At 36.1% G+C, this 72,089-nt stretch overlaps 1 protein-coding gene, 1 long non-coding RNA gene and 1 pseudogene across 9 annotated transcripts; 1 reads left to right on the top strand and 2 right to left on the bottom strand.

Moving 5' to 3' along the window:
* Nucleotides 1-19,578: 19,578 nt before the first annotated feature.
* LOC114264716 (glutamine--fructose-6-phosphate aminotransferase [isomerizing] 1-like) lies at nt 19,579-24,857 on the bottom strand (annotated as a pseudogene). Its single transcript, XR_014360211.1, has 8 exons — nt 24,819-24,857; nt 22,491-22,809; nt 22,153-22,401; nt 21,956-22,070; nt 21,377-21,632; nt 21,123-21,291; nt 20,907-20,966; nt 19,579-19,987 (listed from the first exon to the last, which is right to left on the bottom strand). The product of XR_014360211.1 is annotated as a glutamine--fructose-6-phosphate aminotransferase [isomerizing] 1-like (transcript).
* LOC114294623 (putative disease resistance RPP13-like protein 1) lies at nt 22,627-54,449 on the bottom strand. Of its 7 annotated transcripts, none has more exons than XR_014361684.1 (5): nt 47,213-47,884; nt 34,407-38,604; nt 33,448-33,555; nt 31,434-31,603; nt 22,627-22,809 (listed from the first exon to the last, which is right to left on the bottom strand). XR_014361684.1 is itself a non-coding variant. In XM_082915759.1 (3 exons), exon 2 carries the CDS (start codon nt 38,595-38,597, stop codon nt 34,440-34,442), a length of 4,158 nt encoding a protein of 1,385 aa, XP_082771885.1. In that variant the 5' UTR covers nt 38,598-38,604; nt 47,213-47,884; the 3' UTR covers nt 22,627-22,809; nt 34,407-34,439. The 7 variants fall into 7 exon arrangements, 2 of the variants coding, with proteins under 2 accessions (XP_082771885.1, XP_028094554.2); XR_014361683.1 differs by lacking the exon at nt 22,627-22,809 and adding an exon at nt 24,682-27,472 and having other exon boundaries at nt 32,471-33,555; XR_014361687.1 differs by lacking the exon at nt 31,434-31,603.
* LOC145820364 (uncharacterized) lies at nt 28,026-31,038 on the top strand. Its single transcript, XR_014361689.1, has 2 exons — nt 28,026-28,726; nt 28,784-31,038. It is a non-coding gene; the product is annotated as an uncharacterized LOC145820364 (long non-coding RNA).
* Nucleotides 54,450-72,089: the final 17,640 nt, after the last annotated feature.

Raw genomic sequence — 72,089 nt, 5'->3', positions numbered from 1 at the left:
TTGTCAAAGTCCTAAAAAAATTCGGGCTGGGTTCGGGTTACTTGAGTTGAGTTGGACCAAATTGCACCCCTAGTTGCCATGTCATAGTTTAGGATGTTCTAAATATAAGTCCTTTTTGACTTTTTATAAAAAGATGTGTAAAAAAATAGAGAGGAGATATTAATTGATGTGACTCAAATAAGTGCACTAATGCAAAAAAGTACACTTATATAGTTTAACCCAAACTAGAATGTCAATTGCCTAAAATACTCCTGACCAATTTAGGAAATACACATTTTCACCATGTAGCTCATTTTCTACCTAGGGAGGGTAGTTTTTGTAATTTCCCTTTTGGCTTATAACCATAATCCCAAATCAATTTATGGCCAAAAAACCTGCTTTTGGCGTTTGAGTATGCAGTCAAACACGGCTTATAATTGTGTTCCCAAAATGATACTTCAATTAATTTGTGACAGAAAAATGTTATAGTCCCCAAACAATTTACTAAATTTTTTACTAAACTTTTTATATGGGTGTTGTGGGGATATATTTTTTAGTACCGACACGTGGCAAGGTGACGCCGACGTGTCAGCCGAGGTGCCACGTGGCGGGGTCATGACGCCGAGGTGATCTCGGTTAAGCCGAGGTTATCTCCGAAGATATCGGAGTCCGAGAAAAGCGGATAAGGGACAAGAGTCCTAGAATAAAGAGGAGACTTAGCCAAGATAAGGATAACGCTCTTAGGGAGTTTATCTTTATCTTTGAAGGAGTCCAAAGTAAGTACTAAATAGGAATCCATAGAAGTCAGGCTTCTATTGGGATTAGAATTGAGGTAACTATAAAAGAGAGGCACCCTCGTGGGTCTAAGGTACGCAATTTTTATGCTTTGAGCATTGAGTTTAGTATTATTGATTATCTTTGAGAGATATACTGACTTGATCGTCGGAGTGCCCCCGGGTGGACGAACCACCGTCGGAATCTTCTCTTTCTGTTACAGGTTAGCCAGGTGTCATCTATTCTGTCAATATTCTCTAGTTGAGTACTGAGTTGGGCAGTGTGATCAGAAAATCACTTACACAATTTGGCACCGTCTCTGGGAACGAAAGTAGGATAGATGGCCAGTAACGGACAGAAGGAAAAGATTGGGGACGACACTCCTACTGGGAGTGGGAGACCTATTGACCTTGATGGCGAAAGAGAAAGGTCGAACGCAAAAAATCATGAACAAACTCATGGAGTAAAAGACGTCGGCCAGACTGGCGACGCGCCAAAGAAACCTGATCAAAACAGGTATTACAATGAGGACGACCTCCAAATTTGGAAGGATAGGTGCCTACGGAGGAACGAAGAGGTAAGAGATATGGCAAACAAATTGGCAGACCTACAGTCGGTTGTCAATTTCATGATGCAAAATAACGTCATGCAGCCACCATACCCGCTGCAGGACACGCCGATTCCAGCGGCCAATGCCCAGAAGGGAGGGCAGAAAACAATCCCCGTAGCCCCTCAGCATAACGGGAGCGAAAGATACTCTCACCGACCTTCTAGGGAAGTCAGATGAAGAGAGTCAAGAAGAGAAGAATCGTGGAGGACGCATCGCACAAAAGAAGCAGACCCCAAAGAACATCGGCATATTCAGGGGCAAGCATTGTGCTTTGACACAACTCACGGAGAAGCGTCGAAAAGGGCTCACCACAAGGCCGAGAGTAGTATACCGAAAAGACTAAAGTCAAAGGATAGCCGAGCTCCTAGGCGGAGCGAAGAAGACTTAAGAGATTACCTCAAAAGGAAGCAACAAAATGCTTACACTGAGGTAACCTCTCCAGATAAGCCGAGGACACCATTCTCAGTGGAATTAGACAGGTTTGAGGCGCCGAAGAGATTCAGTATGCCGAGGTTTCAAATATATGATGGTAAGTCAGACCCCAACTTCCACGTTGGACTCTATTTGAACTCAATGGCATTGTATAATGGGAACGAGCCGTTGCTCTGCAAAGTGTTCCCCTCATCCTTCGGGAAGATTGCATCAGATTGGTTCCACAAACTACCGAAGGGAAGCGTGAAGACTTGGGAAGGCCTGGCCGAGATGTTTGTGGCCAGGTTTGTGACAAACAAGCTACAGCCATTAAGGGTGAACGCATTGATGGCTCTGAAGATTAGCAAGGATGAAGGCCTTAGGGCCTATGCAAAAAGATACTATGAGGTGTTCAATCAATACCCGAATGTAATCAAGAGGTGGCAGTCGTATCTTTCAAGAACGGCTTGAAAGACAACTGTCCACTACGAAAGTCTTTGGCAAAGACATTGCCAAAAAGTATGGAGGAGCTCATGGCGAGAATCGAGAAGTATACCAGAGCCGAAGAAGACACGTCAGGAACCAGGGAGATAAAACAAGAGAAAGGAAACGGCTCGCCGAAGCGAGGCCGAGGTAACAATGGAACGAGCAGGCAAAAGGCAGAACTGAGGGCCACACAAGCAGTAACAACTGTGTTCCGAATCCCAATTCCCAAAGTCCTGGATCAAATTCGGAACCAACCCTATTTCAAAAGGCTAGAAAGGACTCCAAGAGAGTTCATAGGAAGAAACATTGGCAGGCATTGTACCTACCATAATAAAGATGGGCATACAACTCAGGGTTGTAGAGCCCTAAAAACATATTTGGAAGACCTGGTGAGACAAGGACATCTGAGAGACCTTGTCGATGAGACCAGGACAAGGAAAGAACGGGCAAGATTGCCTCAGGCACCAACAGCCCCACCTCTCCCAGCACAACAGCCGCAGGTAGGAGGACCTCGGATAATCAACGTAATCCACTCGAAGGTCAACGAAAACGAAAACGAAATCCGAGGAGAGACCCAGAAAGTGAAGCACCTGCAACATGTCTACCAAGTCGGGGAGAAAAGACATCGGGCAGAAGAGTGCCAAGGACCAATGATAACCTTTATTGAAGCCGACCTAGAGATGGTCTAGCATCCACATAATGATGCCTTGGTAGTATCCTTCCAGGTTGGAGAGTGCCAAGTGAAACGCATCCGGATTGATCAAGGCAGCTCTTGCGACATCATGTACGTCCGATGTTATAAGGAGCTTGCCCTTCACCCAGATGATATGGAACAATCCAATGGCCCAATGGTTGGGTTCAATGGAACGCCGACATGGCCATTGGGAACAGTAAGCTTGGAGGTACAGGCTGGCAGCAGGAAGATCAAGACAGAATTCACCATCAACGACACACCCTCCCCTTACAACATCATCTTGGGAAGGCCATGGTTGCATGCAATGGGGGCAGTTCCCTCAACATTGCATCAACTATTGCGATTCCCAACAGAGCATGGGATAGAGAAAGTCAGAGGCGATCAGCTGCAGGCAAAGAATTGCTCAATGGCAGCAATGAAATCTACCTGCAGCATATGAGAGCCAGAGAAGGCAGAAATTAAAGATGAGGACGTGGAAGTCCTAGAAGACGTCAGCAAGGAGCCAGCCGAGAAGAGTGAAGAGGCATTGAAAAAAATCCTCGTCCAGGACGGGGATGAAGAACGCTTCTTTCTTCTCGGCTCGGGCTTAGCCGAAGAAGAGGAAAAAGAGTTAGAAACTTTTTTGAGAGCAAATATTGAGGTGTTCGCTTGGACACCTTACGAAATGCCTGGCATTGACCCCGAGGTCACTTGCCACTAACTAAATGTTGACAGGTCGGCCAAACCTGTAATTCAACGAGCCAGAAGACCGACGTTGATGCACGTTGAAGTAGTAGAGGAAGAAGTAGACAGACTTCTAGAGGCCAGGGTCATTAGAGAAGTACACTACCCAACATGGCTATCCAATACAGTGGTGGTAAAGAAAAAGAACGGTAAATGGAGGGTCTGCGTGGACTTCACCAGCCTCAACAAAGCCTGTCCCAAAGACAGCTTTCCTCTACCCAAGATTGACCAGCTAGTAGATGCCACTTCAGGGCATGGAAGAATGAGCTTCCTAGATGCCTACAGGGGGTACCATCACATTGCCATTGTCACGACCCAAACCCGGCCCTATGGGTTTAGCACCGTAACCGGCCAGTAATCTGAGATTACCGAAGGCCTGCAGAACAGTAATGCAGTAAAACAGAGTACAGGGCCTGGCGGAAGCCAATACAGTAAATAAATAATGCCCAATGAGCTGTGACAGTCTGTATGCCAAAAAGATTTTTCATACATTAATACATAAACAGTACATAACAGTGTGCACAGTATTTATAATCATTCAGACTAGGGACTCAACCTTACAAAACAGTACAGAAAACATTCCGTCTATACAAAACAGTGAAACAGTACAGAAGGGGGAATTGTAAAACACCCCTAAACCCTAACACGTTAGGCTCGGAACCTCGCGGTGAGGCACAAAGGCTGGCTTGACAAAACTGGAGTAACCCTGACGCCTCTAGCTGCGGTCTGGTGCCTGTACACCTACATATATATATGAGCAGTGAGCTAAAGCCCAGTGAATAACATAAAGCGTAAAGGGGTTTAGAATGAATGTCCTTACAGTAGTGAAAACAGTTCAATTCAATCAGTACTTCAGTTGTTCAGTACAGTAAACAGTCATATGCGGTACATCCATTAGCATAACAGTGACAGTAGGTCTTAAAAGACCGAGCAGTAATGATGGCCATCAGTCAGTAAACAGTAGTGGTTCCACGAGGGAACCGACAGAGAATTCTGTCGCAGTAACAGTAAACAGTAGGTGCTAAGGATGCCACAATACAGTTCAGAATACAGGACATACATTCATTCAATTAACAGAAATCAGTTCAGAAAACAGTACAGTTCAGTTGTTCAGAAGATAATCATTTATGAACATATCTTTACACAATCGTTACTCACAGAGTTTGGGCTACAGTAAGCTAGAGCGTGTCTCCCCAGTCGCCAACCCTACACAGTTAACAGATTGAACACACACTAAGCTACACAGTTGGGAAATATCATAACTTAATCCCTAATTTGCCTTGGTGTGTTCTACATCTATATCCTCATTAAGATGTCTTAAACTAGGCCTAAGAATGCCTAGAATGGGATGAGGATGCAAAGATGTACATTTAAAAGCATTTTCAGAAAAACAGAGTCCCGCTCGAGCGCAGGTTTCCCCGCTCGAGCGGTCATGCAACAAAGGTACACGCTCGAGCGTAAACTTTCCCGCTCGAGCATACTGTAAAAGTACTGGATGGGTGAAATCTCCGCTCGATGCCCGCTCGAGCTTGAGACATGACTCCGCTCGAGCGCCCAATCCTCCGTTCGAGCGTAATGCAAAACAGTGCAGAGATGCTGGATGCTCGAATTCTACGCTCGAGCGTCACTTTACCCGCTCGAGCGGAAGTGCGAAATCTGGAAATTCCAGATTGCACCTTCAAGCTCAAAACCAAGTTGTTAACAACTCAAAACCGATCCTCTTGGGCTCATTTTCTGGAAAAACTCTTATAAACACATGGAATAACATGATTCAAAACTCAATTTGAGAAATCAAAGCCCAAGAGTGTTTAATTCAAACCCAATTTCAAACCATTTTCCAAGAACAATCCTCAAACATGACATGCATGACCTTAAATCATTTTTAAAGCTTCAATGCTGTTTCAAAAGAGCTCAAACCTTCAAAAACAAGATGAACTCATGGAGTATGACCAAAAGATGGACATGCATGTGAGGTATTATGAACTACAACCTCAAAACTTCAAGAATGGCAACATGCATGCAACAATTAAGCTTCAATTCAACCACAATGAACCAAAACATGACTTAGTTCTATAATGAAGCATGAATCATGCAAGAACTAGCTCAATTCACAAACAAGAGAGTAATTACTCTACCTTAGGTCTCCAATGCAAGGCTAGAGGCTCAAATTAGCAATCTACACTTCAATTACCAAGCAATTTCCACCAATGAACTCAAACTCAACTCAATTCCCTCTCACTCTCTATTTCTCTCTCTCTAGTCGGTGCTGTGCTCAAGAATGAGCTGATGAAATGTGTATGTATGAGTGTAATGAGATGAGCCAAGTAGTGGGCCACTTAAGTGGCATTTAGGTAATTACGGCAAACTTTGCAATTAACTCATTTTAATCTAATTTAATCATACTTAATCAGTTTTCAGATAACTTCACCATAAAATTACATAAATTATGTTGACCATGACACACTAATCAATTTTGGATTCGGCCGCCGATAAGGCCTTCAATTTGCAATTTAAACATACAAACAAGAATAGATAGTCAAACAGTCAAACAGATAGAACACAATTTAACACACACATACTCAGTCAATTCGATTCCAGTTTTCAATCAGTCAGTTCAGTACCTTAGGTAGTTCAATTATCAGTCAAAATCAGTCTCGGTTAACAGTAATTAGCGGTTAATCAGTCATTAATCGGTAAATAGTATGAGGGTTATTACAGCCATGTACCCCCCAGACGAAGAGAAGACCGCGTTTATCACCCCAAAAGGCCTGTACTGTTACAGAGTAATGTCTTTCGGGTTGAAAAACGCAGGAGCAACTTACCAAAGGCTGGTAACCAAAATGTTCAAACACCTGATTGGCCGAACCGTAGAAGTCTACATCGACAACATGGTCGTTAAGACCAAGGAGCCTGAGGGTCATCTTGCCAATCTAAAAACAGTCTTTGAAATCCTTAAAACATATCGGCTCCGACTCAATGCATCAAAGTGTGCATTTGGAGTTGGATCTGGTAAGTTTTTAGGATACCTGGTGACTAGAAGGGGCATCGAGGCCAGCTTAGATCAAATCAAGGCCATCCTAGAGTTAAAGAGCCCGATGTTGGCAAAACAGGTGCAGATGCTAACTGGAAGAGCCGCAGCCCTAAACAGATTCATCAGCAGAAGCTCAGATAAGTGCAGATCTTTCTTCAACTTGGTGAAGAAAGTCACAGACTTCTTGTGGACAAAAGAATGCGAAGCCGCTTTGGCCGACTCGAAGAGGTACTTCACCACAGCTCCAGTTCTTTCAAATCCAGAACCTGGGGATGAGCTGTTTCTATACTTAGCCGTTTCAGAACATGCGATAAGTGCAGTACTAATCCGAAAAGAAAAAGGGGAACAAAGGGTTGTTTACTATGTAAGCAAAATCCTAGCCGATGCAGAAACGATGTATCTACCCTTAGAGAAATTGGCACTAGCTTTAGTAATGGCTTCAAAGAAGTTGAACCATTACTTCCAGGCCCATAAAATTGTGGTACTAACAGAACACCCCTTGAAGTCCTTACTGCAACAAGGAGACCTGACAAGAAGAATAGCCAGATGGGCAGTCACCCTAGGCCAGTATGACCTGGAGTACAGGCCAAGGACAGCAATCAAAGGCCAGGTTCTGGCCGACTTCGTGGCCGAGTTCACATCAGAATCCATCCAACATCGGGCTCTGTTAAGCCAGGATGAGCGATGTCCAACCAAGCAAAGAGAAGCACAGCCAAAGGCAAAAGAACAAAGGAAAGATGACAAACTCAGACCTTGTAGCATTTACATCGGCGACTCCTTTCGACTGTTTGTTAATGGGAGTTCAAACCGACAAGGAGCAGGAGCAGGAGTAGTATTGATATCCCCAGATGGACAGGTACTAGAACAGTTAATTCGTTTGGGGTTCAAGACCTCAAACAATGAAGCAGAGTATGAAGCACTCATTGCAGGACTGAAGTTGGCAGCAACAGTGCAAGCAGATGAGGTAATAGTTTTTTGTGATTCACAACTAATAATTAACCAGACAACATGCGAGTTTGCAGCCCGAGATGAACGAATGTCGGCCTACGCAAAGGAAGTCATCAGACTGTCAGCCTTGTTTCAGAACTGTCGACTACTTCAGGTAAGCCGAGATGATAACGACCACGTTGATGCGTTGGCCAACCTAGCTAGTGCAGTACAACCTGAAAAAGCAAGGACAATAATGATTGACTATCTGTCGGGCCCGAGCATTGAACCAGCAACCACAGAGCATGAAGCAATGTGCGTAGACATAGGACCAAGCTGGATGGACGCAATTGTTGCGTTCCTAAAAGAAAGAAAGCTGCCAGACGACCGCAAGGAGGCACACAAGATCAAATTGAAATCGGCAAGATTCAGTCTAACAGCAGAGGGACACTTCTACAAAAGATCCTTCACTGGACCTCTTTTAAGGTGCGTACACTCTTTGCAGGTTAAAGATTTTCTATACGAAATCCATGAAGGAATTTGTGAAAGCCACGCTGGGGTTAGATCACTAGCTCACAGGGCCATTATCCAGGGGTATTGGTGGCCTTACATGCAAAAAGATGCAGAAGCCTATGCGAAGAAGTGTAAACAATGCCAAAGGTTTGCACCTTTGATACACCAGCCAGCTGCTGACCTAAACTCTGTATCCAGTCCTTGGCCATTTGCCCAATGGGGCATGGATCTCGTTGGGCAACAACCCCAAGCAACTGGACAAAGAAAGTACTTGCTGGTAGCAACAGATTACTTCACAAAATGGATAGAAGCAGAACCTCTTGCCAAGATCCGAGATGTGGATGTCAAGAACTTCATATGGAGAAACATCATCACTAGATTTAGGATTCCGAGAGCAATTGTTGTAGACAATGGAACTCAATTTGACAGCAAGCTAATCAAGAACTTCTGTGCAAAGTTTAAGATCAAGAACTACTTTTCAACCCCAAGCTTTCCACAAAGCAGTGGACAAGCAGAAGCATCCAATAAAGTAATTTTGGATGGAATAAAGAAGAGGCTGCAGGCAGCAAAAGGCAAGTGAGTAAACGAACTACCCAATGTACTCTAGGCATATCGAACTACGCCGAGAAGATCAATAGGAGAATTCCCCTTCGCCATGGCTTATGGCACAGAAGCAGTCATTCCGTTAGAGATCGGCATCCCAGGAATCAGAACCCAGGGAGTAGAAAACGGGACTAATGATGTACTCTTAGCCCGAGATCTGGATCTTTTAGAAGAAAGAAGAGAGAAAGCTGCAATCCAGCTTGCAGCATACCAACAACAACTTGCAAAAGCTTATAACAAGAAGGTCAATCCAAGAGAGTTTCAAGTTGACGACCTAGTCATGAGGAAAGTCGTCGGCAATAAGAAGCATCCCAGAGAGGGCAAGCTTGGCCCAAATTGGGAAAGACCCTACAAAATCATCTCGGTACTGGGTAATGGGGCATATCGGCTTGAAGATAATGAGGGCAAAGAGTTGCCAAGAAATTTTTCTATCATTAGAATTTCTTTGCTCTTTTGCCATTTGCCGAAGTAAATAAATAAAGATTCAGTTATCTTCTCAAGATACTTGACATTGTCTCTAGAATACATGCATAATGAGAACCCAAGTGGAACTCAGGTTCACATTAGGGGGCAGAAAGAAGAAGAATATGTTTAACACTTATTGAAATTTGTGGACAATTTACAAGTTAAGTTAAACCGAAACTATTGCTTAACACTTGTTAAAATTTGTGGACAATTTACAAGTTGAAGTTAAGCCGAAATCATTGTTTAACACTTGTTGAAATTTGTGGACAATTTACAAGTTGAAGTTAAGCTGAAGTCATTGTTTAACACTTGTTGAAATTTTTGGACAATTTACAAGTTAAGTTAAACCGAAACTATTGCTTAACACTTCTTAAAATTTGTGGACAATTTACAAGTTGAAGTTAAGCCGAAATCATTGTTTAACAATTGTTGAAATTTGTGGACAATTTACAAGTTGAAGTTAAGCCGAAGTCATTGTTTAACACTTGTTGAAATTGTGTGGACAATTTACAAGTTAAGTTAAACCGAAACTATTGCTTAACACTTGTTAAAATTTGTGAACAATTTACAAGTTGAAGTTAAGCCGAAATCATTGTTTAACACTTGTTGAAATTTTTGGACAATTTACAAGTTAAGTTAAACCGAAATCGTTGCTTAAACACTTGTTGAAATTTGTGGACAATCTACAAGTTGAAGTTAAGCCGAGAACGTTGTTTAACACTTGTTGAAATTTGTGGACAATTTACAAGTTGAAATTAAGCCGAAGTCATTATTTAACACTTATTGAAATTCTGTGTGAATTTACAAGTTGAAGTTAAAACCGAAATCATTGCTTAAAGACTTGTTGAAATTTGTGGACAATTTACAAGTTGAAATTAAGCCAAAGTCATTGTTTTAACACTTGTTGAAATTTGTGGACAATTTACAAGTTGAGTTAAACCAGTATAATATTCAACACTTGTTAAAAGTTTACAAGTTAAGATTAAAACCAAGAAGTTCGTCTACCCGAGGTGTGTCACCCCGAGAAGATTGTACAAAGAAGGAAGAGTATGTGAAAGACATGCAGAATATTCTAAGTATAGAATCACGCCAGAGCAGTTAAGAAAAGACAAAAGTACAAGCAATCAGCAAAGGAAAATTGTATTAGCATTCAACAAAAAGGAGGCACATCGGCCGTATGGAGGGCTTACATTGTTTCAAAAAAACAAAATACAAAAGAAAAGACATGAAAACTAAGGCTCCTCAGCGTCGACAGTGAGCTGGGTTGGGACCTCGGATGATTGTTGAGAAGCAACCTCGGCCGCCTTCTCCACCGTCAGCTCAGCATCAATTTCTTGCAAAGTTTCTTCTATACTCTTGTCGGCTAAGGGGACGTCGGTTGATAACTTCTCATGAGCAGCATCTTTGGGAACCTCATCACCTTCCTCATCTTGAGTCAAGTCTAGGACTTGCTCCTTCTGAAGAGGGAATTTGGCCCCATCAGCATCCTTGGGTTTTCTCACCAAGGCCTCATCCTCATCCTCATCACCATCCTCAGACTCAGATCCGCCGACGTCTTGACTTGGAGGTAGAGATAGAGGGAATGGAAGAGGAATGAGATCGGCATTTCTGAAAGGTGAGTCCTCGGGGACATTGAGCTTCTTTAGAAGAGACATCCAACTAAGGGTGAAACCCTTGTTGCATGCCTGCTTCACTTGAAGTTCATAAGCCTTCGTGACATCGGCCATGCCTTGAGCGTATGCCTTTTCGTCGGCATCCTTAATTTCAGCCTCTTTGGTGGCCAAGGCTTTTTGAAGCTCTTTTCTGCTTGGGCCATCTTCTCCTCGGCCTCTTTTCTTTGGGCCTCAGAGACTTTCCTGATGGCCTCGGCAGATTCAGCCTTTTCTTCGGCATCAGTTTGGGCTTTGATGGTGGCCTCAGCTTGGTATTCTAGCTTCTTCATTTTTGACTGTAAGCCTTTGTTGGTTTTTTGAAGAGAAGAGAACTCCTTCTTCATATCGACTAGCTTCTGCCGATTTTCGAAAGACTGAACAGAAAAAGAGTGGGCATGCTGGATGGCCTGAAGAAAACATAAGGTAAAAGTTATTGCAAAAATTTCTAAGTATGAAAAAGAAGGAAAAAAGTGTCAGATGAAAGACACTTACTTGGACAGAGCGTTGAAGCATTAGCGCATAGTTTTCGTATTCGCTCAACTCCGCGTTTCGCTTCAGATTGCCTGGTAGCAGCAGAGTAGTACTGAGCGCAACGCCGACATTAATATCCTCGGCACTATCATTTTCCATGACTGGCTTATTCTCCAAAGTAATTTCGGGGGAGCAGCAGGCTTCTTAGACCCCGAGGTCGTCGCAGAAGATGACCTCGACTTTTTGGATTTTGGGGATTCTGATGGTGGGGCTTCAGAGCGCCTCTTCCCAGCAGAGGGTTGAGGTTTGTCACTCTCAGCCAACTTTGAGATAGGCAAGGTATCTTCAGACTCAACCTGAGTTACCTTAACCTTTGGTTGAGACTTCTTTATTCTTTTCGGCTTCGGTGGAGGTTGGGTTTGTGCTGGTTGATCGTCAACAGATGACGGAATACTGGCCAGAAGATCTTTTGCAACTGGTTTTGGGCGACCCATCTCGGCAGTAGAAACTGTTCGGCGTCGGCGGCGGCGTTGTGATATTGGAATCAAGTATGGAGCCAAGGTTGATGGCTAATCAGCTGGATCGGAAGTTGACCCTTGATTTGTCTGAGATGTGGACGCAGTCTGTGGAGTTGTGGCAGAAGGTGGAGAGAGGCTTTTCTTCTTTCTCTTAGGGACGTCGGGCAAGGCTGACTTATACGTTGGGATAAAGTTGAGAAGCAAAGGCGCCTTTCGTTTGTGACTTGGCAAGTTTAGAAGTTTTTTCAAATCCTTACTGGGAAAGAAGGATTGGCGAAAATTCTTTGGTGACTGAAGAAGAACTGCAAAGATAAAAATAACACAGACATTAGAACAAGAATATTGAAAACTTTATGCAAGAAGATAAAAAGAAACTTATGAATGGTGGACCTTACCAGCTCCTTCCCTCAAAACAGTTCGGCTTAAGGGATAAAGATGAAGGTCGTCGTTTGGCTGAAACTTCCAATTGCCCGAGACAATGAAGTAATCGTCTCCAGCTCCCTTGTTGGAGTCTGGGAGGTCGGCTACGATTTTATATTCGGTGGATCTCGGCGTAAGGTAATAGACATAGTCCGTGTCTTTTCTAAGACGACACATGGTATAACAGTACTGGAAATTGGCAAGTGTAATCCTGGCATTCTCTTGTTTGACTAAGACTATGGTACCAGTAATAACTCGGTAAGAATTGATAGCGAGTTGCATTGGGTTCAACTTATAGAAATGAAGGATTTGACGGAAAAAAGGGTCAAGTGGAAACTGAAGTCCACACTCAATAAAGGCAACTACAGGGAAGGGCATGGAGTGATCAGTAGGCATGATGGAGTCATCATCCCCAGCCAACCTCAGATTGACATCGGCTGGGATTTCAAACTCTTGCCTGAAAAAGTCTAGCTTGGGAGGGGTGTCTACCCGATGTTTCCACATACCCATGATATCGGGATAACTAAAAGTATTGAATTTTAGAAAGAAGATGTATCAAAAAAGGGTTATTGGGACCTCGGCAAAAACCTAGGTTTAAGCTGGTGCAGAAATTTGTAAGGGATGTTTCAGTTTTGCCCTAAATTGTGGGTTCTATAAACAAATCCCAAACCTAAAACTATGGAGATGAAGATCAAAGGCACAGATCTGAAAAAGACACAAAAAACAGAAAGTAAGAACGGAGTTTCAGAATCAAGAACAGAGATGGTCTATCAAGAGCATAAAGAATACAAGAAATATAGAGCCAAGATCAGTGACAAAAATACAGGGAAGTGGTGAAACAGTGCGTGTGTTCAAGATATGGGCAAGGGCCAAACCATGGAATAAACACATTCAGATTCACAAATTGAACATTCGAATGAAACAGTAATAACAACTAGTTCCAGGAAGATAATCAAGAACTGAAATAAGAAGGAACAGTTGCTTACCAGAAAAAATAAAGCCGGTGTAAGGATCGCCGAAGTTAGACGATGGTTACAGAAGTAACAAGACGGCGGAAGCTTCACCGGGAGGAAGAATGAGGGCTGTTGCAGAGCTTGAGGTCTGGAACAATGGAAGAAATGAGAAAAGCTAGAGAGAGAAAAAGTTTTTAAGAAACAAGAATAAGGTGAAAGGGAAAAATCGAAGAAATGTTTTGTTAAAAATGAAAACGGCAGCAAAAAGTAATCAATACGCCTAGAAGAACGTATGCGTCAGACGGCGCACGTGAGAGAGAGACGGCTTACAGGCGCGTCACAGGTACGAACCAGTAAGAACGAAACGCGTGGCTAAAAACGGTTGAATTATGGTGTATGACAGCTCATACGCGTGAAAGGGTTCTTGAAGTTCTTGTTCTTCAACAAAGACATGTCGGCCAAAATAATGATCTCGGCTGAGATACTGTAAACCGACGTATTGGAAAAACGGAGTGATATAGGTTCCATCACCTTAGAATACCAATATAATAGAACCTAAGAGGCAGTTGTGGGGATATATTTTTGAGTACCGACACGTGGCAAGGTGACGCCGACGTGTCAGCCGAGGTGCCACGTGGCGGGGTCATGACGCCGAGGTGATCTCGGTTAAGCCGAGGTTATCTCCGAAGATATCGGAGTCTGAGAAAAGCGGATAAGGGACAAGAGTCCTAGAATAAAGAGGAGACTTAGCCAAGATAAGGATAAAGCTCTTAGGGAGTTTATCTTTATCTCTGAAGGAGTCCAAAGTAAGTACTAAACATGAATCCATAGAAGTCAGGCTTCTATTTGGATTAGGATTGAGGTAACTATAAAAGAGAGGCACCCCCGTGGGTCTAAGGTACGCAATTTTATGCTTTGAGCATTGAATTTAGTATTATTGATTATCTTTGAGAGATATACTGACTTGATCGTCGGAGTGTCCCCGGGTGGACGAACCACCGCCGGAATCTTCTCTTTCTGTTACAGGTTAGCCAGGTGTCATCTATTCTGCTAGTGTTCTCCAGCTGAGTACTGAGTTGGACAGTATGATCGGAAAATCACTCATACAGGTGTCAAATTCACACAAACCCACATATGTATGGGGTCTCACACCCATATGAAAAATTTGGTAAAAAATTTGATAGATTATTTGAGATCCCTAAGACTATCTCCAATGGTTACTCAGAATTGTCATCAAATTTAAATTTGATGAAAAGTAACTCCTTTTCCTGCTCCAACGGTTGTATCAAATATATATCAAATTCAGAATTTTATTTATTTTTCCATCAAATTGAGAATCAACTTGCCTTTCATCAAATTACTGTTCATTGCTATTGGATTTTCACCATCAGATGTCCACTAGGTAACCACCGAAAAGTAAAAATTTATAAAAAATTACACTAGTTGGTCAACCAACTAGCCATCTACCTAATCGTCCGCTGAGTCGACTAATATTCTGATAAAGTTTCAAAAATTTCTATTAAAACACTTGATACCAAATAAATATTTTACTCAAATTTAATAAGAAAATTTGGTGCACCATTAAAAATGTCTTAACGTAACTTTTTTTTTTTTTTTTTTTTACAATTAAAAAAGATTTTCTGAGGTGTCATTGAACGTAACTCTTTGGAACATTGTTTTTTGCGGCAATGAATAATTGCTCACGCCTCTAGCTGTAATACTATAACCTTCATGGGGTCGATATCAAATTTGTTTTGATGCTTTGTCGTTGTCAAATAGAGCGCATTCATTTGTTCAAAAAGTGTATTCGTAAATTTTTTTTTAGATTGAATATTTGTAATCATATAATTAAAATTTAAAAATTAAGTATTCTATTATTACGAGGTTGTTTAGGAATAAATTATTTCAATAAGTTTTTAATTTTTTTATTAAAATAATAGAAAAAAATTAATATATTTAAAAATATTTAATTTTTTTAATAGAAAACACGATATTAAATAATAGGTTGTTTTAAAAAGATAATTAAAAATTGACTTTTAATTTTTTTTTATTTTTTTAAATAATATGTAAAAATATGAGAAATAATATAACTTCACCGTTTGGGAAGAGCTAAAATAGGTTTTTTTAGCTATTTTAGTCACAAAAGACAAAATAGATTATTTTAGCCATAAAAAATAAAATATCACATCTAATCCATAATCATTACACTCTTCTCTCATAAAAAAAGACAAAAAAGCTAAAAAGTCAAAAAGTCCTTCCCAAACCAAACTTTTTAACTCAAGCTAAAATAATCAAAAAACTAAAAAACCAACCCACTTTCTAAATCAATCCCAAATAAATTAAAAACTAAAAAAAATAATTTTTAACTATTTTCTTAAAATAGTCCAATGTAAATATTTGAGATGATAGTTTTGCCCCTATTGTTAAGTCACCTCACTTGACAGAGCTTCACATGTTGCCCGACATTTTTGCCCACTATGTTCTTTCTCTCTCTTGCTTTTCTCTCTCGGTCTTGCTTGTGAAGAGAGTGATGATGTAAATGGACACATTTTATGGTTTGGTTTTTTAGTTTTTTTTTTTGTTATTTTAGTTTGATTTTATTAATTTGTTTAATTTTTGTTTTTGATTTTTTTAACTTTTGTGAAAGAAAAAATATAATAATTATAATTTAGATGTGTTATTTTATCTTACGAACTTATATAACCAATTTTGTCATTTGTATTTTTTTAATCAAAAAGTCCAAACCAAACATAGCTTTATATGGGCAGAAATCAGTAGCAATGGTCCAAATCAGGGGCAATTTCGTCATTTCGCAAGCAAGGCTTCTCAGGCACCCTTTCCTCTTGAAAACTTTTAAATTGTAATTTTTTTATTTTTTTAAATTTATTTTAGATGATATCAAACAGAAGCCTATTTTGAAAAATGGTAAAAAGTCACTTCTTATTTTCTCTGTCACAAAAAATGTCAAAAAATCAGAAAACATTAAGAAGTAAGCTTTTAATCATTTTCTCAAAACACCACAATGTCTTACTATTTTTTTTAAAAAAATAAATATAATATTAATATATAGTTATACATGCTGAATTGTTTTTTTTTTTTTATATTATAAATCTTACAATATGTGGCTTCATTTTGGAAAGTAGATTAAAAATTAATTTTTTGACTTTTTAAATTTTTTAAAAAAAATATATAAAAAAATAAAGAGATAATATGATAAAAAATTTTAAAAATTAAAAAAACTACTTTTAACCTAATTGCTAAAACAAACCTAATTAATTTAAGCCCCCGTTTGGTTTTGATTTTGGGCTAAATAATCATATATGGACAAAAAAAAAAGTTAAAAAAGTAAAAAAATTAAAAAAGTCAACAAAAAAGTTTGGTAGCATTTGATAGAACTTTCTAAAATATGATTTGAAAATAGGAGTTGTATTTTGAATTTGTGAATTTTGAAATTATGATTTGAATGTAGAAAATTTGTTTGATGAAAGAGTTTTGAATTGAGTGAAGAATTTTTTATGTGACATATGATATTTAATACAAAAATTTACAACTCATAACCAAACATACAACTTAAAATTTTATTTAAGCTCATAAAAAATTTTAAAAAATTCAGAAAATATTTTTTGTTGAATATATAAAAATTAACATGTATCAATTGCAAAAAAAAAAAAAAAAAAAAAATGCACTGTTCTGGTCAACCGGCCCCTCGACCGGTGAGACGAACAGTTAGTCCAAATTTTTCTTCATTCGACCGAGTTTTCAAAAGTGAACGTGAAATTAATTTTTAAAAATTGCAAACAAACGTCATATGCAAACTAAAGGATGGAACTGAAGTTTCAAAACCCTTCCAAACACAGCCTTTGTCATTTCAAAATCAAAAAGTCAAAAAAATTAAATAAAAAGACCAAACAAATAAAAAAATCTCAAATTAAAAAAATTTAAAAATCAACTTAAAAAAATCACTACCAACCAACCCCTAATTCTATCCCAATATCAACCCCATATGACAGGCACAACTTCAAAGCACAGCTGTATTCTCTCGTCCTTTGGTAGGTGGGTGGGTGATTAATGGGGTGATTGCTTTAGTGGTGATGGCCTTTCTTAAGAAAGAGTCAAATTTGATTTTTTAATGTTGTATTTGGTTGGAAAATTTTAAAAAAGATTTAAAAAAAAACTGTGTAAAATTAGGTGAAATATAAATATGTTTTATTTATATTTCACTTACTTTTTTCATTTTACTTTTTTAAATTCCTCTCTAAATCCTCCAACCAAACATAAAAATGTTAAGTAATTTTCAGTGATTCACTGTAGAAATTTCTTGTTGTATTTTGATTGAAACTTGGCCTTATTAAGGATAGTCGATGAGATCCATTGATATTTCGATAGTAGATCATTTTCTATAAATTAAGTTAAATCACGTTGACAACGACTATCCTAGAGTTTGAGTCATGGGTGAGTGGGACTGTTTTTTAGCATTTTTCTCAACTCCGCACAACAATTTTAAAGCAGGAAAATGTTTTAGAACTTTAAAAAAAGAGTTCTAGAATAATTTTAAGGTCTGGTTTGACATCTTTAAAATAAAATAAAAATTTAGAGAGTTATTAAAAAAAGTTAAAAAATTATCACTATTCATAAAAAAAATTATTTTTATACAAATTGTGAGACAACTCACTCTGACGTGAGTTGTCTTTGTTTGACTTTGATGAGGACAAATAACACAGGCAGAAGCAAGCTTAAGGACAATGCTGTTTGGCTCGTAGGGGCCATCATAGGTCCCATTTTGAAAATTTGAACCGTCAATGTGTAGAACTTGTCGAGTATTATATGTCTATAAAAAATCAAGTTAGTCGGATATTGCTAACTATATGATCAAATCAGTTTTGTATAAAAAAAGATGGTGTTATAATTAACAGTTGAAAAAAAACTAATCGGATAAGATAGTTATTGATATCCGATCAACGTAATTTTTTATAAGCATATAGTGCTCGACAAGTTCTACACAGAACGGTTTCAATTAGCAAAACGGGACCCGTGGTCGGCCTCAACGGGCCGAACAACACCGTCCAATTCAATGCCCGAAAAGGAGGGAATCATATCCTACCCTACACTCTGCACACGCTGCCCCTTACGCCTTCCGACTATACGGCCTATTCTATCACAATCTTCTCTTATACACAAATTTATATAATTTTTTAATACACATTTTTTTGTAAAAAGTCAAAAAATTATCCCAAACAACTATCTTTTTTTTCTCAACCTTTTTGTCTAAAAAATTAAAAAATACACGTATTTAATATATTCCAAACAACCCCTTAATTTGTCTCTTTTTATTGTATTTTGTCTTTTTTTTTTTTTTTTAGGTATTACCAACTCAGTAGAGGTGTTTTTAGAATAGTTACCATCTATTATTACTGTTTAAAGCACACCGGTATTCTCTTGTCCTCGGGTGGGTGAGACTTTTTTAGCATTTTTCTCACCACTTTCTTTCTCCTTTCTCTGTTCTCATTGGACCACTGACCATGACGATATCTATACTTTATATGAAAAAAACATTTAATGGATGTGAGAATAAGGTTTTCAAATTAAGTAGTTGTTTGGGATATGTTATGTAGGTATATTTTTTAATTTTTTGGTTCAAAAAGTATTTTTGGTTAAGATGTGTACTAAAATATTATAATAAAATCAGAATAATTATTTTACATTTTTGACTTTTTGACTTTTAATTTTTTGACTTTTAGGTAGTTAAATTCAAAGGGAAAGTGACTCCCCCACAAGCTACGCATAAATAGTACAAATTTTTTAATTTTTTTAGCAACTTTTTTAATTTATCCCAAAACAAAACCTTAATTTAAAGACAAAATTGTATAAAAAAATAGAAAAATAATGTGTTCAACCAACAATTTGGGGTGCATTTAGAGCCTCTGCTCTGTTAACCCTCTAATTAGGGCCGTTGAAAAAATTACCACAAATAACCTTTTCTACCATCCATTACCAAGCACCCCACCAATCCTCTCTTGCAATCTCTCTCCATATCAATTATTAATTAGTTTAAAAATCAATCATGTAAAACTCAATCCTTATTACATCATTAGAGGTGATTTTGTGGATCATGAGTAACATTTTTCTAAGAAATATACCCTTACTTGTAGTTTTTATATATTTATTTATTTTTTTAAAGATTATGATAATTTAAGTAGAAAAGTAATATTAGAAGGGACTTGCTAATAAAGTGACCCTAGGGGTGAGTGGCTACATTTTAACTATTTTTGCAAGTCACAAAGAAACAAGAGGAGAGGAGAGGAGAGGAGAGTTTCAGGTTATGACTTGCAATTATTTAAAAACCATAACTTCAGTTTAACCACATAATATGAAATCAACTTATGACGAAGGTACAACATCATTGTATGAGTTGGGTAACATCGACCTATGTTTAATTATCTCAAATGAAAAAGTTGCATAACTAAGCCATAGTTGTATTACAGAAGTTAGAAGGGGTTATGAGCCCAAAAGAAGGTAAGGGTTCAGTTGGAAATCCTGCTTTTCACAATATTCTAAAACATGAGGAGCATTAGAATTCTATGGATAAAGATTCCTAATTGGGTTGCCACATTTTTTCCGAGATTGTGAAGATGGTCAACAATGTAGCCCTTCAAAAAAGTGAGACGAACCTTCCTCATTGGGTTGTAACACTCTTTGCAAGATTGTGAGGCTGGTCAACATTGTAGCCTCGTAGAACAGTGAGATGATATGCTAACAACTGCACCAGAAGACAAATAAAATAAACTCAAATGATTCAACGTGTATAAAGTTAGACTGGATAATCAAAACAAAGCACAATTGATTCATATCTTAATACGATGAACAGATTTGAAGGAAACTAGCATAGATCTTAATGTTTCTCAATGCTTTAAATGCATATGCAATAAGGGAGGGATTTCATGCTGGTTTGAATCATTTCTAGCACTAGACATTGTCGCATTACAATATTTGCAATTTGAATTATAATGGCAAGCAGGAACTATTCAGAATCAGAGATGCTCTATCCACTTGGTTTGATTGTGGAAATCCTTAATGTTTTTTGTGTATTTGAGGGAGGGGGAGTTTAAAATTCGAAACTCCTTTGACCACAAATCTTATGTATTGATAACACACGCACACAAAGATAAAGACAGAATGCAAGGTCGGAAATTATCAAGAGAAAATTAGAAGAGGAGTCGAGGAATTTTAAGCCCTCTCCAATCACACATGAAGCAAAGATAGTGTATTCAATCGAAGACGCATTCCCTGCAAGTGCTAGACAGAAGAGCTAAATTGCCAATGAAAGTTAACATATAGTAGTACACAATAATATCTGCCAAAAAGGAATGCCAAACTGTAAAAAATCTAAGCATAAAGAACTGTTGAAAAAAACAGTTAAATAGTTCTTAAAAGTATGCCCTAAAAGGTTGCCAAGACTGGTAAAAAAGCTTAAGAAGCACGAGTGCAGGTACGATAAGGGTATGTCGATACAACAAAACTTACAAGCAGGATACGGGTACGGCCAGGTAAGTATATAAAAAGATATATTTTTCATAATTTGCATTAATACATGAATTACATAAGTATTTTTGTAATGGCTAAAATAACATCACCTTAATTAACATGTTGGCATACAGATGATAAACACCAATACTTACCGAAAGCTTCTTGACAAATATCTTGAAGAGATCAAAGTTTCTAACTAAGGCTCCTGGACTCTGCAGTAAAACTATTGAACGACATTACTAATTTCAAATAAAACATACAAGATTGATTGAACAACTACAATTAATGTTGATAACTATCTACCCAGTGTAAACGTAAATGAGCAAAGACACTTCAGAATATATGTTAGAATGGTCTGATTAAATTACCTGCAATGGAACTACATTAATTACTGGTTGAAGACAATCCTCAACCTGAGGGACTTCAATTACTCTACAAGTTCCACCCACGCTCACAGATGCGGCATCTCCTTTTGAACACGTAACAACGAGTCGACCTTTGTGAGCATGAAGTTGCTGAATAACTGACTGCTGCTTGCTGTGCACAAACAAGAACATGTTAGCAGAAAATGACATTTGCAATTTCAAAAGATGTAACTGTTCTTTATCATAGCAAAACTAACCTGAAACAAGCGTCACGGGTAGCAATAACAACAATTGGGAGATTTTCATCAACCAAAGCCAGAGGACCATGTTTCATTTCACCAGCAAGTATACCTTCACTGTGCATAAGTGCCACCTCCTTCACTTTCAAGGCCCCTTCAAGAGCCGTTGCATAGTTGTATCCTCCCGCAAACACAAGCAATGACTGCTCAGCAATCAATAGTTTCGCAAAATCCTTCATTTCCTGGTCAAGCTTCAGCACCTCTCTGACTTCGCCTGCAAAATAAAAAATTATAAATAATTAAAAAAATGTCCAGATATTACAAAATGGGCATTTTTAACAACATACCTCCTTGGCCATAAATAGAAATGGAAATTGTGGTTTAGTGGGAACCATACAAAATAAATGCAATTTTCATAGAGGTGCAAGTGGGTCTATGTCCGGTGCAAGTGCAAGTCATGGCATGGGGCACAACACCCACTTGTACCTCTATGAAAGTGCAATTATTTTGAGTTGTTCTTACTAAATCTCACTTTCCCCTAAATTGAAAGTCTATGAAATCTGCAACATGACAAGGAAAGAAATAAATAAAACATACTTGGCAATTCAAATAGGCCATCTATTATAGCCTCTCTTCTTGCTTGACAGGATATTGTATCACCACCAATTGCCAGTGCTACCATAGCCATCACTACTATTTGACTAGTGTATGCCTGTTGGCAGAGGTAATGAGATAAACTCAAAATATGACACTGATAAAAAAAAAAATAAATAAATAAAAACAAAATTTTATACCTTGGTACTAGCCACACCAATCTCAGCACCAGCATTTATATGGACACCACAGTGTGTGTTCCTGGCAATTGCACTACCAACAATATTTGTAATGCCAACACAGTGCACCATTTTCTAATGCATACTTTAATGCATGTAACGTATCTGCAGTTTCACCAGATTGACTAACAAAAACAGTTGTATCTTCTCTGTATATTGGTCCCTACCTATCCAACAGATCACTAGCAACCTCCATTGTAACTGGAATACCTGTGAATATTACAAATTCAAATAGTTTTAAGTTAGTCGGTAACATCAAATTCAAAATCTGCTTAACATGACATGCAAGAAGTACTTACCAATAAGTTCTTCCAATATGGGTCTTGCAGCTAAAGCATCATTATAGCTTGTGCCACAGCCAATAAAAACAATACGCCTGCTTCTCTTGATAGTTCTCAGGTGATCCTTCAGTCCACCCAAAAGAACACTTTTCGCTTTGCACGAACCCGCTTGTATAAGTCTGCCTCGCATTGTTGTTGTCAGAGATTTTGGTTGTTCATGAATTTCTTTCTGCATATAATGCTCATAATTTCCTTTATTTATTTGCTCAACCTCCATCTCAAGAATGGATAATGCACGCTGCACAGAAGCAGGTCTAAGGATTGACGCAGCTCCATCCTAAAGCAACCGCCATCAAAAGGCCATCAAAAGTAAATTACTATCTATAGAGTAATGATATGCAAACAGAAAATTCATACAAAATTTTCATACAGAATGATGTGTCACAATAGGGATCTTTAACTTTAAAACATAACAACCATGAAGATGAGTTTATTTACAAGAATGACATTGCCACATCATTCTTGTGAGAGTTTTTTGTATGAATTTTATGTATCAATAGATTTTTCCATATCTATATATGTGTTTTCAAAGTAATTATACTCAAAGTTTTAAAAGGCTTTCCTCAGGCTCGCCTCACCTCGCCTTGAAGCTAAGGTAAAATGCATTAAGGCTTTGATTTTTAGACATTACTTCCCAAAGGCTTGCACATCATAGTTTGACACATGCGTCTTAGGTGTGCTTTGTATGTTTTTTGCGCATAAGCATGTGAGAAGTACGCACATGTAGAGGTTGCCTTGGGCTTTTGTTAAACTTAGTCTATTAGATTGTTTAAACTTAAAAAAATAAAAAGAATCCCTTTTTACAACTATATTCTATTAGAAAAATTAAGTAAATAATCAATTAGAAAAAACACAGTTAATGGTCAAGTGAGAAGCTCAATCACTAAAGTTAAGAATATCAATTTCACTTTCAGTGAAGGAAAATTTCCTTCTATGCAGTAAAATGTTCCACGCCTTAAGGCGAAAAGTATTTACACCTTTAAATTTAATTTTGTTTTTATTTTTTTACTATTTTAAAATATTTAATTTATTCACTAAATATTAAAATTTGAAATTTAAAATGCTTATGCCTCAACGCCTTGAGGCTTACACCTCGTCTCATGAAGGGTAAAATGCCTAGAGGTACGCATTCGCCTTTAAAAACTTTGATTATACTAGCTGACATAACGATATAATCATAATAGAAACCTCACAATTAGTGAACACATTGCTGAGCTCAAAACACTAGATCGTTTAAATATAAAAGCGAAAGAAAGTGATCAAGGAAAGAATCAAACCAATGGTAAATAAAATAGCTCAATAAAAAAAACAAGGACGTTTTCCATGACATATCAAACCTTAAAAAAGCAGTTACAAATTCCTATACAATCATATTACTGAACAAGCAAGGATTTTGTGGCACCTTGGTATCTTAAGCCTCTGATCATAGATAAATAAGTAGATTGTAAGTCAATGAGATCAACACTTGGATATTAATCCAGTTGTACTGCTAGTTAGTATTAGCAGTTCTCATCCAGGGCTGCAGTTTTTATTTATCTATTTTACAAAAATAATGCAAGTATACTGGCTGCCACTCTATAGCCTTAGGGATTTGGGTAAGCACTGGAAAACAAAATGCTTCCAATGTGGAATGAATAAAGACTAATCTAACACCAGCTAATGAAAACATTTCATTTTAACATCTGTAACTTCATTTAACATAATTGCAGCTTAATTTTATACCATCTATACAATGAAAGTTGGAGATAGGTCTGTTCAAAGATCCATCCGATCCAACCCGGGCCGACAGCTCACGAGTTAAGATTGCAGATTTTTTTTTTAATTTTTGCGGTCGGCTATCGGATGAATAGATCAAAAAAACGAAGAAACTTGAGCCAACTGAAATATTATATGATGCATTTTTCCAGCCAGACTTCTTTTTTTTAGCTGGAGACTGGAGTGTTACACCCTTATCATGTTGACAAAAAATGTTAAACAATTTTTTCTTTTTTTTGAGAAACTCCAAATATTATTATCACATTCTTTACCTCTTGACACATTATTCAACTTTTTCACTTGCACATTATAATTACTATTACTTTATTCAATCTTTCATCTTCACATCATAATGACACTTTCTTCGACTTTCCATCACCCCATCATCATTACATTTTCTTTTCATTTCAAAACTCTCTCATATTTTCATTTAGTTGCTAAAGACTAGTTGTAACTTGCAATAGAACCACACAGTAACCTTTAGTTTGACTGAGGCTTGGCCACTGCTGTTGCTTTTTGCCACTGCCTCACCATTGATGCTGCTTTCCACCAGTGTTTCACCTTCTCCATTAGAGATCACTTTGCCGTCGCTTCTCTGTCTCAGATCTCAATTTCTCTTTTATCCTCTCTCTGTCATTACAATCTCCTCTCTCACTCCTCCGCCTTCCTGCCTCTCTCCCTCACACCCAAAGCTCTTCTTCTCTTAAATTTGGTCTCTTTCCTATTCCTCTAATCCTCATTTTTTTTTCATCTCAAAAAATATATATACGAGGTTAAATTTTGTTTTAATTTTTTGGGGTTATGATCTGCAATGCGATAAGATTGGTTGGTTTTGACATTTCGACCGAAACTATTCAACCCAAATATGTTCGGTTTTGAGCATCTAGAGGTCAAAATTGGGTTATTTCTTATTCAACCCGAGATGATCGGTCCAGGTGACAGGGTCTATGGCAAACAACCCCCCCCCCCCCCCCCCCCCCCCCCCCCCCCCGGGGGTCTGACAAGTGAACACCCCTAGTTGGAGATTTGAAATCCCTCTCATAGTGTACTTGGTTGCCTATCCCTAAGATTCACTGACCCACGAGAACACAACTAGTAATTAATCATTAATGCTATTTTACAACACAAAGATGTCTTTATATACCCGACCATCAAAATTGAGATTTGGCATTGTCTCTTGCCAGCAACAAACTAGTGTATCCTAGCAAATTGCACATCTGCAGCTTAAATTAATGGAATCCATTAAAAAACAAAAAAACAATAAAGCAAAAAGCTTAAGAGAATTTTTATTAATCAACCTTCTTGAATTGTATGTGCAGGACTACCAGAGCATAGTCAACCAAAAATTATAGCCTCAAATTTCAGGACTCCTAGCAAGGAGATCCTATTAACCCTAACAAAACAGTCAGAAACCACTTCCAGACTGGACAGCAAACAAACATCAAGAACCTAAGGACCCTCTAAGGACTGACAGCCACAAGCCTCCAAAAACTGACAGCCACACTTGGTTCAGTAGAAGCTCCTGATGGGTAACGTAAAGGAATTGGATAAGAAATAGTTGAAGGTTAGGAATTTTACTTATTTAGAAGTTTAATTTATTTAGGAAAATGAATTTGTTTAGGATTTTATTTCGTAGTTTTTGTTTGTTTGGTTTACTTGCATATATGGCTTTTATGTAAGGGTTTATCAGGCTTAGGTTTGAGTATTAATTGATTGAGATTAAGATATTGCTTTGGGACTATTCCTTGTTTTACCCTGCCCTCTGTTTTCTTCCCACCTGCTCTTTTCTTTCTTATCCTTCTCCTCACTGGTGCTACATCAGCTCCTCAAAACATTATCATTTAGAAAAGATTAGATCTTTGAGACTTGGTAGATTTCAACACAAAGAGCAAGGAAAATAGTTTGTCAAATACAGTTATTAGTACACAAGCTAAAAGTAAAATAGATAATCTAAATATTATAAACCAAACCAAACCAAGCCTTAAGTCCCATCAAATGGGGTTGGGAACATGAATCCTTCTTCTCCACTCGACTCTATCAACGCCCTCGGGTTTTTAATCGTAGAGAAAACTGAACCGTTACTCTCATTTTCTCTGCCTCCAGAAAAAAATAGAATGTAATCCTCTCATTCCATCCATCATCACATCTAAAGGATGATGCACTCCTCCAGTATATTTTTTCAAAGTCAACTGGTAATAGAGTAGCATCAGTTCATCTTGTGGAAACGAGCCAGGGCCCCAAGATATACAATCATACATCAGGACTATCCTCCCCCAAACATTGTGAAAGAGAATTCTCTTCATTTGTTTTTTGCACAATCTCAACTGTTTCATTTATGTAGTATAAGATTTCACCATTTCTCTATAGGATACACCTCTGGTGTCTCAAGATAATCCAGTGCTCCACATGATGATTTGTATTGAACAAAATTAGTTAGACCTGAATAATAGAGGATAAAATTGCATCTTGGCTCCCCTGAAATTTCACAAGGTTGCATGACCACAAGCTAGTTTCATTACCTGAGTTCAAAATTGCAATCCTGTGTACCAAACATTATAAAGCTTTCCAATTCCTAGCATTATAGTTTAATTTTTTCACCATGGTTTACAAAAAATTGGTCAAGATTGACAGGAACCTCTCACAAATTTCCTCTTTTCACCCCATCATTTGGTGTGCATAAACATTAACCAAAACACAATCAAAGTTCCAACATTCAAAAAGTTTGAACACAGTCAGGTGCTCACTATAGTTATAGTGACACTAGTTATAGTCACACGATGAATATTCATGCTCTATTTGGTTCACTAGAATGAGATAGAATGGAATAGAATGGAATGGTCATCGTTTAGGATTTCTTATGAAATGATCATTCCCTTGCAATGGTGAATGATGATTCTATATATATATTGTGTAAGTGAATATACATTGTGAGAAAGGCAAGCAATATGAATCAAATTTCAACATGCCAATTATTTGGTGAAAAAGGCTTTATATATATATATATATGTATTGTGTAAGTGAATATATAGACCAAAGATCAGAAATAAATACAGAATACAAGGAGCATATCCCAGGACAATACAAACAAGGATAGGCTTGTGTAGCTAATGTAGGCTTGGCTATAACCGAAATGAACATATGCACAACAGGTACACCATACTGATCATGAGAAAAGATAGAAATAGCTGCACATAAAGGCAAGAAGCCAAAGCAACAATGTTAGCAGCATCAGCATAAAACCAGTCAATATCAGCAACATTACAACAAATATTACCAATGAACTTTTATATATGATGCAGATACAAAAGCAGAAGCATCATATAGAGTATGATAGGAGAAGCAAAGTAACACAACCAGAAGCATGGAAACAACAACAACAATACACAATCATCAAACTGCTGCATGTCTAGAATCATCAAACCTTCATTAGGTCATCAATAACCAATCTTTTCCCAAAATAGGATATTCTACATTTATCAGATGTGTAGAAATTTAATGTATAAAGAGAAATAGAGAATTGTATTATTGATTGATATTATGTTATGGTTACAATGATTCCTATATATAGGAGAGGGTGAGTGTGTAGTAGGTGAGGAGTAGGTGAAGTGGAGGTGGTAGTGGTGTAGTGGGTTAGGTTTAGTGGAGTAGGTGAGGTGGTAGTGGTGTAGTGGGTTAGGTTTAGTGGAGTAGGTTTAAGTGGGTGAAAGTTTAGTGGAGTAGGTGAGGTGGTAGAAATTTAATGTATAAAGAGAAATAGAGAATTGTATTATTGATTGATATTATGTTATGGTTACAATGATTCCTATATATAGGAGAGGGTGAGTGTGTAGTAGGTGAGGAGTAGGTGAAGTGGAGGTGGTAGTGGTGTAGTGGGTTAGGTTTAGTGGAGTAGGTGAGGTGGTAGTGGTGTAGTGGGTTAGGTTTAGTGGAGTAGGTTTAAGTGGGTGAAAGTTTAGTGGAGTAGGTGAGGTGGTAGTGGTGTAGTGGGTTAGGTTTAGTGAAGTAGGTTTAAGTGGATGAAGTAGGTGGAGAGTAGGTGGATTTTAACAGCCCCCCGCAAACTCAAGGGGGATAGGAACTAACCAACTTGAGTTTGGAGAGAGTAACAAAATAAGAAAATACATAAAAATAAAAGAGGATAGGTGACACTGTATGGTCGTGTCAGACCATTGGTGAAGACACTGGATGGTGGTGTCATAACGTTGTAGAGGACACTGTATGGGGGTGTCATAACGTTGTAGATGACACTGTATGGTGGTGTCATAACGGTGTAGAGGACACTGGATGGCGGTGTCAGACCGATGTAGAAGACAGTTTATGGGGTCATGTCGGACCGTTGTAGCAGATAATGCTGTGACAGTTGTTGTGACAGTTGTTGTGACAGTTTACGGAGTCTTGCTGGACCCTTGTAGAAACTAACCGGAATCAATGTCGGGACAGTTTACAGAGTCTTGTCGGACCCATAAAGGAGCTAACCGGAATCAATGTCGGGACAGTTTTACAGAGTCTTGTCGGACCCATAAAGGAGCTAACCGGAATCAATGTCAGGACAGTTTACAGAGTCTTGTCGGACCCATGAAGGAGCTAACCGGAATCAATGTCGGGACAGTTTACAGAGTCTTGTCGGACCCTTAAAAAGTCGCACCCTCAAAAGGTGTGCCCAATCCATAAAAAGGCGTGCCATCAAAAAGCGTGCCCAATTCATAAAAAGATGTGCCATCAAAAGGCGTGCCATCAAAAGGCGCGCCCACTTCATCAAAAGACGTGCCCGACAGAAAGCGTCGAGCCATCAAAAGGGGCGCCGGACACGCGGCGATGCACGTGATTGACAGAGCGCGTGTCGGCCTCGTCGTCTCTGTCTTTATAAACCAAAGCGAAGTCTGAGGCTTGGAAGCATAACAAACCAGTTGAAACCTCTTCGTTCTCTGTAACATTCTGTAACCAACCCTTCTCTGAAACACTCAGCAACCCAAAAACATGGCTTCTTCTTCCCGTTCAGCTACCCAGAACATAGCCTCTTCTTCCCGTGGTCTGCTCACTCTCTTTCCCGACCTCAACGAGTCAACAAGAGAGATAACTGGAGCGGTGGCCTGTGAACCTCAACCAAACACCTCTGGTTTTGCTCCGTTGAACTTTCCGATGCGGTCGGTGGAGCAAAAAATGGCAGTGCAAACGGATATTGAAGCTAATCAGTATACATTGAAGTCCTGTGTTGAAACTATGACTGCGGTCACAAACTTGTCGCACCGGCTGCAGAGTAGGACAAATGAGGTGCAGCAGTTAAACGCCCAACTGGCTCTGCTCCAACGCATGTATAAGGATGCGCGAGCAGAGATAAGTGTGCTAAAGGCGGAAAATAAGGAGCTGAAGCGGAAGGCCACCGTGATGTTCCGATTTGGAGGTCCACCATATGCTGTAGTGGAGGAGCAGAGAGGAGTGAATGTGCTTGGTGGATTAGGAAGCACAGAGGCAGCACCGTCAAGGACCACCCAGGACGGAGGCAAGAAGAAAAGACCGGCGGATGAGTAGAGAAGAAAAATCCCACTGTGGGTGTGGTAGTTTTGTTTTTGTTTGTGGGTTTTTTTTTTTTTTTTTTGTTTTTTTTTTTGTTTTTTTTGATGTAAAAGTGTGATCAGGGTTGATCCCTTGATATGAATAAAATGAGTTTGGTGTGCAGTTTCGTCTTCTTCCGGTTTTTTTTTTTTTTTGTGTAAAAAATAAAAAATAAAAGGAAAGAAAACAAGAGATAAAGAAAATAGATAAAAAGAATTGGTAGATGGATTATATGAAAAAACATTAGTGTGGGAAATGAAATAAAATAAAATAAAGAGTTGAAAAAAAAAAAAAAAACAGAGGTGGGTGAATAATATAAAAATAAAAAGAAATGAAAAGAGGGGGACAAAAGTTGGTGTCTGGTGTGATGATAAAGAAATAAGAAAAGAGGGGGACAAAAGTTGGGTGAGTAAAGATATTAAAAAGAAAGTGAGTGGTATCCATGTTGGGTGAGTAAAAAAAATGTTCTCCTCATAAGAAAAGGAAGTGAGTGGGTCTAGTGTGTCTTTACCTTTCAAAACTCAAAGCTTCCGAAAAAAAAAAAGAGAGAGTCAGTGCATAGAGAGAGAGAGAGAGGTTCGTAGCCCCTCTCCATTTGTGCTGGGTTTGCTGAGAGAGAGAAGAGAGAAAATCAGTTTGTGTACTTTAGACACAAGATGTTGATGCTAATGGTCAGGCTTAGCTTCCAGATCCATTTGGAATATTCTCTTCTTGTTTCATGGTTGCAACCAGTAGACAGAATCACTATCATCACTGCCAAACCAGCGCATGCTGCGTTCCCAATCACTGAGAGGGGCTGCCACACTGAAGGCAAGGCTGGAAAAGGGGTATGGAGCTACAAGTATATCCCTGACTGACGAACAGGTTGAAGAAGCAAATGTCTCAATAGCATTGAACTTTGTTTCTAAAGGGGGCGAGCTTCTTAAACGCACCAGGAAAGGAGCTCTCCACTGGAAGCAAGTTTCTATCAACATAAATTCAAATTGGCAGGTGGTAGCTAAAATGAAAAGCAAGCACATGGCGGGAACATTCACAAAGAAAAACAAGTGTTGCCGTGTCGTCACCTTTGTCAATGTTCAGAATGTGTAGAAAAGAAACGGAATAGATTAAGGTCCGGCGGACGGCTAAGGTGAGGTTGCCGCCCGCCGGTGAAGCGAAAAATATTAGGTTCTAAACCTGCTCTGATACCATGTAGAAATTTAATGTATAAAGAGAAATAGAGAATTGTATTATTGATTGATATTATGTTATGGTTACAATGATTCCTATATATAGGAGAGGGTGAGTGTGTAGTAGGTGAGGAGTAGGTGAAGTGGAGGTGGTAGTGGTGTAGTGGGTTAGGTTTAGTGGAGTAGGTGAGGTGGTAGTGGTGTAGTGGGTTAGGTTTAGTGGAGTAGGTTTAAGTGGGTGAAAGTTTAGTGGAGTAGGTGAGGTGGTAGTGGTGTAGTGGGTTAGGTTTAGTGGAGTAGGTTTAAGTGGATGAAGTAGGTGGAGAGTAGGTGGATTTTAACAAGATGCAATATTTACTTCACTGGACAAGGTTGAAAGTGATTGAAAGAGCTGATACCATTCACAAAAATAAATGGATCAAACCTGGAAATGAAAAGAAAACAACAATGACTAGCAAACATTTGACAAGCAGCCACCGAAAATCCCTCCTGACATTATTGTCATTTTAAACTGAAACCACATGAAACCAGCTTCATGTGGTTTATGTGGTTGGCATAGATGACATTTACACCTTGAACCAGCTTCACTACAATCTGCAAACACCATGGGCACAACAAAAAAGAAAAGAGAGAGAGAGAGAGAGAGAGAGAGAGAGATGGTTTAGCAACAAACTTATGGTGAATGATGGCAACATTAAAATAAATATTCTATGAAGAATGCATTTCATCATAAAAACTACTATTTGCATAAGCATCCAGTAATGCAGAAATGAGTGCAAGACTAACCATATATTGTATGAAGTTATTCAACGTTGCTAAAAGAAATACAACTACACAATACCTAAACATTGTAACATCAAATATGAAGAATGGAATCAGTGTAAGCAACTAAGCATATAGACATAACCGTAACCCCTATGGTAAAAGTTGCAGTTCCTTAGCTAGTCATAAGAAAGACACAATCTCTAATAGCAAAATTTCAAGTAAAACCATGTCACATGCTTCGATTCATTTTTTCAAGAGAACATACAATTTTGGTCATTTCTTTGGCATAAAGATGAGTTCCGAAGTACATAACTTAGAGATGGCATTAACCACCAGCTTAAATTTATTTAAAATTTGACAAATAAATGTGGACAAAGGCCAAAATCATTGCATCACGAGACAAAAAAATTTAGCAATGAAATTGTTATACAGACTCCCTCTAAATAATAGGATGTGGAAAAACCCATTCATCATTTGAAATTAAGGGTGACGGGCTAAGAAGTACGGACACAAACATGCAAAATTTTAAAATGCAGAACACAACACTCTAGGGATATGTGCAAAACATATAATTTTATATATTTATTATTGGTCATATTTTTTAATATTATATATTTATTTTATGTCAAATATTTAATTTCATCAAATTCATCACCTTGGGCATGCTATTTCAATAAAATAAAATGAAAATATTACGTTTTTTTAATTAAAGATGCTCTCTAGTGTGTTCTCAGCATGTCCCCGGTGTGTCTTAACGTGTCTGCAACGTGTCCGTAGCGTGTCTGGCGTGTGCCCGTGTCCGACACTGGTACATGACTTATGGAGAGGTGTTTATGCTTCATAGGTGATGGGGAATTTTTACTTGTATGGATGATGGTAAGGCCCAAAAAATTGAGCAAGACTGATGAACTGCAATAGGAGCAGTAGGGGCAATTCAATGTAATTTTAAAATGAACATGAAGTTCAAACATGGTAAAGATAGACTGAAGAAAAAATTGCATAATACTTTGAACTACTTGACATAATACTTTGAACTACTTGACATATTGGCTATCAACCATGACCTTTGCTTCGGTTTGAGAATTTCTAATACTATTTATTTAGTTTGCAAATAAACATGAGAAAATGGCAAAACAATGCTAGTAGAAAATAAACACTGCTACAAAAGCAAACAAACACTTGGTATAACGACAACGATGTCACAATATTTGTGCAATTCATACTTTCATTTATTTTTTCTTTTAAATAAACTATTTTTAATTGTACATGCCTAAATGTACCCAATATAGTGAATACGTGTGTGACCCAAGCAGAACACGAGGTGCTGCGAGCCTGCCATAGATCATATATGATGCCCAAAAGTTGAAGTCCACAATTTTCCGAAGTTGATTTAAGTGTAGAGTTTGAAGCAGAATCCATTTCAAAAAAGCTACACCTACAAAAGAGATCATGCTTTTCTCCCTCCAGTGAACAAAAATTAAAATCATGGCACAAACAATTAGTCGACGAGTCTAATTAATAAATGAGGTCAGGAATTTTGATAACTTGACAAACCTCACACCTTTTCTACTTCATGAGTTCAATTTCATAGTTGAGAAACAATTTGACAATGATAAAAGAAAGAAAGCAAGAAAGAATATTTGAGATACTGAGTTAGATTTAATGATGCTTACATTGAGCTCTAGAAGAGACAAAACAAAGAAATAGAACTTCAAAATTAAAGAAAGAATCCTTAAACCACGCTGTCATCCATAGACACCATCACTAAAACAGAAAATTTGCTGAAAATTGAAAAGTAATTGGGTCAGTGACTGCCACAAAATGGAGTTCAAACGACATATGTAGATGAACAAAAAGGCATCAATTATTCATGGTGAAAATACATAAATTCTATATATAATCAATTCCAACGGTTGATTATTGTGATTGGGCATGTGATCCTGATTGTCTGGGGTGTTAAAGTGAGAAAACAAATTGCCATTCAGCAATATGATTTTTTTTACATTTTATCAGAAAATGAAAGAGTTTATAAATAATAATGTGAATCATTACAATCAATAAACAGGGGGAAGGGATAAGAAAGAACAGAAATCCCTCTTTCTAAAGAAGAATACAACCCTTCTTGCAATGTAATTCCCCTGTTTTTCCATATAAGAATTTAATTTTTTTTTTAATTTTTTTGATCAGCAACAAGAACACATTTTATTAAATGTCCATATAAGAAATTGATTTGGCCTCTTCATCCTAAACTTCGTCAACCTGCCCCATTCAATGGTAAAAGCAAAAAGTTGGATCCCAGCATTGTAATTCCAACATAACAATTCGTGTATAGTAATAAGAAATTCCAAAACATCACTCTAAAATAAATCAACGATAAGTCAATGTCCTTCAAATTTGTTGTTTTCTTCGTGATTTTCTATATTTAAAAGGGAAAACTGTCATGATAAAAAATAAAAATAAAAATAAAAAAAACATAGCCCAACCTCCCCATATTATATGTATATATATTATAAGTAATACACAGGCTCTGTTGTGACGAGATGAGGATATTGTGACACTGTTAGCATTGATAAAAATAATTAACTAATAATTTTGATATATTTAATTTGGGTGATTTTTGAGGAGTGAGTACCTGCTAGTTTTGATTGCTCATACATATTGCAGTTTATTCCTCTACTTCAAAGATGTATCTGTCGTCTATGGTGACTTTAGGAATGGGAGCTATGAGGGGCCAATATTTGCCTTTCTCCTTTTCACACCTCCGTTTCATTATTGGACATAGGTGTAAATGAAGTTGCAAAAGCGAGGGAGGCAACCCTCCTTGCTCGGGAAAAGATGTGAGCCTAGGGCAATTACTGAATTGAAGAAAGGTGAGGTTTTGAATGGTCTCCATGGAAGAAGATATCTTCTTCAGATTTGGGAAATTCCAAATCGACAGATGCGTCAAAGAGGTGGGCAGCAACATCCCATCTACTGGAAAGCTGGACACCGAATATTCTTCTTCTTCTGATACGTTACCTGGGCCTTCAAGCCGGAGACTTTCAAGAGAGGAGAATCTGTGCAAACCCCACTCTGATAGTGGCTTACCAGTCTTCACATTCCGGATATCAAGATGAGTGAGGTTGGTGAGGAAATTCCCTTTCTCTAGAATGTAGGAGGAGACGATTTCTCCTCCTGCAGGCCAACTTTCTATCACCAGAAATTCAAGGGAAGCGAAGAGGCTGTTGTTGTTGCGTAAACTAGGGTTTGGCAAGAGGACCAATTCTAGTTTTTCGCATTTTCCGATAATCAATGTTTCCAGTTTTGTTGCGGGGTGGTGGACCCATTCTTCCGGAAGGGACTCCAGATTATCACACCTATTTATCACCAAGAACTCCAGATTAGAATCGTGCGCTGTCCACCCAGGTAAGGACCGCAGAGCCTTACATCCATCAATCTGAAGTTCTCTTAGGCTAGGCGGAAAGCCTGTCTCTGAAAAAGATACCAGACTTGGACAAATACTGATGTACATCACCCGAAGAGAAGTGAAGGTATGTAGCCCCCGTGGCAGTTTCTCCAGCTTTTCACAATTACGTATACCTAGTCTCACCATGGAAGGCACTCCCTCTTGTTGATGTAGCCCTTCGTTTTCTACATCCTCATCTTCTTCAAACAATGAAACAAGTTGCGGACAATCATCAATTTGCAAGACAACGAGATTGTGTTGTAGTCCCTCCTCATTCTGCCACAGTGTTGTGAGTTCTTTACAACTAGAAATCTGCAATTCTTTGAGTCCCTTAAGCCCCTGGGTAAGCCATTTTGGCAATAATGCAAGTTTCTGAATCATCTCAATGCTCAAGGAAGTTACTGAACTCAGATGCTTGGACATTGCATTTGCCAACATCACTTCATCATCTATGCTTGGATTGCACAGGGACTCAGGGATCGAAACATTTCTAATATTCAAGCAAGTAAGGGAACTGGGTTCAAGCACGCTACATGTCTCAAGGAGCACTGGAAGGCTTGGAAGCCGAACATCACTCATGGACAGGGAGGTGAGTGACGGGAGAACGAGGCTAGAAGCTTCAACCAGCAGCCGCGGGCAATTTATAATCTCAAGAGTTTTTAGGCAAGGAAGATTACTCGGCAACATTTGCACAAGTTTGGGACATTTTTTGATGGAGAGCTTACTAACACGAGTGAAGGTTTGAACTTCTTTGTCAATTCCAAAAATGTACCAATCCTCCCATTCTGACATATTCTCAAAACATAGTGTCTCGAGTAATGGAAAAGGTTTGGCGCAATGCTGCCCATAGAACTCACAACCCACATGCTTTACACCACTCGTTCCTTCAATTTGAAGGTCTTTCAAAGAGGGTAGTTGTCCAAGTGGCGGTAAGGAAGTGCAATTTTTACAATTTTGCAACTTCATGCACACCATATTGGAGAACAAAGGATCTCCTATCCAAGTTGGAAAACTCATACCATGGTAGCCTCTAATGTGTAGCTCTTTCAGCTTCTTGTGAGGTTTTAATATGTCAAGCATTTTTGTAACCATTTCATTTTGTAAACCATCCAAGCTCTCACTACTCCATACCATTGTTAGCACATCTATACCTTGCTTGTCGTTTAAACACACCCCTCTTGCATCCAAAGGATCAACTACATTTTCTATTCCTGATATGCAAAGTTTCCCTCCAAGATGAATCAAGTTCCCCAACTCTCTTATCCGAGACCCATTGTTGTCTTTCATAACAATAAAATTGGATAGTGTTTGGAGACTTGTTAACTTACCAATTCCTCGTGGCATTTCTACTAAGGAATTTGAATCAATCATATCGAGATGACGTAGGTTGATAAGGTTTCCCATGTCTGCAGGCAATTTCCTCAGTTCTGGACAACCTCTTAGCATCAAAGTTTGTAGATTGTATAGGGTACCTAATGATTCAGGTACTGTTCTGATTCTGGTGTAGGAAAAGTTAAGATATCGCAAATGTTTCAAATCTCCAATTGATTTTGGAATAATTTCGCCAATGTGATATCTATTCAAACTCAACACCCTTAAGCGTATCATCTTTGGCAACAAATTAAGGGCAACATTGCTCGTCAAATAACAAGATTTATCTTTATCTAAGGACAAGGGTAAGAAGGTCCTTACATTCTCGGCTTCATAAAAAGTTTCAAACTTTTTGATTGCATCAAATTTGCTTTGCATGTAAGATGAATGTCGAGCACTCTTCAATTTTCTACATTGCTCCTGATCCTTCAATTTATCCTCCAATCTAAAACAAGTATATCCTGCAACTGACTGAGCTAAATCATTGATGAGGTCATGCATCACAAATTTCGAGTTTTCACCACCACTTGATGGTTGGAAAAAACACCTCGACTGCAATTCACGAAAGTATTCAGCTCCTAAATCTTCCATTTGCTTCTTTCCATTTTGTTGCTGAAGAAGGCCTTCTGCCATCCACAAGAAGACTAACTCCTCATCCTCAAATTCATAGTCCTTTGGCAGTATAGAGCAATATGCAAAGCACCGCTTCAAATGTGAAGGGAGATGATGGTAGCTTAATCTCAAAGCTGGGAGGATTTCACTGCCTTGTTCAGTTAAATCCCATATTTTACTATTCAATACATTTTCCCACTCATCGTCTCTTTTTTTGCACCGTAAAAGGCCACCGAGTGTCCTAGCAGCCAAAGGCAAACCTTTACATTTTTCCACAATTTTCCTACCAATAAACACCAAATTTGGATTTGCATCCATGCTTCTATTCCCAAAGGCATGTTGTGCAAACACCGACCAACAATCATTTTCTGATAGATGTTGTAACAAATGGTTTTGAACGGTTCCCATACTCGATGCAACATCTCCGTCACGGGTTGTTACAATTATCTTACTTCCTGGGGCTCCATCATTAATGGGGCTCTTCAAAACATTCCAATCATTGTATTTCTTGTCCCATACGTCATCTAAAACAATTAAAATCTTTTTTCCAACCAAATTTTGCTTTAGCTGAACTTGAACTTGATTCAATTCTTTAAATTCACAAGACTTGGAAGTAATAGACTCAAGAATTACTTTTGAGATTCTCAAAATATCAAACTCATCAGAAACACAGACCCATGCTTTCGAATCAAAATTCTTGTTCACTACTTCATCGTTGTATACCATTTGTGCAAGGGTGGTCTTGCCAAGCCCACCCATACCTACAATGGGAATTACGCCGACTTTGTTATCACTTGACTCATTTCTTAGGAGAAAATCAATTATCTCCTTTTTTTCCTTATCCCTGCCATGTATGCGAGGTTCATGTATCAAGGATGTGGAGGGTGGTCTGTGCCAAGCTTTAGCAGATTCTTCTGCAAGAATCTGTTGTAAACCAAGTCCACTTCCGTTTTCAAGAATATTTTTCAATCTGGTTGTGATTTCCTCTATCTTGGAAGTAGAACTCCTCGTAAAATCAGACAAAAAAGTTGTTGGATTGAGTCCTTTACAACATGTAGGTATCATGGCCCGTAGCTTGCTCCTGCTGGTGCTAGCTGCTTGAGACTCTGATGTTAACTTACGCCGTAAAGCTTCAGTGGCAAATTCATCCAGTATGTCATCCAGATCATAAGTCAGGTCTGTGAGTTCCTCCAGCCACATTTTCACAGCTCTATTTTCTATTTGTTTCCCCTCCGCATCAGCCAAGAATGCTTGAATTTTAGCTAATTCTCCACTCCATCTCTTGATGTGAGTATGAACTTGCTCCTGACGAGCAAACTTCAGTAGTTCAGTTGAGGCCAACTTCTCAAACAACACCTTAATGAAAGCAGCAAGAAAGATTTCGCCTATAGGCATTGTTTCCCTAGTGAAAATAAGGAAGTAAGAAACAATATTATATCAGATTTAGAGAAAGACACAAACAAACCAAGAAAAGCATGAGACTGAAAGTCTAATTGGTTTTAGAATGAATTCATAACTGAGAGTAACAAAATGGATAGTCATGATTATTGCGGCTACAATTACGTGTTTACATATAGGCATATATTCTATCTTATCAAAATCAATGGCTCAAATTTTTTTTGCAACTATTCCACACGCCCAAGAGAAAAATTACTGGAAAAAAAATGTCGTAAACAAAAGCTTTATATAAAATACCATATAAGAATGGGTAATTATTGGTTCCGCTACGTAGCTCGAAATATCAAAGGCTCGAATGGCTCGAAATCTCAAAACGATGTCGTTTTAAGGGTTTTTTTTATTCTCTTACCGGTAAGATAATATTTTCCGTACCATTCGAGCCATTAGAGCTCTACACGTTCGAGCTACGGATCATTTTCGGGTAATTATTTAGTAGGTCCTTATGGTACTGTTCACGTTGAGCTCTCAACCATTATGGGTGAGACCATACTAAAGCACTTTTATTAGGTACTTGATAAATAAAGAATGATCCGCAAAGTGCATTTTGTAGTTTCACATTTGTTGGAAGCACCACATGGATAATATCACATTGTACTCCGAGACTACCTAATATATATACATATATATCAAGGAAAAGTCTAGAGACTCACCCTTATCCACCTAGAAAATTCCGGGTGAGTGATTGTGTAGTGGAGATTAATTTGTATACTGTAGGGTCCATGTGAGGTGTGGTGGAAATTAATTTCTGAGTTGATACAAGTGGATTTGTAATATTACTCATATATTAATAAAGATGATACAATGATATTCTTAAAAATACAAATCAATTTAATAAAAAAAGAATTGAGAAAATAAATTTTTATTTTTAAAAATAATAGGAAAAAATATGTCTCTTTGAAAAATACATTATGAAGTTAAACACAACTCTTTATTTTTTATTAGTCAAAGTACAATACAGGAATTTTTTTATTTTACCTAAAAATATATATATATATATATATATATTATCTATATGCTCTAACGTTACTCTTATTTTATCTATTTCTTCAAACTATTTAAAGAGTCTCTCAAGACTCTCCAAATGTACCTAGGTAGGAAAAAAAATGTTAAAATGGTTAGTGTAGTAACTAGCTCGTTGGAGGAAGTAAAATAAGACAAGACTAACTATAATAGTAAAGAAGTGTCTTTTAAATAACTCATTGAAAATACTCTACATAATGCAAATAGCATAAATATTATGCCATTGAAACTTTCTTCCCAAACAAAAGTAATGTGCAGTTAATGACGTCACTATGTTATAATCCAACAAAAATAATTACTAGAAGATAATGCATGGCCAGTCAATTGCAAGATGTTCACTAACTATAAGCAATTAAGTCTGTATTTGATAGAATAATAGTTCAATGAAATAGATAAATTGTCCTTTAAAACACCATTGAGTTCGAGTTACTCCAAGGGGTCACTGGAGGTTTGCTTGGTCATTAATTTCATGACCATAGGGATTAGTCGAGATACGAACAAGTTGACTCCGACATTAAAAATAAAAAAATAAAAAAATCAGTGGAGAAACTAAAATGACAATACTCCCATGCCATAACATCACTTTATTCCTATTTATTTAGTTTAATGGCATTGGATGAAAATTTGAAATAACCATTTGTAATTATCAAAAATCAAAGGCAGTGTCGAGGCTTGCTAATCACCCTAATTTTATCAAGAGGTGATAAATGAACTTTTAGGTGATGTGCTTAGTATAATCAGTTAAGACTGTTGCTTATAAGAGCAGATAGTTCAATGAGACTGCTATGCTGGTCATAGAATCTGAAGCTAATTTCAAAATAATGAACTCTTTCTTTGTCAAAAACTTGTTTGGTAAAAATTGCAGAGATTATTATATGATTTCTTGAAGGGGTTACACTTCTAAATTTTTTTAGTTATATTACATAAATCACTCTATGTTAGCTAACTGATAAGTCAATTAACCAAGTTTACTTATGTTTTGTTTGAAAATATCGTGATTATCCCTACATTCTCCTTAACGTCTGTCCTAAAATGCAGAGCCATACCTCTATCTTCTTATTTATCTTTCACTATAATAGTGAATGAACTAATTTATACATGATATGTGTGGATTTAGATGCTATACATTACATGTTTGGAATTGAGATCTTCATTTTAATGCATAAACTTGTAACATATTGTTAAAATTCAAAATCATCCGACTATAACTGTTACATTAATTTGAATTTAACTATTCTTAAATTTAAGAAAAAAATATGTTAACATGACTCTTTCACAACCATTAATAATGAAATAGACATCTCAATTTTATTAATGTAAGGGAGAGAATCTGAATTTTATTATCTTATTTGTACGTTGAGGTGTATATATCTTCTTGTGAATATTGTGTCTATAATATAATGGTTTTTGACAGTGATACATTTAGATGAGATCTAGTTTGGCAGTTTGGAAGCTGTGGTTTTGTTTTATGATGAAGATATTGAATCAAGTTAAGTCCAATCAAGGATAGACCTAGGATAATATTCTAATATAAGAGAGGTAAATATATACATATATATTAACAAAAATTTTAAAAAGAAGATATGAACTATAATATTAATTTCTATTGACATGAAAGGTGGAAAATAATATGAAAAACATATATAAATAAATATATTTTCTTATATTCATGTTGAGTTACAAAACATATAGCAATTGAGAGACAATCTAATGACACTAGTTGTGAGAAACAATTTTTTTTTTGTTATCTTTTATCTGAATTGTTAAATTTTATGTTTTGAACCCCATGGATATAGATGTGGAGTCGTGCAATCACTTAATTATTTTGGAGCTTAAAATAATTAATTGCACATTTGGACTCCCAAAACTGTAGAAATTTATACAAAAATGAAGATATTTTTAGGAGAATTCAATTTTGTGACTTGGAAGACACTTTTGAGAATATTAAAATCATGTGTTGGCGTTACATGTTTTGGCCATGCAAACCACGTTAGTTACTCTGAACAATGTGCTAATCATTTTTACAATTATATAATTTGATATTAAACAATCTGAATTTTTGTGTGTAGTTGAGATTGTTCTGTCTTATTTAAAGTTGAATGTGGATCATTGATAGAAGGTTCAACTTAAGTATTAAACGAGGATGACTAAGGGACCTATTTATACATGGTGTGGGATTATTTTGAAGTGCAAAACACATTTTTGCAGTTGCTACCGTGGGTATTCCCTATCCTTTCCCTTTGATTTTTGCTTCCAAAAGTCGATCCTTGTGAGCTTTAAGTCCTTGTCGCTTTAGGTCCTTGTCTTGACATTACAACATAGATTCCAAGACTTCGAGTGTACTCTAGTGTGTTTATTAAGCTTAATAGTGAGTTTTAAAGGGGGAAATCTTATGGATGTACTCTTTTAATGGTGTATATCATATGCACTTTATTATAAATTAACGTAATTTTACTTTAAAATTTCATAATATCAACCATAAAATACGTAATTTCACTTCAAATTAGCGTAACAAAATGTATAAAATTTTATGATTCATGTAACAAAAGTTTGTGACTTAGTTACGATAATTTTTGTTACGCCAACCTTTTATACTTTCGCTCAACTTCCAATGTGGTACTTCTGTTTAGTATTAAATTCATTAACACAAATTAGGCTAAATTACCCTTTGCATCCTTGCAGTTTACATAAAATCTCACTTTAATTCCTTTTTTTTTTTTTTAATTGTAACAATCAACCCTTTACGTTTTTGGTCATATTACAAAAATTTAAGGGCAAATTACAGTGGTAGTCCCTGCAGTTTATTTTGTTTTCATTTTGGTCCATGTTGTTTCAATTTGATCAATTTTGCCTCTTAATTTCACGGATTGCGTCATATTAGTCCAATAAATACTGGCGGTTAAGTTTGATGGACGGAAAATCAAATGATGTTTCAATTTGGTCCCTGTAATTTACAGGATATGTCAATTTGGTCCCTATTGTTATGACTTTCCAATAAACTATAGGGACCAAATTGACACATCCTATAAACTACAAGGACCAAATTGAAACATGATTTGATTTTCTGTCCATCAAACTTAACTACCGTTATTTATTAGATTAATATGACACAATCCATAAAATTAAGGGGTAAAATTGATCAAATTGAAACAACAGGGACCAAAATGAAAAAACGGGTAAACTATAGGGACCATTTACATAATTTATCCAAAATTTAATTCCCCCTCCCCCCCCCCTCCCCCGCTTTTTCTACTTCTCTATTTTTCACATTATTTTCTTTTTCTACTATATTTTTAAAACTCATCACCACCAACCACCCCTTCCCTACTACTCTCCATCCTTTGTTCTATCTCTTCAAATAAGATGACATTTAAACTTGACCGAAAGTATAAAGAGGGTACTTGTTACAATTAAAAAAATAGTAGTGTTATATGTATCAATTAACATATCAATTAGTGTACCAACATATATTATGATATTACCACTTCAAAACTATAGACTCCACCCATTATACAAACTATAAAGATCCAAAGTCTTTAAAATTATGCTATATCATCTATTAGTTCACTAATTGGTATACCAATTGGTGCATATAGCTTTATTCTTACAAGAATAAGGAACCACTGTGAGATTCAATGTAATTTTTAATTTGGTTAAATTACGGGGAAAAAAAAAAGAACTTAGGTTTTGGTTTTTGTAACAAAATAACTTTGAATTTTTAATTTTCTCAATTTAAACACTAAATTTGTCATTTTTATATTTTTTTTTCAATCTCAACCATAGCTATTTTCATTAAATAAAATAGACGGGAAAAAAATGGTATTTTATGTTCGAAAATAATATTTTTGGCAACTTTAATTCGAGATTAAAGTGGAACCCAATCGCCGATTGAGGTGGGTCTGAGTGGGTTTGTATTCTCTTGAGTGAAAAGATTACAATACGAAAATAATGAGTCGAAACCATTGGATTGTAAATGAGAGTTGTCTCATAAAGTGGATATCAATAAAAGTTGGACTTAGATTTAAACTTAGTCTTGGTTTAGACTGGGCCTAAGCTTGGGCATGTGTTGGGTTTGGTCTTGGACTTAGTTTTGAGCTTGAGTTGAGCTGTGTTGTGTTGGATTTAGCTTGTGCATGTATTTGAGATTGGGCTTGGATCGGATTATGACCCAACATCCGTTTTAGTTTTGCGACCCATATGGTTGATTTATTCAAATAGCATTATACAAATATTTATTTGTATATATTAAGTGCATGAGAGATTTAGACTATTGTAATTATCATCTTTTGATGATGGAGTTGATGATGATATTAGTAGCCATGAGTTTTTAACCTTTGTAACTCTAGCTAATAGCTAGAGTTGATAGCCTTTGTTAATGACATTTTGATTGCCCTCATGATGATAGACTTCATGGTTAAGGACTCTCCTACTTGTAGAGGTCTTTTCCCTCCAACTTAGTAGGATGTTTTTAGAGATAATTTATTTATTTATTTATTTATTTTTTGTATGGAGAATGGTGATTTTTTAGATGAAGTTGGAGATGTTTCTTACATCAAAGAAAAATTCAAAGAAATTTTCTTATCTTTTTTTTGTTAGCCCCTTCTTTGGTTCTTGTTAATGAAAGAGTTCTATATCATTGTCAAGTTCGCCGAAACTATCCAAAAGATGTTTTTACATTAGCTGGTTTTGACCGTTGTATCTTAAGAAACAGACACCGATGTTCCTCCAATACCCGTTGGCGAGGTAGCGAATTTGTTTTAAGGAAACTGTATATACCACAGGTTTCGATTTGCATTCCTTATCTTTTATTCTTTAAACTTTTAGATTTAATCTATTTCTTGTATATTATTTTTGTATGTCCATGTGCATCCATCTTGTAATATGTTCTAATGTTGTAATTTATTTTCTAGTCTTGTGTTTTCTTTAAGAATTAAAAATTAGATCGTTTTATCTTCACTATTTTATTTTAAATAATTTAGTTTTCTATTATCAGGAAAAATACTAACATTGTAGTCATTAACCTCAATATATATATACATAAACTGATGAAAAAATAACATTTTAGTCAATGTATATTTTCATTCAGTTTAATGACTAAAATATTATTTTTTTCTATTAATTTTAATTAATAAAAATAGACAAATAATTTAGATTGAAAATTAAAAGTTTAGAGTCTAAGTTGAGAAAATTAAAAATTTATGATTTATTTTATTGTCAGACTTAAATTCTAATGTTTTTTTAAAAAAAAAAATAATTGTCCTTTTTAATTTTGTCCGTGTAGATTGGTTTCCTATTAATTAAGAACGCATAGAAACTAACAATTTTTTGCCATTTTTCTATTCTCTCTTGCTTAGGAGAAAACACAGCTAAAGCGAAGTATACAAAAATAGTGTAAGGCAGTAGTGACAACATTAATTCTTACAGATAGTGTCACTCTATAAGCTTAATTTTCACAAATTTTATAAGAAACAAAATAAAGTAAATAATATTCACTCTTTTTGATTTTGGGTTTTTAAAAACTGCTCAAGTTTTTTGTTTTTGTTTTGTTTTTTTTTTTTTTTTTTTATGTTTTGTTGTCTTTAAATTTTTTTGTATTTTAGTTAATTTTTTTGAATAATACTGGGGATCATGAAAAAAATATCATGAAATGTTTCATGAAGATTTTTCATCTCTTGATTAGTGTGTGGTGTTTTCTTGTATGTGTAATCTAACGGTAGAGAATCTTTCATGATTATTTTCATAATATTTTTTTTCATGATACGTAGCATTACTCAATTTTTTTTAGATGCACTTAAAAAATAAAGCAAAATATTTGTGATTTTTTTTTAAAAAAAATTCAATAAAAACCAAAAAAATGAAAAAGTATTGAATTTTTGTAATTTTTTGTATTTAGTGAATTTTTTACAAATATTTTACATTTAAATGTATTTAGATTAAGTGAATCTAAAAAAATTTTAAAAAAAATTGCTTTAAAATTTTAAAAAGTTTACTAAAGACCAAAAAAAAAAAAAACAAGAAAAATTAAAAACTATTAACCAAACAGAGTGAATTTGCAGTGGATCTTAAATAGGTGTGAATTTCTATTTGATGGGATCCTTAATTTTTAAATGAGATTAAACTATATTAACTAAAATATTGATAATATAAATACATCTTTTATGAAGAATTTGGATAGCTTGATGAGCCATGGAACCTATCACATCCCATGTGAAGTCGCCCAGTGTAAGGTTTCATTTGTTGAATGACACAGGGTGCAAGTTTTTTTACACATCTTTTATGTTCAAACATTGTGTTTGGAATATAATCAACATTTCACTGTGAAAAAAATCTGTTTGGTTTCAATTTTTTTTGAAAATTTTAATTCATATATATACTTTTAATTTTAGTGATTTTTTTTAACATTTAAATTTTTTTATAAATTTTTTAGATCCACTTAATTTAAATACATTTAAAACTTACAAAAATTTGTAAAAAATTTATTGAATATAAAAAAATACAAAAAATATTTTGAATTTTTATATATTTTTTCTTGTATTCAATGAATTTTAAAAAAATTATATAATTTTTATACCTTTTAAGTGTATTTTAAATGGATCTAAAAATTTAACAAAATGATTAAAATATTTAAAAAGAAATTAAAAAATAGAAAATGAAAAATAATAATTTATATATTGTTCACATTTTTTTTTATTTTTTAAATTCTTATCCAAATTGTTAGTACCAACTTATCGTTTTCTATTAACAAAACAAAAATATAAATGAATTTTTAAAAAATTATATAATTTTTAAACTTTTTAAGTGTATTTTAAATGGATCTAAAATTTTAAAAAAATGATTAAAATATTTAAAAAGAAATTAAAAAATAGAAAATAGTAATTTATATATTGTTCACATTTTTTTCATATTTTTATTTTTTTCTTTTTAAATTCTTATACAAATTGTCAGTACCAACTTATCGTCTTCTATTTCCAAAACAAAAATATATGATCGTTTTCAAGAAAATTGCTCTTTTATATCTGTGCTACTACAAATTGGTGTCTACAGAGTGGACATACATATCTAACCAACTAAAAATTATAAACACAACATTCAGCAACAAGAGGAAATTATGAAGTACGGAAAATTGAGCATCCATAAAATATGCAACGACACTCTATAAAACTAGACACCTGCATCTATAATATATACACCTCACTATATATTGAGATATATTATGATAATAATAAATAGAATAAAATAGAAGAGAGAAGCTAATCCATGGCAAGAAAACTTATGCGTTTATATGTATGTATATTAATTTTCTAAAATGAATCAAATATTATACAAGCATATATTTAAATTGTGTTTGGATCATAAATTTAAGTAGGAATATTAAAAAAAAAATTTAAAAAATGAGATAAATATGAATGAAATATAAGTTAAATTTTTCTTTTTATTTTCAAATCTCTATCTAAATTCATAATTTAAATACATAATTCAAATTTAGAGAATGAGGAAATTATAAGAGATAAATTAAGGAAAACGAGAAATACCTTGAAGCAAATTAACTTGAGAGAGAGAGAGAGAGGGGGGGGGGGGGGGGGGAAGGGAAGGAAGGAAGCCTGTAGAACAGAATAACTAAGTGAGCTTCCAACCACTTAGAAAAGAGTGAAAATAACGTGAGACTCAAATTAAGAAATTGTTTGGCAATTAATGATTTTAGTTAAAAGATTAAAAAAATATTTAAAAAATAAAAAATATGAATTCATATTAAAAAGTTAAAAATTATTTTTATTCACTTTAGATTTTATATATTCTTATTAATTTTAATTTTTTTATTTATAAATAATCAAATCTTACAATATAAATAATTTAAATCCACACAATATTAACAGACACAACAACTTTAAAGTTTTAAGCACAATTGTATTCTTTTGTCCATAGGTGGGTGGGTGGGATATTTTTTTAGCATTTTTCTCAACCCCACATATGACAGGCACAACTGTAAAGCACAGCTGTGTTCTCTTGTCCTTAGGTGGGTGGGACCTTTTTTTTTTAGCATTTTTCTCATCACTATCTTTCTCCTTTCCCTGTACTCATTGAACAAGTGACCATGACATCTATACTAAATTATATATATCAAGAAAAAAAAAAGATTTTTAATGAGAATGAATGTGAGAATTAAGTTTTCAAACTATTTTTTTTATAATTTAAAATGTAAACAGAAAATTTATCGATTAGTTGATTAAACTAAAAAAATATAAAAAAGTTCTAATTATTTATGATTTCAAATTTTAAAATTCAAACCAATATGAGAAATCATTCTTATCCTTACATATTAATTTCCGAAAATGAATCAAACATTATACAAACATATATTTTTAAGTTGTTTTGGGTCATAAATTTAAGTAGAAATTTAAAAATGAGATAAATGTGAATAAAATATAGGTTAATTTTTTTTTTATTTCTTTTTTCATTTTTAAATCTCTATCTAAATTTATAATTCAAATACAAAATTTGAGAAAATTACAAGAGATAAATTAAAGAAAACGAGAAGTACCTGGAAGCAAATTAACTCGAGAGAGAGATAGAGAGAGAGAGAGAGAGAGGACTTGTAAGGAAGGGAAGGGAAGGGAAACCAAGCGAGCTTCCAAGTTCCAACCACAGAGAAAACAATGAAAATAAGGTGAGACTCAAATTAAGGGGTTGTTTGGCAATTAAGGATTTTAGTTAAAAGATTAAAAAAATTATTTAAAAAAAATAAATAAATTCATATAAAAAAATTAAAAATCATTTTTTATTAACTTTACATTTTATATATTCTTATTATTTTAATTTTTTTTTATATTTATAACTAATTGAACCTTACAATATAAATAATTTAGGGCAAATTACAAATACCCCTTTGAGGTTTGGTTAAATTACAAATACTCCCCTGAGGTTTGAGAAATTATAAATTTTCTCCTAAATGCTATATTTGCATAACAAATTAGGGGGTAATTTGTTATGAAATATAAATCTCAGGGACGGGATATAATTTCTGAAACCTCAAAAGAATATCTATAATTTAACCAAATCTCGAGACAGGTATATATAATTTGCCCAATAATTTAAGTCGCCACAAATATCAACAGGCACAACAACTTTAAAGCACCATTGTATTCTCTTGTCCTTGGGTGGGGTGGGGTGGGGTGGGTGGTTGGTGGGACGTTTTTTTAGCATTTTTCTCAATGAAAAAAATATTTGAGATCCTTTTTTTTTTTTTTTTTTTGAAGACTTTTACAATTTTTTTTAGATTTTCACTATTGATGTATATATAAGATTCACTCATATATATGTAGGGCTCACACCATTAATGATGGAGATTCAAAAAAGATTGTGGGAGTCTCTAAAAAATTATTCAGTGTGTTTAATTTGAGTTTTCTGGATTAAGTTTTTTAAAAATTGACTTTTTTAGTTTTCGTAATTTTTTGTTTTTAGTGAATATTTTTTAAATTTTAAACATTTTTTTTTTACTTTTTTAGATGCACCTTACTTAAATGTATCTAAAAAGTAAAAAATTGTGAAAAAATATTTTAAAAAATTAATAAATACATAAAAATATAAAAAATGTACTGAATTCTTGTATTTTTTTTATATTTTTGATATTTATTGAATTTTAAAATTTTTTTTTTACAATTTTTGTATTTTGTAGGTATATTTATGTTAGGTGTGCCTAAAAAGTAAAAAAATTATTTAAAATTTTAAAAAAATTCAATAAAAATAAAAAAACATAAAAAATAAAAAAATAAAATTTTCTGAAAAGTATTTTTTAAAAAGTGAAAACAAACAGGGTGATTGTTTTCTCAACCCTACATGTGACAGGCACAACAAGTTTAAAGCACAGTATTCTCGGCTGATTTTCCAGACTACGACATTTTCAAAATTTTTGGTTTTTATCTTTATTTTTATTGTAAGGTAAAACGGTTTTAGTGAAATTATTTTTCAGAAAACGACTTTTGAAAAGCCGTGTTTCCCAATTAAAATATATAATAAAATTTAAATACAGAAAACCGATTTTGAAAAAATAGGTTTTAATTAATTTTGAATTAATTAAAAATGGTTTTGGTAAAATCGTTTATACATTATTTTTTTTTAATTTATATTTTTAACATAAATATTTTTTGACCAAAAATATTTTTAATACAAAAATGATTTTAGAAAAGTTGTTTTATAAAATGGATTTAGAAAAACCGTTTTCACAATTTTTTTTTTTTTTTTTTTTTTTTCTCATGTGAGAAGGTTAGACCTGGGAACCAAAAGAAGAGAGAGAGAGAACAGCAATTCCAATGCATTGAAAGATGAGTTTCTTTAGAAAATCATAACAGAGACAAAACATAATCCATATAATACTCTAACAAATCTCATCAAGATTCATCAAGATCCCACGTTCAATTACTTATTATATAAAACATATATTGTGGGGGTTTAGAAAATTATTATTTTAATAAATTATTTTAGTTTTTATCTATTTTAGTAGATTAAAATTTTTGTATTTAGGAAGATAATTAATTTTTTTTTTTATAGTTGAATGTGATGTTTGTAAGAAAAAAAGTGGAATAGTTGTGGATTTAATATAATATTTTGTCTTATTAACTATTTTAACTTATTTTATCTTTTATAAATTTTAGCCTAAATTATCGAATTCATATTTTATAAAAAATCAAAAAATATACTTATTTAGGACTGGTTTGGCATAGATTATATAATCCATCTTTTTTATTTTTTTTCTATCACATCACCGCTCTACTTTTTTGTACATCTTTTCATAAAAAGACAAAAAATATACTTTTTTAAGACACTCTCAAACAACCCTTAAGTTAAAATCCCACTTCCCAAACTGCCCTTATATAGACACACATCCCTGATCTTCCACCGTCTGCTTTTCTCTATCAAGAAAGTTCTACTCTCGACAAGGCCTTGTTTGGTTTGTGTTTCTAAAAAATTTTTGGAAAAAATTCTTTACAAATAAGTTTTTAAAAATAATTAAACCAAACAAATTTTTCTAAATTTTTTTTCCAAAACTTGTTTAGTTTACAAGTTTTCCAAACAAATCTTTCTCTCATATACATCAAATTAATCATTTTTTCCAAAACTCTCTATCAAAATAATTTTCGAAAACATCTTTTGAAAAAAATCAAACCAAATAACTTTTCATACTTTTTATCTCTAAAACTCATCTCCCAAACTCAAACCAAACATACCCGGATTTTTTTTTTTTTTTTTCCTCCTGTGTGTGCGCGCTCGCGTTCGGGGGGGAGCTCATGGTGTTGTGTGAGAAATGACAAGTGTGATATGTAAAATCTGAACAGTGGATCAAATTATAAGATAGTGTTTTTTAGATGCGGTTCGATAACACTTACGTTTTCAGTTTTTTATTTATATTTATAAAAATTTTAAAAATTCAAATAAAAATTTGTTTGATAAATTTTTTTATTTATAAATCAGTGGTCTCAGTTTATAAATTTAACCAAAAAATATAAACTCAAAAAATGTGTTTTTGTTTTGAGTTTTGAGTTTTGAGTTTTAAGTTTTTTTTTTTTTTTACCACTTTCCACCACCCGCCACCATTGTCTTCCGCCGCCACCCCCCACCACCACCTGCCACCACCACTCACCACTCACCTGCCACCACCACCCACCATCCGTCACCACCACCCATTAACCACCCACCACTCACCTGCCACCCACTCACCACCACCACCCATCCCTCGCCACCACCACCACCACCCGCCACTATCATCCACTGCCCGCTACCACCACTCGCCACCTACTCGCCGCCACCACCACTCACTAGCCACCTGCCACCACGCACCACCACCAGCCACGCACCACCACCAACCACCTGCCACCCACCCGCTACCACCACCCACCACCACCACCACCACCACAACTACTCACTCGCCACCACCCACCACCCGTCACCGTCACCCACCCACCCACCACCACCACCACCCGCCACCTACCCGCCACCATCCGCCACCACCCACCACCTGCCACCTACCCGCCATCCGCCATCCACCTGCTACCATCACCACCACCACCGCCCACTCGCTACCACCCACCACCCGCTGCCGTCACTCATCCACTCACCATCACCACCCGCCACCACCACCCACCTGCCACCACCCACCTGCCACCACCACCAATACCCACTCGCTACCACCCACCATCGGCCACCGTCACCTACCCACCCACTACCACAACCCGCCACCACCACCCACCACCCACCACCCACCCGCCACCACCCACCACCCGCCACCGCCACCGCCGCCACCACCACCCACTCGCTACTACCCACCAGCCGCCACCGTCACCCACCCAGCCACCACCACCCGCTATCCACCAGCCACCGTCACCACTTTCCACCACCGTCTTCCGCCGCCACTTGCCACCATTTGCCATTTCTCACTCTTTTTTATATTTTTAAATTTTTTTAAATATTTTGTCAATTATCAAACGCGTTTGTAATTTATGTTTTTCTAAAAATAAACAAAAAATAAACAAAAACCAGTTTATAAAATTTTTGTAAATATAAACTGAAAACGTAAATGTTACCAAACAGACCCTTACTGTTTACGTTTTTTATTTATATTTACAAAAGTTTTATAAATTAATTTTTATTTATTTTTAAAAAATATAAACTATAAACACGTTTGGTTTAAATAAAATATTTGAAAAATTTTAAAAATATAAATTAAAAAATATGTTTGTTGAGGCTTAAAATATTTATATTAATTTTTTTATTATTTATGACAATGGGATCACACATATTATAATTGAAAAAAAATAATTAAAAAAATTATTTGAAAAAAAAATTATTGGAAAAAAAATTGTTAGTCAAGTTTTTAAATTTCTGTTTAAAAATCAACGTAAACTCATTTATTAAGTTTATGTTTTTTTCTCGAATTTACAAACTGAGACAGCTATTTATAAATCAAAAAAATTATCAAATAAGTTTTTATGATAGTTTTTTAAATTTTTGTAAATATAAACTGAAAACCAAATAGTTACCAAACATATATTGTGGGGTTTTAAGAAAATATTTTAGTAAATTATTTTAGTTTTTAGTTATTTTAGTAGATTAAAATTTTTGTGTTTGGAAAGATAATTAATTTTTTTTATAGTTGGATGTGATATTTGTATTTTCAAATTAAAAGCTATTTTAATTTATATTTTCAACATAAATATTTTTGACCAAAAATATTTTTAATACAAAAACGGTTTTAGAAAAGCTGTTTTATAATCAAACACATCACTTAAAATTATTCAAAACTCAGTTCAAAAATTAATTTCAAAACTCATAACCAAACACACAACTCAAAACTCAAAACTAAACTCTTTTCAAAATTCTATTTTTAAAAAAATATTTTTTATTTCGTTTCTTAAAATTATTTTTAGAATCATGATTTGAGTATGGAGTCGTGTTTTGAGTCATGAGTTTTGAAAAGAGAAAATTTGTTTGATTATGAGTGTTGAGTTGTATTTTGAATTTTGAATTGTCTTTTAAAAATTTTTGGATTTATTTTTTATAAATTTTTAAAATTTTTCTTAATTTTATTTTTTTAGGATAAATATTTTGTATTTTAAATATTTATTTATTTATTTTAATGTGCACTATATTTCATACATTTTTGTGTTGTATTTTTTTAAATATTAAAAAATTGAAAAAAAATTAATTTTTATTTTAAATATGATTTTTATTTTATTTTATAAAAATATCTTTAAATATTTTTTTTTGGTTATGTGTTTTGTTACGATTTGAGTGTAGAGTTTTGAAAATAATGTGAAATTTCGAGTAATATGTTTGGTTATGAGTTTTGAAAATAATTTTTTTGGATTTGGTTATGATTTGAGACTCTTTTTAAAACTCAAAATTCTTTTTAAAATTTAAAATTCAAAAACTCCTATCAAAACTCTTTTTAAAAAACTTTTCAAAACTCAAAATTAAACAATTTTTTTTTTTTAAAAATTCAACTCATAATTCCATACTCAAATCACAAATGCACATTCAAATCATAATTTCAAAACTAAACCAAACGCCATCCAAAAGTTCTGAATTTATGTGGACCCAAAAAATGATAGAAATTTTTTTGTAAAATTTCAAATCCGAAATTCACAAAGGAAATTGAAAGAAAAAAACTTAAAACTTTAATTTATATTTTATTTATATTTTTCTCATATTTTTATTTTTTAATTTTTTAAAATCCTTACCAAAACGACATACGACTCCTGCACCAACTTTACGTTATCCATCTCCAAAACAAAAATATATATGATTGTTTCCGCGAAAACTGCTTTCCTAATGGGTTTTAAACACTTCAAACACACACATATCAAACCAACTAAAAAATAAAAACACAACATTCAACAGCCAAAAATAAATAAAATAATAATGAAGTTCAGAAAATTGAGCACCATAAAAAATGGAGTGGCACTATAAAACTAGATGCATGTATATTTATACACTTCACTTTATATATTGCGATAATAATAATAATAATAATAATAATAATAATAATAATAATAATAAAATCAAATTTATATACAGAGTATACAAGAGAGAAATTAAGGAAAACGAGACGTACCTGGAAGCAAATCAACTTAAAACCAAGAGAGAGAGAGAGAGCTTGCTTGAGAAATGTAGCAGCAGAAGAGAATAATAACCAAGTGATAAATACAAGAGAGAATTTAATAATTGGATTTGTTCTTACTTGTCTATCTGTGTTTGTCTTTTCTTTTTGTCTTTTAAAAATGGCCAGTCCGTTTGGTAAATTATTAGATTAATAAAATAAAAAATTGTGACTTCTCACCTAATTTTGAAAAAATAAAATAAAAAATGATTGTGATGTTTCATAATTTTATTTGGACAAGATAAGAATTAAAATAGAACACGTCTCTTTTTATTTTATACATGTTTGATAAATAATTTTAGATATTATAAAAATATTATACATAATTATTTGTACTTTTTTTAGAAAAAATTTCACTAATTTGATGAGAAATAAATATGAGTTTTAATTAATTAATTAATTTGATTATTTCTTCTTTTTTTTTTTTGTTATTTCTTACCTATTTAATTATTCAAAATAAATGAGAATCTTTTCCTATATTTTTTAGCAATGTTACATCTCCTAATTTTACTTCCTTAATTTCACCTCTAATAGTGTGACACACTCCCTTATGAATTGATTTCACACCCCTCTCCCTCTTATCTTTAATTTTCTTAATTCCACATTAGTAGATGTGAAATTGAAAAAATAAAATTAGGAGATATTCTTTCGTCAAATAATTCAATTAGAATAATGTCATGCTCAGCAGTTACATCATCAGAACAAGGAAAGGATAAAATAAGGGGTAGTTTACCTGTCCCTGGCAATCTGGCATATAAAAACCAAGTTGCACATCAGTGGAAAGCTGTTGATAATTTCAACACGAATGTGATCTACAATTTTAATTAGGATTATTTATATCACAACTTCTTAAATTATTAAAAAATATTATTTTGATTCTTTAAATTATAAAAATATATGAATAAGTGTCTTAAATTATTAAAAAAAAGTATTACTTTTCTCCTTAAATTATAAAAGTATATAAATATCCTCCTAAATTATTTTAGTGTTTCACTTTTACTCCTTCCGTTAAAGGGTCTAGTTGGTTTGTTTTTATAGTTTAAAGAGTGAATTACACTAATAGTCCCTATAGTTTGAGGCTTGTGTCACTTTGGTCCCTAACTTTTCAATTGTGACACATTTGACCCTAAATTTTGAATCTTGTTCCAAATAAGGACAATTGAAGATATCATTAGATTTTTCAAGGGTAAAATCGTCAATTTGATAAAATATAAACTAATTTGACAAAAATAAATGTCAAACAAATATTTTTAAATTTTTAAAAATTAGTTTTACTCACTAAAAATAAAATTACGTAAAATAGATAAATCTTTTAGACATTTATTTATTTTTTTTATCAAATTAATTTTTATTATGTGTTTGGATAATGATCATGTAAAATTAATTTTTAAAGAATAATCATGTAATTTTTATTAATTTTTATCAATTTTAAATAATTTTATCATTGGTGGATAAAAATAATTTTTTTTAAATAAAAAATATTTTTTTGACATTTATTTTTGTCAAATTAGTTTATATTTTATTAAATTTACGATTTTGCCCTTGAAATTAAACAATGATATCTTCCATTGTCCTTATTTGGAATAAGATTCAAAATTCAGGGTCAAATGTGTCACAATTGAAAAGTTAGGGGCCAAAGTGACACGAGTCCCAAACTATAGGGACTATTAGTATGATTTACCCTAGTTTAAATGGTCTATTTATGCACTTCTATAATTTAGGAGTTAAAGTGATATTTGTTAATAATCTAAAAGATCTATTTATATACTTTTTATAAATGAGTCAAAATAATATTTTTTAATAATTTAAGAGTCTTCATTAAATAACCCTTTTAATTATAAAGGAAGGATAACTCATAAAGGAAAATGCTATACACCCCAAATGAATTACCAAATATTCTATCAAACCTGTCACATGGGTGTGGGACCCACACACACATGTGATTTGTATGGGTCCTATACCCATGTGACAGATTTGGTAGAATATTTGATAATTCATTTGGGGTCTCTAAGAGTTCGGATTGTCGGTCGCCTTCTCCTGTCGCCCTTCCTGCAGCGCCCCAAAACGACATCGTTTTGGGGCCAAATTTCAATTAAAAAAAAAAGAAAAAGAGACAGAACAGAAGCAACCTAGAGAGGGAGGAGAAGAAAGAATGGAGAAGAGACAGTGTCTTCTAATCAATCCTCAAGGCTCTCATGGAAGCAGAGATCTTTCTATTTTTCTCATGGGCTTTATCTATCTCTATCTGGAGTGTCCCCTTTGCAAATCATACAAATTTGAATAACCCCAAAAACAAAGATAAAAATTATAGCGATTCCAGTTTTTCCTTTTCTATATTGTTGTACTCCGGACTTTGGTTCCGTGGAGTTGGTGGTTGTATACCGTGTTGTCGTCCTTAAATTCTTTTTTTGAGTTTTAGGATGTGTTGGGCATGTTTCGAGCAGGTGGGTTGAGCCTTGGTCTAAAATCATGTTGCCAGGTTTTTGGTCGTTCCACTCGAGCGGGTCGTCTAGCGCTCGAGCGGATATTGCACACTCCCAGTATTTTCGTGCTTTGCAAAACTTCTGCAGGGGTGATTTCTATGCTCGAGCGGATTTCCTGCGCTCGAGCAGGTCGCGCTCGAGCGGGTAGTACATTGTTGATGTAAGTTCTGGGAGGCGGAAATCTACGCTCGAGCGGATTGGTTTTCGCGCACGAGCGGATGTACTTTATTCTTGTGTCTTGGCGCTCGAGCGGGCCTTATTGTGCTCAAGCGTGACTAGATTTTTGTGCTTTAAGCTTGAGCGTCCTGTTCCACGCTCGAGCGGAAATGTCGTATATCAGAAGGCAGTTAGGCATTTTTAAATCACTTTTTACATTCACTCTCTCTCTCTCTCTTACTTTCCCAAAACCGACTTTGAGAGCCTCTCTCTCTAGAAACTCCCTTCTCTCTAGGGTTTGATCTAGTAGGAGTGATTTCCCCACCTTGGGTCTTTGTAAAAGTTGTGTTAATCGTCGAGGGCTACACTTTGATCCAAAAGTTTCGGGATTTGGAGCATCTTGATTTTCGTCATCTCCTTCGTTGGGTTTCATCTTTTGAGGTAGGGATTCCTACTCACTCTTATGGGTTTTGACCTAGATATTGAGTTTATTGTATAAATGGTTTTGGGTTTTGGAAACTAGGGTTTCAAATGTGTAATCTTGAAAAGAGGGTTTTGTTTATTTTGGACCATAAATACGAATTTGGGTTTCAAAATGAGTATATTGATGTTGTTGGTAATATATGGACTCTTGGAGTCAATATTGGGAAAAAAACGCAAAATGCCATGTTTGGGTATTTTCTGGTCATTAGTGTAATTAATGACATTTGTCGAGAAAATGTGGAATTGAGTTGAATATAATGGAATTGGCTCATTATGAGATGGATTAGTGAAGTTGGATTTATTAATCGCTCACCTTTGGAAATATGGATATTTTATCTGTTGGTGCTTTTATTATCTGTATGCCAAGTTTGGGAAATGTGAGTTCTGGCTAGGAGAAGTCAAGTTCTTAGGCCATGTGGTATCCGGGGAAGGGGTGTCTGTTGATACATCCAAGGTTGAGGCAGTGCAAGATTGGGTATAGCCTAAGAGTGTTTTTGAGATTCGCAGTTTTCTGGGATTAGCGCCGGTTTGTGAAAGATTTCTCCAGGCTAGCTTCGCCGTTGACTAGATTGACGCGGAAAGGGGTCAAGTTTGTGTGGAGTGAGACTTGTGAAAAGTCGTTCCAGGAGTTAAAAGTTAGGTTGACCATCGCTCCGGTTTTGATTATTCCGGAGAGAGAGTTGGGTTTTGCGGTTTATTGTGATGCCTCACGAGAGGGTTTGGGTTGTGTGTTGATGTAAGGGGAGAAAGTGGTAGCTTATGGCTCACGTTAGTTGAAAATACACGAGAAGAATTACCCTATGCATGATCTTGAGTTAGCAGCTGTAATTTTTGCCTTAAAGATTTGGAGGCACTACCTTTATGGCGAGAGGTTCGAGGTGTTCTCGGACCATAAGAGTTTAAAGTACCTGTTTACACAGAGAGACTTGAATTTGAGGCAGAGAAGGTGGATGGAATTCATTGAGGACTATGATTTCGAGTTACACTATCACCCGGGAAAGGCCAATGTTGTGGCCGATGCCCTTAGTAGGAAATCCATTAGTGATGTAGCTTGTATAGCCATCCGGGAATGGGAGATATTGGGTGCACTTGGCGAGTTTGATTTGCTTCTGGGTGAATTCGTTGAGGCTGCGGCCTTGTTTTCTGTTGTTGTAGAGCCTACACTCGTGACTCGAGTGTTGGAGGCACAGAGAGGTGACCTTGAGGTAGAATCCCTCCGAGAGAAGATCTCCAGTGGGAAGGTTGAGAAAGGTTTGACGGTGTATCCCGACCTGAGTGTGAGATACAGAGACCATTTGTTTGTGCCGGAGTCTTGCCGAGAGGAAGTGCTCCGAGAGTTTCACCATTCACGCCTTGCGGTGCATCCGGAAGGCACTAAGATGTATCGTGATTTAGGTCGCGAGTTTTGGTGGCGGGGTATGAAAAGAGATGTGGCGGTTGTCGTGTCGAAGTGCCTTACTTGTTAGCAAGTGAAGGCCGAGCATCAGAGGCCAGCGGGTTTGTTGCAACCCTTGCCTATTGCCGAGTGGAAGTGGGAGCATGTCACTATGGACTTCGTTGTAGGTCTTTCGAGGACTCAGCGGGGTAGTGATGCTATTTGGGTGGTTGTAGACCGGTTGACTAAGTCGGCGCACTTCATTCCTATGCGCGTGAGAGATTCGGTAGATCACCTTGTCGACTTGTATATTCGAGACATAGTGAGGTTGCATGGAGTCCCAGTGATGATCGTCTCAGATAGAGACCCTTGTTTTACTGCTAGGTTATGGCAGAGTTTGCAGAGTGCCTTGGGCACTAAGTTGACCTTTAGTATGGCTTATCATCCTCAGACTGACGGGCAGTCCGAGCGTACTATTCAGATCCTTGAGGATATGCTTCGAGGTTGTGTCCTTGACTTTAGTGGGACGTGGAAGAGGCACTTGCCCTTGGTGGAGTTTGCCTATAACAACAGTTTTTAATCGAGTATCAGTATGGCACTGTTTGAGGCCTTGTATGGCCGACCGTGTAGGTCTCCAGTTTGTTGGGCCGAGGTGGGTGATGCACATTTGTTGGGTCCGGAGTTGGTTAGGGAGACGACGGAGAAAGTTGAGCTTATCCATAGGAGGCTTGTTACAGCCCAGAGTTGCCAAAAGAGTTATGCCGACCGTAGGAGGAGGCCTTTGGTTTTTGAGATAGGTGACCATGTCTTTCTAAAGATATCACCTAGGCGAGGTTTGATGAGGTTTGGGAAGAGTGGGAAGTTGTCCCTTCGGTTTATCGGTCCCTTTGAGATCCTTGAGAGGATTGGGGAAGTTGCTTATCGTTTAGCTTTGCCACCGCAGTTGTCCGGAGTGCATGACGTGTTTCATGTGAGTATGCTTCGGAAGTATGAGCCGGATCCGTCCCATGTGTTAGATTGGACCGACTTAGAGGTAGATGAGGATGCCTCGTATGAAGAGAGACCGGTTCGGGTTTTGAATAGGCGGGATCAAGTCCTGCATGGCAAGGCCATTCCCTTGGTAAAGGTTTTGTGGAGACATCACGGAGTGGAGGAAGCCACTTGGGAACGTGAGTTTGAGGTCCGCGAGAAATATCCGGACTTGTTTGTTGGCGTGTAATCATGCATTGGAAATTTTGTAACCCTGTTGAACTTTAAGAGCATTATATATGTCTTAAGTTGTAAAACATTGTGAATGTTTTGGTTTATGGAAGTATTGTAGAACTTGCCTTGAAATGGAAGTTTGTTATAACATTGTATATGTTGAATGTATTGTAGAAATGGAGATATATCATGAATGTGGAATGTGATATAGAATTGTGAAACATGTATGTAGAAATTGATGAATTTCGAGGAAAGCATGTTGTTAATACATATTGAGATATGTGGTAAATTGCCTCTTAAATAGAGATGGAATGACCGGAAATGGGTCGAGTTGTTAAATTTTGCATTGTAATAATGTTGGGAATTGAGAAAATCTTGTTGTTTTGAAAAACTTGTATTTAATTTCGAGGACGAAATTCTTTAAGGGGGGAAGGTTATAGCGATTCCAGTTTTTCCTTTTCTGTATTGTTGTACTCCGGACTTTGGTTTCGTGGAGTTGGTGGTTGTATACCGTGTTGTCGTCCTTAAATTCTTTTTTGAGTTTTAGGATGTGTTGGGCATGTTTCGAGCAGGTGGGTTGAGCCTTGGTCTAAAATCATGTTGTCAGGTTTTTGGTTGTTCTGCTCGAGCGAGTTGTCTAGCGCTCGAGCGGATATTGCACACTCCCAGTATTTTCGTGCTCTGCAAAACTTCTGCAGGGGTGATTTCTACGCTCGAGCGGATTTCCTGCGCTCGAGCGGGTCGCGCTCGAGCGGGCTTGTTGGCGCTCGAGCGGGTAGTACATTGTTGATGTAAGTTCTGGAAGGGGAAAATCTACGCTCGAGCGGACTGGTTTTCGCGCTCGAGCGGATGTACTTTATTCTTGTGTCTTGGCGCTCGAGCGGGCCTTATTGCGCTCGAGCATGACCAGATTTTTGTGCTTTAAGCTCGAGCGTCCTGTTCCACGCTCGAGCAGAAATGTCGTATATCAGAAGGCAGTTAGGCATTTTTGAATCACTTTTTACATTCACTCTCTCTCTCTTACTTTCCCAAAACCGACTTTGAGAGCCTCTCTCTCTAGAAACTCCCTTCTCTCTAGGGTTTGATCTAGTAGGAATGATTTCCCTACCTTGGGTCTTTGTAAAAGTTGTGTTAATCGTCGAGGGCTACACTTTGATCCAAAAATTTCGGGATTTGGAATATCTTTATTTTCGTCATCTCCTTCGTTGGGTTTCATCTTTTGAGGTAGGGATTCCTACTCACTCCTATGGGTTTTGACCTAGATATTGAGTTTGTTGTATAAATGGTTTTGGGTTTTGGAAACTAGGGTTTCAAATGTGTAATCTTGAAAAGAGGGTTTTGTTTATTTTGGACCATAAATACGAATTTGGGTTTCAAAATGAATATATTAATGTTGTTGGTAATATATTGACTCTTGGAGTCAATATTGGGAATAAAAGGGAAAATGTCATGTTTGGATATTTTTGGGTCATTAGTGTAATTAATGACATTTATCGAGAAAATGTGGAATTGAATTGAATATAATGGAATTGGCTCATAATGAGATGGATTAGTGAAATTGGATTTATTAATCGCTCACCTTTGGAAATATGGATATTTTATCTATTGGTGCTTTTATTATCTGTTTAGAAATAATTGCTTTGGGCTACCGGTGGAGGGTAGTTTTGATTATTGTAGACAATGCATGATGATTAGGCAAACTAAAACTAATCAATTGGATGTGTCATAGAGTATGACGATTGAAAGAATACATTAACTTTATGTATTGATTGATTATGTATATGACCTATGTGTATATATGTAACGCCCTCAAAATAATACATAAGACCCATCACTTTAGACATGCATTGATATAAAAGAAACCAACCATCTTTCCATTAATCAGAGTAGTTCTTACAAAAGTATTACATGTTAACAACAAAAGGCAAATGCCCTACGGGCTTACAGCTTTCCAAGTTAACATTTAGTTACAAAAAAAAGAGTACTAACTCAATACATATTAAGCCTTTGGCTTGAATTTACATGTAATACATCAAAAGAAAGCAAACAACAAAAGCAGTCTGTTTGCCTCTAGCCTCCCAAGCTATGTCCTTAGAGGTGGCATGCTACCTATACCTGAAAATGATGTCCCATAAAGGGTGAGCCACAGCCCAGCAGAAATACGCTAAACCAGCTATGAACAATGACTAAAAGATTAGCAGTTGATACATGGTCAACACCGATACACTCACTTATATCACATTCCAGTTTCATGACATTTAAGTCCATGTTACATTTCATTTCTCATTTCTTTTTCACCCTTGAGTTTGAAAACATGGCACGAAACTTAGCCACATAACTTGATGAGAATAAGACTCATCTTAAAAATACTTTCGAAATTCATGGTGGATACACATTTTTTTGCTGTATCAATAACACATAAGCCACTCCCATACTATATGAACAATACACATTGTGGTACTGTATCAACATGACATAGAAACATTTCTACACTTCACAATTGATAACGATATACATTTTAGTGCTATATCAAATCAATCTAAACACTTCCATAATCAACACTTGATACACATTGTAGTGCTGTATCAATGTCACACACAACCCGGCTTAGAGGTCCATCCCCTATCTTCTCCTAAACCGTGGAGTACATCCCCTATATCCTCCCACACACACAATGTATATAAACATATGTCATATACATAAACAATCAATACATAAAGTCGATGTATCATTCCAACCGCTATATTCGATAGCATACTCAATCGATTAGTTTTAGTTTGCCTAATCATCATGCATTGTCTACAACAATCAAGGCTATCCTCCACCGATAGCCCAAAGCAGTTATTTCTAAACAGGAAATAAATGCACCAAATGGATATATTATCAACATTCAACCTGGGTAAGCGATTAAATGAATCCAACTACACCCGTTAATCCCATAATCTTTTCAATTTGAATACTCTCAATTCAATTCTTCATTTCTCAAAATTAATTATACAAATTAATTTATCCAACTAATTAGGGCATTTTCCCATAATTAACATAACAACCCCAAGGTTCCACTTTTATCCATAGTTCATCATCTATATCATTTATCTATGCCAAACATGCATATAGGTTTAATTAGAAATAAAACCCCATCTTTCTTAAAATTACACAAAGACCCAAACTTTCTCAAAATTACCCAACAACCCCCAACATATCAAAATGCTAAAATTCAAAGACAAAACTCATAAAGAGGAGTAGGGTATCCCTACCTCGAAGTTAGAGCTCTAATGGAGAAGGAGAAGAAAGTGAAAATGCTCCAAATACCACGATTCTCGGATCAAAACAAAGCCCTTGACGATCAACACACTTTTTACAAAGGCCAGATGATAGGGAGACACTCTAACTAGATCAAACCCTAGAGAGAAGGGAGATCCTAGAGAGAGAAGCTCTCAAAAGTATTTTTTAGAAAGTTAGAGAGAGAGAGAATGTAAAAATTGATTTTAAAATGCCCAGCTGCCAACTGATATACGACACTCCCGCTCGAGCGGATAACAGGACGCTCGAGCGTCAAGAACAGAAAACTGATTCTGCTCGAGCGCAAGAATTTCCGCTCGAGCTCCAAGACACAAAGACAAAACACACCCGCTCGAGCGCGAAAGACCAGTCCGCTCGAGCGTAGATTTTCATCTCCCAAAACTTTCACTAACGAGGTACTACCCGCTCGAGAGCAAACAAGCCCGCTCAAGCGTAGAAAACACACCTGCAGAAGTTTTGCAGGGACTCGGAATGCTGGAAGGGTGTAAACCCCGCTCGAGCGTAAAATGACCCGCTCGAGCGGACCACTCAAAAACTAGGCAACAGTAATGGGAGCCAAGGCTCTACCAACCTGTAACAACCAAGCCCAACACATCCTAAAACTTAAACAAATGGAATTAAAGGACGACAACAAGATAGACACAACTACCAACTCCACGGAACCGAGTCTGGAATGCAACAGAACAGTAAAGGGAATACCGGAATCGATATAATATACGTGGTGTGTGTGGGAGAAGATAGGGGATGTACTCCACGGTTTAGGGGAAGATAGGGGATGGACCTCGAAACCGGATGTTGTTTGGGAGGAGATAGGGGATGGACTCCGTTGATACAACTCATATGCTTAACAGTTAATGTGTTGATACAGCTCATATGCTTATCTATGGAAGTGTTGATATAGCTCGTATGCTTATCTGTTGAAATGTTGATATAGCTTATATGCTTATCTATCGAAGTGTTGATATAGCTAGTATGCTTATCTATTGTGGAATGAGAAATGTTTAATATGAGTCACCATCTCATGTGAATTGTTGGCCAGGTTCTGAGCCATAGCTGTGAATTGTGAATTTGATAAGAAATGGAAAATGAAATGAAACACGGACACAATTGTCATGTAATGAAAGTGGTGTATGAATTGGTTTATGAGAGTCAAACATTTATAAATTGCTAATGTCTTAGTTACTGCTCATATTGTGTTTAGCATACCTCTGCTGGGCGTTGACTCACCCTTTATGGGACATCATTTTCAGGTACAGGTAGCATGCCACCTCCAAGGACATAGCTTGGATGGTTATGGGAGTTGAAGACTCTTTTTGATTATTTTGTTGTATTACATGTATATCAAGCCCAGGGCTTATTTGTATAGAGTTAGTACTCTTCTTATTGTAACCAAGTGTTGACTTGGAAATCTGTAAGCCCGTAGGGCATTTGCTTTTGTTGTTAACATGTAATACTGTTGTAAAAACTACTCTGATTAATAGAAATGTGTTGATTTCTCTTATATCATTGCATGTCTAAAATGATGGGTTTTATGTATTTATTTGAGGGCGTTACAAAAATTTTATAATAGAACAAAAAAATTCAGAGATGTGACGACCAAGTCCTTTCTTCTCTTTTCTTCGCTTTTCTGTCCCTCGTCGTCCCGTTCTCCTTTTACTTCGTTGGATTTAAAATGATCGGAAATAGTTCTCTAAATAGAATCCTTGATCATGTTTTATTTGGTTGTCGATTTTCACCAGTTTCGGAGAGTGTCAGGTCAAGCCCGAAGTGGCCGAGAGACGAACCAGAAATTTTTCTGGACAGGTTGGCTGGTCGCACGTACGAGGGCCTAGGGCCGCACATGAGGGAAGGAAGCCGCACGTGCAGGGAGTGAAGTCGCACGTGCGAAATTCATGGGATTGTTTGGCTTGCTCTATGCTTAAATTGCAGGTGTGAATGGGGAAGTGCGGGACCAGCTGCAAGTGCGGGGATCAGTACTGCACGTGCAGCAGAGGGCAGCCGTACGTGCGGGGGCACGTGCCGCACGTGCGGGGCGGAATCAGTCCGAAAACCCTGTTTTTTGTTCTCATTTTGGCCGAAATTATCTCATTTTCTAACCCTTCTCTCTCACTCTACAAGTCATATTTTCTCTTTATTCTCTCTTGAAACTCTCTTGAAACTCTCCTCAAACACCAAAATACTTTGATTCTTGCAATCTTTGGATTAGATCATCATCATCTCTCTCAATCTAGAAGATTCAGAACAAGAACTTCACTTGTGGTGAAGATTCAAGCTCTCTCTCATCCTTGAATTCTAGGGTTTCTACTCCACTTCTCCATCAAACCTTGAGGTAGGAAAATCTCCTTGAGTTATATATATATATATATATATATTTATGTTAGATTTGGTTGATTTAAGGCTTTCATTAATGATATTGAAGGTTTGGTTGTGCCTCATAAATGCTAGGGTTATGATGGTGGGATTGGTCTCTCTCTCTCTCTCTCTCTTCCTAAATTAACTCTTGAAAATTTTCTTTAACTAACATAATAGGAGGGGGTGTTGTCTTGAGAGAAAAACCCTTCCAAAAGAGGGGGAGATGTTTGCTTTGGTTTTGACATAAAAACCCTAAAAATTTTGGGGAGTTTGAAAGATGAAAATAGGTTTGGGGGCATTTTGTTGTTTTGTTATTAGGGAGTGAACTTTCATCTTATATTTAGCAAAAATGACAATTTACTTGATGTATGAGAAATGAAATACTACTCTAACCTCATTGTTAAACACTTGAAGGTGCATTGTTATGAAATAGCAAATGATTTTGCTTCTTGAATGGTGAAAATTGTGAACATTGGAGTGATGGTCGAAAGACATCACTTGTGACCTTGAAGGGATTGCCTTGTTGTGAATTGGGCATGTTGAGAGATTGTTGTTGTGACAAATTGATAGCATGACCATTGTGAAATAATGTTGACGAGAAGAAATGAATAAGATAGTAAATTGATTTTGTTGTAGAAATGCTTTGAAACAGAAAAATGCTTTGAGGTATTTTGTATGTTCCAATTTGATTTATTTTTATTATTGCACATTCTCATCATGGTTATTTTGAGAAGGATTACACTGTAATGAGAACTATGAAACTTTGTATGGGGTAAATACGGTAGTAAGTACGATTAGGAGGTGTAAATGAGTTTGATAAGTTGGCCTGAGTGTCCATGGTGAAAGACCAGAAAATCGCGCAGATAGGTGTCGAGCCTTTCGGTTAATACCGGTAAAAATGACAGTTTGGTAGTACTCGTAGAGTCTACTTGCAGACACCAGCCTAGGGATTACCAGTGTCGTATTTACTACCTCTTGTGATTAAAAAGTTGAAATTTGGAAATTGATGAGATTGTAATTGTAAATGAAATGCATGGTGTTTCTCAAGAAAGACATGAAAAATGTTTTGAAAAGTGTATTGCATCGCATGTGCACTTGCATTCAATTTTGGCCACCTAACATAAATGTATATACTTTGTTTGGTATTTTTCTTCTGGGCTTTATGCCTACCCCTATGAGATTTGGTGCAGGTAAAGACTAGGAATGGCAACGGGGCGGGGCGGGGCCGGGGATCGCACTCCCCGTCCCCGATCCCCGATGGTAGAAATCCCCCCGGCCCCGGCCCCGATCCCCAACGGGGAACCTCTCACCGTCCCCACCCCCGTCCCCTAACGGGGATCGGGTTTCCCCGACCCCGAACATTCCCCGACCTTAAAAAAAAAAAAAAAATTGTGCAGCCACACAAAACAACAGTAACAGTTTGGTATTTCTGAAGCTCCATTTCGTCAAAACAAATAAATAAATAAACAAAAGATCAATTCAAAAACCTATTTCAGAAATTGGGGTTTTCCAGTTGAATTCAAGCTCAAATATTTTAAAAATTAGACAATCCCAGCTCAAATTGGGGTTGTCGAGCAACATCAGTGACTTCATCATCATCAACATCATCATTATCACCAACAAAAAATAATTAAAAAAAAAAATCAAACAGATGTCCATTTTTGTACTAGATCATACCAGATCTAGGGGTTTTGAACTAGATCTGAGGAAGATGGGTGACTGTGATGGACGGCGATGGGGAGGGGGGAGGAGGACAGCGGCGATGGGGGTAGGGACGACGGTGATGGGGAGGGGGGGAGGAGGAGAGCAGCTGTGTGGAGGAGGGACAACGGACAACAGCTGTGTAGAGGAGGGACAACGGACAGCGGCGATGGGAAGAGGCCGACGATCGGCGGTGATGGGAGGAGGGAGATCGGCGATGGAGGGACGACGGTGACGCCGTGAGAGCAGCTGCGTAGAGAGAGAGAGGGGGAGAGACAGAGGCTGAGACCATGAGATAAACGAAATGCATCTTTTGAAATGCATGTGAGTGACTCAGTTGAGGCAGAGTCAAACAATGCATATATCTATGAGGAATATTCGGAGAATATCTGGGGAGTTAAGCGGGGATAATTCGGGGACGGGGCCGAGCCGGGGCCGGGGTTGGGATACTTATCCCCGTCCTCGGCCCGAAAACAGTCGGGGATTTTATTTTTAATACCATCCCCGGCCCTATGGGGATAATTTTCGAGGAAAAACCGTTATAATCGGGGTCGGGGGATCGGGTCCCCGTCGGGCCGGGTTGAAATTGCCATCCCTAGTAAAGACGTGGTGATCCCACCAAGTTGAGACCGCGGATAATTGTAAAGAGCACATGGCTCTTCCTTTGTTGTGATTTCTTTTTGTAAAGCCAAGGGCTAACGTGTATGGGTTTGAAAGGCCACTTTTGTGTAACCGGGCTATTGTCTTGGAAGATGTAAGCCCTTAGGGGCATTTTATTGTTTTGAGATTAGGTGCTTCACATGCTATAAATTCATGTGTATTTTGATCATTGAATGTATATCCGCATGTGAAACTTTTGTATAAACTCTCATGTCTAATGTATAGAGATGAAAGGATTACTGTCATTGTTTAATGAATGCTTAATAATGTGGGTAGTTCATGTGGAATTATTTTGGGGCATTACAACAAATATGGGTTTGAATTTCCCATATTGAGAGCAAACTATCTTGGGTCTAATCAAATTTTTTTTTTTTAGTGTCTTAATTTTCAGAGACCAAAATAAGAAACATTTATTACAAAGTTTCCCTTTTATTTGGGTTGGTTTGCTCCACATCCAAACACAGTGAACGGAAACATAAAATGGGGTTTTCAAATTCAAAAGAAGAGAGAGAGAGAAAGAGAGAAACATGTAGCCCGCAACCACCACACACCAAAATCTACGAACTCCATTGAGATCGATGGAGTTCGAAGGGCCTGGTTGAGATCGATTTTGAAGGACTTGGATCGGAAATTGGTACCGGGTTTGGGTAAATCTGTGAACTCCATTGTTAAAGGGAAAAAAAAGTTTCGATCCTCCTCCTCTCCTCTTCTTCTACCCCTCCTCTTTCTCCTTCTTTGAAGTGGCAAGATTGTGGCTTCCCATTAAGCCGGCGAAGCCATTGCTGGCGTCTTCTCTTCTTCTTCTTCCGCCTCCTCCTCTCTTTCTCTGCCTTCATTTTTCTCCATTCTTTCTTCTTCTCCCTCTCTAGGTTGTTTCTGTTTTGTCTTTTTTTTAATTGAAATTTGGCCCCAAAACGACATCGTTTTGGGGGGCCGCAGGAAGGGCGGCAGGAGAAGGCAACCAACGATCTGGACTCAAGTCTTTAAATGTGAAAATTTTTAACACCCTCACGCACTTCCCTGTCGCTCTCTTTATGCCTCTTTTGTCCTATCTTTCATTCCACATTTCTTCTTTCATGTCACTTCTCTCTTCCTTTTCTCTCTTTCTCTTTCTTTCTTTTTTACCTGTTGCCCAACCCTAGACCTCCATCGCAATCCAAACCTCTTGCATCATAGAGAGAGAGAGAGAAAGAGAAAGAGAGAGAGAAATAAACTTTGGGCTTTCAGACAGATGTGTGAATTGTAGTGGCGGTGGTAGAGATGGGCGATGTGAGTTGTAGCAGTAACAGTGGCGAGAGGCGACGCCAGTTACAGAAGAAGAAAGAAAAATAGACGCGATGAAGATTGGAAGAAGAAAAAAAAGAGAGAGTGTGTATCAGGGTGAGGCTAGAGATGGTGTTGATTGGAGAGTGGCGACGGTAGAAGGAGATGGAAGGGCTGACAGTAGCGGTTGATGGCGGTAGCGGCAATGGTGTGGTAGAGTTAGGGTTAGGGTTAGGGTTAGAGTTAGAGAAGATGAGAATATTTTTGGAATATTTGAAAATTAATAGTGTGTATTGAGTGAAAAAATAGAAAATCAAATTGGGTGTGTTATGCGATCAGTAAATGGTGTCTACTAATAGAGTTTGTGGTGTGTAAATAGAATTTCCCAAGAGAGAAAGGTGCAATAAAGAAAAGGATGAGAGAAATAGAAAGAGAGTGACTCAGCAGTGTGTGAGGGTGTTGAAAATTTTTACCCTTCTATAATTAAAATTGTAGATTATAGTTGTGTTGAAATTATCAGAACTTTCCATTAATCTACAACTTATTTTTCTAGAAAGTGGTGCTAGACCCACCGAGTTTTTAGTAGCTCAACTTTGCCTGACGGATTATGTGGCGCTGATGTTGAAAATAAATTAATTATTATTTATTTTAATTTTTATATACTTGAGACACTAAATTTATTTATTGTTGATAATATATAATTTCTTGAGTTATTTTATCAACTCATTTTCTAGTGTATTCTATATCTTTAGTTGTACCAGTATTTAGTAGATTTCATAGAAAATTACGACGTTGCTAACAGTTGGCTATTAGTACTAGTAATCGATTACAATTTAACAACAGATCTTGAACATAAGAATACCGATAAATACTCATAAAAAAAAATTAAAAAAAAAAAACTTCTTATTCTTGTTACTTCCTATATTTGTAAGATGTTTTGATTTTAGGCCCACTATGATTCCAAAATAAAAACAGCATCTAAAGACTTTGAGCATTACCTGAGCGTAGTTAGTGTAGGGCTCTGGTATGGACATCATGCCTTTTTGTGTATAAGGTGCGTTTTTCCACCTGATGTGGTACCAACTTGCATTCGAGAGCCACTACTTAATTTTAAGAAAAATTAAGAAACCTTTAACGATGAAAACTAAGTGCAAGACCTGATCCGTCATAACCAAATAATCAAGGTTCGGGAATTAAGATACAAAAGGGGAAGTTATTGAATGAATGCACCTCTTTTGCCCAATCCGAAGATTAGCCTCTCCTAACTTTTTATTTGTGATTTTAGTGATTAAATGTTTCACAAACTTCATTATTAACCCTAAAAACCATTACTAAACCTAAGACTAGGTGATTGAATAAATAAATATTACTCAATTTAGATCCATTGAATATAGCCATATATTTTCATAAAACAATCATATTTTCCATCAAAAACAACTTTTTAACTCCCAATGGTCATAAACAAGATCTAAAATAAGCAACATTCATGAAAATATTCAAAATACACAACTTTGCATGAAAAAGTATGTAGACTTGGATTATTGAAAACAATGCACCAAAAACAAGCACATGCCATGAAAGAAAGGAAAACTCACCAAATTCCACCGCTAAGCGTCTTACCATGCATGATATGAATAAAATAAAATATAACCCTAAACATGCTACTAAACAACACAACATGCAACCTAGGCCCTGTTTAAGGGTATTAGCATGATTTAATGCACAAAAAGCAAATAACAAAGAAAAATGCTAAACTAATAAATATGATGCTTAAACCGGGCCATATGCATGCAAATATGAAAGCTGCAATAACCTAAACATGTTGTTTATATAACTTAACAAAACATGCAAAAAAGCATGCAAAACTATGAGACTACATGATGAACATGCAAAGCTAACAGCCTAACATGATTAGGTACTAAAATAAGGGACTAGAAACTATTGAAATAAATTAAAAATAGTAAACTTACCTGCTGTTTTGCAGAGAAAGCAAGAAAGAGTGAGAAGAAAAAGCAAGAAACGCCTTAGAATTCTTGCTTAAACTTCCCTTAGGCTTCAGTTTCACTTTAGTTGCTTTGTTTCAAACCTTAGATACATTTTAGGTAGTCAAAAACTATAGCTAGGATTAGCAATCTTGGATTTAGGCTCGAGGGTTGAAGGGAAACGGTGTTAGCTGTCTAAAACCTACAAAACTTAGCAAAAACTTGGTCCTCCTAAAAGAGGGCAAGAAGGGGGTATATATATGCTAAGAAGGGAGGTTCTGGAACACCCTAGGTTGCCCATCACTTTCTCTTTGTGCCTCCTGATCAACTCAAAGCTAAAACTCACTCAGCGCTGCCGATAAAATATGCGGCCGCACAACCTGCTCGCATAGCATGTGCAGCCACACGAACATACGGCTTGGCCTCCGGATGCAGGTGCACATATCCTCCATGCAAGCTAGCTATGCATGCATGCACAAGTAAATGGTTCTATGGTTTTGGACCCTCCGTTCGCCTAAGTGGGTTTGTTTGACTTCCAATTAACATTTGTGTGTGAAATAATTCGATGTTTTGAAAATATCTATCAACTCAAACTCAATCGACCTCTACCTCCTTAGTGAGGATCAAAAGGTTAATTTTGGATAAAAACGGGTTTAGGGGCAAAATGGTCATTTTCATAAAAAGATAATTTTTGGCTAAAACGGGGTTACACAGCAGCTTTCATCGACCTTAAGCATCTCTAAAGGATAAATAATTACCATTTCATCATCGGGAAGCTTACAAGCACCCCAAGTTTTA

This window comes from Camellia sinensis, chromosome 2 (assembly GCF_055761805.1).
Source record: "Camellia sinensis isolate YWXY chromosome 2, ASM5576180v1, whole genome shotgun sequence".
NCBI classification, from domain to species: Eukaryota; Viridiplantae; Streptophyta; class Magnoliopsida; order Ericales; family Theaceae; genus Camellia; species Camellia sinensis.
The sequence above is the reverse complement of the archived record's forward strand: the minus strand, read 5'-3'. Positions and strand labels throughout refer to the sequence as shown.

What these genes read in the sequence shown, in the direction of transcription:
- LOC114294623 (XM_028238753.2), bottom strand. Translation starts at nt 38,597, where the DNA reads ATGCCTATAGGCGAAATCTTTCTTGCTGCTTTCATTAAGGTGTTGTTT.